The 68,958-nt window shown below is 39.5% G+C and overlaps 1 protein-coding gene and 1 pseudogene across 3 annotated transcripts; one reads left to right on the top strand and one right to left on the bottom strand.

Annotated features, from left to right (window-relative positions):
* The first annotated feature begins 10,323 nt into the window (after nucleotides 1–10,323).
* On the top strand, nucleotides 10,324–11,816 carry LOC101978502 (RING finger protein 11 pseudogene; annotated as a pseudogene).
* Nucleotides 11,817–19,474: 7,658 nt separating this feature from the next.
* Nucleotides 19,475–64,305, bottom strand: Septin14 (septin 14). 3 transcript variants are annotated; one of them, XM_005328559.3, is made up of 11 exons: nucleotides 63,477–64,305; nucleotides 62,814–62,882; nucleotides 58,678–58,795; nucleotides 57,629–57,824; nucleotides 50,336–50,522; nucleotides 46,895–47,053; nucleotides 37,598–37,694; nucleotides 33,094–33,262; nucleotides 31,932–32,064; nucleotides 27,326–27,494; nucleotides 19,475–20,672 (listed from the first exon to the last, which is right to left on the bottom strand). In XM_005328559.3, the coding sequence occupies exons 2-11, from the start codon at nucleotides 62,865–62,867 to the stop codon at nucleotides 20,629–20,631; spliced, it is 1,326 nt and encodes a 441-aa protein (XP_005328616.2). In that variant the 5' UTR covers nucleotides 62,868–62,882; nucleotides 63,477–64,305; the 3' UTR covers nucleotides 19,475–20,628. The 3 variants fall into 3 exon arrangements, with proteins under 3 accessions (XP_005328616.2, XP_077880116.1, XP_040132647.2); XM_078023990.1 differs by lacking the exons at nucleotides 62,814–62,882; nucleotides 63,477–64,305 and having other exon boundaries at nucleotides 58,678–59,150; XM_040276713.2 differs by lacking the exons at nucleotides 19,475–20,672; nucleotides 62,814–62,882; nucleotides 63,477–64,305 and adding an exon at nucleotides 20,681–26,221 and having other exon boundaries at nucleotides 58,678–59,150.
* Nucleotides 64,306–68,958: the final 4,653 nt, after the last annotated feature.

Below are 68,958 nucleotides of genomic sequence, written 5' to 3'. Positions count from 1 at the left end.
TACAAAATAGAGCTGAGGATGTGCCTCAGTGGCTAAGTATCCCTGGTTCAATCCTTGGTACCAAAAAAAAAAAATTGTAATGAATGAAAATTTATATGATTTGGACATTAATTTTCAAAGGAAAGTGTTAAATATCGAATTGGAAACTATTTTAAAGTATCTAACTACATACCAGTAAACACCTGTGAATCAAACATGAATATAATGCTTTTTATCAGCACACTGGTCTGAGCCTTAGAACATTGTGGTCTTAAAACTGGAGGTGGTAGCTGCCTCGTGTTGTGATGGGCAGAGGCTGGGCTTGCTGTTGAGGAGCCTACCATGCACACAATCCTGTGTGTACAATTTATGCGCTGCATATTGATTTGACAAACATTCCATGATGGAACCCAGCATAACTGTGCTGGTTGCTTTTCATCCTAAGTACAGTGGATGGGGCTTGGAGTGTAGCCCAGGGCAGTGCTCATGCTCAGCATGCAGGAGGTCCTGTTTCAGCACCCAGCATAGATAAGCAAGCATACATTTAAAGTTTCATTAAATTTTTCATATTAAATGATATTCTAACTCACTAATTCTGTGCTGGACACACGCATGCACACAGAGAAGCAGGTAATTGCAAATCTGTTCTTTCCTTTTGTGTTTTGAGGTACAGAAAGTGTGGTTTGGTGCACACAGATACACCTAGTGTTCCATGGAGGATTTCCCAGGGTCATCAACTGTCCAGATCATTGGCATATTTGAGGAGAATGATTGTCATGGGCAACAAATGACATTTTATCATTTAAATGTCCTGTCACTGAATTTGTTCAGCTGTGTATTAATTTCCTATTACACATAACAGCATAACAAGTGGCATAAAACAACACTCTTACTTTTTTACAGTTCATACATCAGAAGTCCAGCAGGCTCAGTCTTTTCCCACGAGACCAAAGTCAAGGTGTCACAGGTGTGAGAACTGTTCTTGGGGCTCCAGGAGGAATCTGGTGCCAGGACCATTCAGCTGTTCAGAATTCTTTCTCACAGTTCTCACAATGGCACAAAATCATGCTGCCATGTCCTAACTTCCTCTTCTGTCGTGGCTCTTTTTTCTGATTAAAATGCACATTGAGTCTGTCTAGATAATCCAGGGTGATCCTCCTGTTTTAAGGTCACATGATTCGTAACCTTTGTTATATCAGCAGAGTGGGGTTTTTTGCATGTAATATAACAACCACAGGAGTAGAACCAGGGATGAACATCCAACTGCAACATTTATGAGACCAGTGAATTTTGCCATGAAAACATTTAAAAATTGTCAAGCTTGCAATTTATCACTTACAAAAGTTAATCGATACACTGTATATGGATTATAGTACACTTTATGTTTACATACATTTCATATTTTAACATTCTACATGTGTGTGAACTCTTATTTTTTCCCCAAAATTTTCACATGAACTTTCATTGAGTTGTGTGAATCCCAAGACTTCCAATGCTTCCTGTTGGCTCACATGTTTTCCTTGCATTTATTTTTTTTTAACATTTACTTTTTAGGAGTAGTTGGACACAATACGTTTATTTAATTTATTTATTTTTATGTGGTGCTCAGGATCGAACCCAAGACCTCACACGTGCTATACGAGTGCTACACCACTGAGCCACAGTCTCAGCCCTTCTTTGCCTTTCTTTTGAGACCCTTTTTAAGTTCTATGTGTAAAATCCCATGCTCTGCATCTAACATGCAATGTAAAGCTCAGAATAAGTATGCAAGTAGAGGGAAAGGAACACAGGGATGGAGGAGGGAGGGGAAGGAGAAGTCCTGGGGACTGAATTTGAACAAATTACATTCCAGCTTTTATAATTATGTAAAATGAATCCTATTGTCATGTATAACTAAAACAACCAATAAAAATCATTAAAAATGGGCTGGGGTTGTAACTCAGCGGCAGAGTACTTGCCTAGCATGTGAAAGGCACTTGGATTCAATCCTTAGCACCGCATAAAAATAAACATAAAATAAAGGCATTCTGTCCATATACAACTATAAAAATAAAGTTTTTTTTAATTCTATTGGAAATTGTAAAAAAAAAAAAAAGTAGTCTCAAGATTAGAAAGAAATTTAAGTAGGAAAGACTTTTTTGAGAAACAGAATCTTTTGACAAACATGTTTTGCTGCTGTCACCTCAGAGGTCAGGACTCCATGTTCTCTGTTTCCTCTTGGACACCCTGTCTACCTCCAGAGATCCAGGATTAGTAAGATCATCCCAAATACTCCAGAGTCTCCTTGGACATGTGATCTAGGAGCTAGTGAATATAGGTGATTACCACATTGGAAAAAGGTTTTCAGATATAATATCAACTTCCCACTCATTGCCATGGCAGGGACAACAGCAATTGTGTTGTTCTTTGGGTCGCTTTTTTATTTTTTCATTTGTTCTTTTGAGATATGAATGACAGTAGAATATATTTTGATGTATTGTACATTCCTAGAGTGTAATTTCCCCCTCTGAGGAAGGATGAGGACACCGCAGTGCTGGTATATCTGGTGGTGTGGCTGCCTCCTTCCCACAGTGTGCCTGTGGGACCATTGCCCAGACTACAGATTGGAATCAGGTGAACATTTCATGTTTCATATATCAGGTGCAGACTCTGAAAGACATTTTGCATTTCAGGCAGGAGTCTGGGTGTGTGGTTTTGTAGGAAACGGGATTTTTCTGAATTTGATACTGGTCCAGAGTCAAAGCCATTGAGACAGGAGAAACTTCCCTCAGGCATTAGGTGAGCCCATAAGAGAGATGAGGGTGTAACCCTGCCCTCCTTTCCCTGACAGCACCTAATGTAACTCGGTGCCATCCTTGGGGTAATGATTGTTATGTCTAAAATGGATGATCATGCAGTCTGAGTGAGTTTCAAGGTGTCTGAAGAACTAAATTGTATTCCATTCAATGTTCAGCCCACTTTGCACAAATGACAGAGTTTTAAGGGCAACTAGATAATAAGTAGTGTGGATTGAATCCTGGTGACAACTGCTGGATGAGAATTTATTCTCACGCACATACATGAAGTGCTAAATGGAGGGAGAAGTTCTGTCTGAAAGCATAAGAGCTTGATGAATATGGTGAGACTATTTTCAGTCTTGAACTGGGGAGGCAGCATTTATGGAAAGGTGAGCATACAGTGGTGGATTTCAGGTAGCAGCTGTCAGCCTCAAGTGTGTTGTATTGTTCTTTCCTCTTAGTTAAAAACTACTCTCAACCCAAATCTGCCATTTCAACTTGTAACATGCAAGATTCCAGGCCTGATGCATTTTATTGATAGTTGTACCACTAATGTCATTCAGTAATTTCACTTCACTGACAACTGTTTTACTTAACTAATGTCTTTTTTAATACGTGAACTAAAATGGTGCTGATTAGTGTCCATCCTACACTATTGTATTATGTACTAGTGTTTTGTGTCCCATAGTTCAGTATATGAAATGAAATCATTCAATAATTCCTGTGGCAGGTGACATGAAAAAAAAAACCACTCTGTTGATATAACAAAGGTTACTAATCATGTGACCTTAAAACAGGAGGATCATCCTGGATTATCTAGACAGACTCAATGTGTGCATCCAGACTTGTAGCCAGTTTTGTGTTCACTAAATCCAGCATGGTCCTAGGCAGTTTCTTCTAACTTCATACCACCGTCACTGCTTATGCATTTTGTCAACACTTGCAAGTGTTAGTCACATTTGATGTTGGTCTATGGAATACTTTCACACACGTCAATTGAAACTCTTTAAACTCAAAATTGCAACACTGAATCAATGCACAGGATTATAACAATAGTAAAGTCAAAGCTAAATATCAGCTGGATTATTGGTTCATTGGATTTGATGGTAGAGCATGGTTTAAAGTGCCCACTATTACACCAGCCCACACAGGATCCAGTCTCCACTCAACCTCCCAGTATGTGAATTTAGACAAATCAGTCTCTCTTAGCTTAATTTCCCCTTATCTCTGTGATGGCAACACTGTCTCATAGATTCATGAAGAATGAAGAAATAATCACATGCATGTTCTTTATAGGAGTGTTAAGTACATTGCAAGTCTACTTTAAATGGAGTTCATTCTAATGTATAAAACCTATTAAACAAATCTGTAAGTATATATGTCTAGGAATTAGTAGTAAGGTAGCGCATATCTCATTTTCCCTCATAGGAACCTTTGGTTTGGTAGATAAATACCAGTCCACTAGGAATTTGGCATTGGGAATGGTCTTACCAGGCACTATGATTGGAATCTTGAGGAATTGCTTCTCTTTGTTATCTCTTCCTTTGTTTCTCTGGGTGCAAGTTATGTCCCACAGATTTGATCATTGAGCACCTGATAGTAGTCAACTCCTCATTCTTTCTCTTTAAGGGACTCTGCCAGGCAACTGTATAGCAAAAGCAATTCTGAACCAAAAAAGCAGTGCTGGGGGAATCATAATACCTGATTTCAAGTTATACTACAGAGCTATAGTAACAAAATTGAATGGTACTGGCATAAAAACAGACATGTAGATCAATGGTACAGAATAAAAGAGACAAAACCACAATTAGGAATGTGGAGAGACAATACATGGAATGGGAGGGAAATCTCTGCTAGCTACTCTTCTGATTAAAAAACAGAATATATAAACAACTCCAAAAACTTAACATATAACCCAGTTAAGAAATGGACAATTGAACTAAACACACTTCTCAAAAGAAGAAATACAAATGGCCAAAAAAATACATGAAAAGACTTTGAACATTCTTAGCAGTTAGGAAAATGCAAATCAAAACTGTACTGAGATTTCATCTCATGACAGAATGGCAACGATCAAGAATACAAATAATGAGGGCTGAGATTGTGGCTCAGCAGTAGCGCGCTTGCCTAGCACATGCAAGGCCCTGGGTTCGATCCTCAGCACCACATAAAAATAAATAAAAATATTGAGTCCAACTACAACTAAAAAATAAATGTAAAAAAAAGAATACAAATAATGGTACCAGGGTTGTGGCTCAATGGTAGAGCACTTGCCTAGCATGTGTTAGGTGCTGGATTCAGCATCATATAGAGATAAATAAAGAAAATAAAGCTATAAAAAAAAAGAATTGATAGATTTAAAAAGAATACAAATAATAACAGATGCTGGAGAGGATATGGGGGAAAGGAAAACTTTTACACTGTTGGTGGGGCTGTAAATTAGAACAACAACTATGGAAATAAATATGGATACTCCTCAAAAAACTAGGCATGGAACCCAGGTGTGATAGACCCAGCTGTACCACACCTTAGTATTTACCCTGAAGAAATAAAGTCACCTTACTACAGTGATGTATGCGCACACATGTAGCTGAATCTAGCTGCACTGTATGTCCCTTGAAACTATATCAGTTCACCTATTTTTTTTAATATTTATTTTTCAGTTTTAGGTGGACACAATATCTTTATTTCATTTTTATGGGTGCTGAGAATTGAACTCAGTGCCTCATGCACACCAGGCAAGCATGTTACCACTTGAGCCACATCCCCTGCCCCTCACCTATTGTTTTCAGGATTGTTTGCATTCTGAAATTTTTGTATCTTTAATCATCAAATATACTAAAACATGTTGTCTAATTTTATCTTTTTTTCCTCATGTTCCGTACATCTTGGTTAGATCTTTGTTGAAGAATTTATATTTCCCACAAAAGAGTAAATATCATCTTGACTGCTTCTAGAATAAGGAATTTAAAAGGTGGAAAATATATGGTTCTCTTTCCCAAATTTAAAATTCTACCCCCAACATTCACAGGGGAAGCATGTCTTTCTGCATGTCTTTCTTTCCCCTAATTGCAACCTAGGTTAAGCTCAGTTTTTGCTGTATCTTGTGCAGCACAGACAAAGGGGGTTTGTGGGACTAAACTTAGTTCTGTATTTAGAGGCAGAATCTCACTGAGTTTTGGAGGTTGGCCTCAACCTTGAGGTTCTCCTGCCTTAGTTTTCCTGAGTCATTTGGGTTGTAATGTAGGCAGGCACCACCATTCCCAACTTTTTCTGGATCTTCTATATAAAACACCTAGGTAAAAGTTGGGGTGACTATAGTAAACATGAAATCACTGAATGACAGACACTGAGACATGGAGGAAAAGGTAAGCAAGAAGACAAAACCCGGGAAGTGGAAAACGAACCCAGGAGCTATGAAGAACGTAAGGCCATCGCTCAAGGTCTGCCTGATCCCCTGTAAGGAAACTGGGAGACCTTTGTAGAGCAATGTTGGGCTGGGACAGTGGTTGCACCAGTTAAGGCAAATGGGGGAAGGGCCTATGGTAGCTGCCCATCTTGTTCCCCTGCAAGACCCTTAAGAATTCTGTGGGATTCTTTGCCTCTTTGTGATGTAAAAAAACGGAGCTAGAGGCTTTTGCTCAGATTCTGAGGAATCCGAGTTCCCTGTGGTTGTACTTAAGCTGGACTTGGAGGCGCTGATTCCATCTTCTAATGCTCTGTGTGGTAAACCCATACTTTACAATCCCTAGATTCATCAGAGACAGAGGTAATTAAGGAGCCCTTGCCCCAAAACCCCATCCCAGCCTGACTCACCTGCTGGGATCCCCACATTATCACATCAGGATGTCATACAGAGAGATGCCCTGCAGTGGCTTTGTTTTTGTCTGTTTGCCAACCCCATTGGAAATGCAGCATTCTTAGGAAATGTCACAGCTTCTATATAAACCCTGCAGTCCCTGTGTGGTAGACAGGACCAAGAATGATCCTGGAGCATGAGATTAGTTTTTATTAAAGAGAATGAAAAGTCTACATAGGAGATCAGAGTACCAGGACACAGGTTCTCCAGCTGTTTTCTGAGTTCTCAGGCTCCATCTGAAGTTTGGCCTTCAGAGCCAACACCAACCCTCCAAAAACCGTGGTCAAAGTCTCCTGACAGCATCAGCATTTCTTTTTTTTTTTTCTTTTTTCTTTTTCTTTCTTTTTTTTTTTTTTTTTTTTTTTTTAGTTGTCAATGGACCTTTATTTTAAGCATCAGCATTTCTGTGGGTGAGATTCTGTGATCTTCCTGAGCAAAGCATCACTGGCTAAAACATCAGAGGGACCTATGGGACTGTGTCCATTCCTAGAATCCTCAGAAAGTCCTGGTAAAACCTTTCAAATTCAACCTTATGTAAATGTGCATGATTTTTTCATTTAGATTTATTCATTTTGGAATGTTTATCTTGCTATAGAACATAAAGAATAAGTCAACTCCTTATGACAGCAGAGGCATTTATTATGAAATGCCCCACACTCGGTTCAGTGCTGCCCCCACAGGGTGACTCCTTTTCTTAACGTTTTCATGCACTTTCTACACATCAGAGGTGTCATACCCTTGAAAAACCCTACAATTGTAATGAATGTGGCACAACTTTTATTCAAATCTCACATCTTACTCAGCTCAAGAGAACTCATACTGGAGAGAAGCCCTACAAACATCAAGAATAGCAAGGCTTTGACTCTAAATGCATCCCTTCCTCAGTATAAGAGAGTTTGTACTGGAGAGAAGCCCTTCAAACGTGAAAAACATGGCAAGAGCTTTAGGATTTGCTTATGCCTTTCTACACACCAGAGAGATACCATAGCCATGAGAAACTCTGAAAATGTGAAGAATGTGGAAACACCTTTCATCAAACTGCAGACCTTGCTCAACACCAGAGAACTCATACTGCAGAGAAGCCCTACAAGTGTAAATAATGTGACAAGGCTTTTAATTAAAGCTTCAATCTCATTTGCACATCAGAAAACCCATACTGGAGAGAAGCTTTACAAACATTGTGAAGATACATTGTGAACATTGTGGAAAAAAAACTTTAACAGAAGTTTAATGTTGACCCAGTAATAGAGGATTCATACTGGAGAGAGACTCTGTGAATGTAAAGAAAGTGGCAAAAACTTTAGAAATAGCTCAAAATTGACTAAACACTGGAAAATTCATACTGGGAGTAAACATTAGGATGCAAGTGATATATAAAAGCCTTTATTCAAATTTCAAACTTTCTTCAAAATCAGGAAATCCAGAGTATTGAAACCTTATATATGTCATGAGTGTAGAAAGACCTCTCCAGGATATACACCTTAGGAAAGATAAAAATATTTACATGGAGAAAAGGCTTAAGAAATATGAAATGTAGACCAAGCCTTTTCCTGCACCCCCTGTCTAAATGTGTGTGTGAGGATTAGAGATGGAGAGGTGAGCCTTTCTGGGCACCTCCTATTGGGATGTATGAGAGTACTGGAAATGGAGGGGTGAGCCTTTCTCTGAACCCCCTGTCTGGATGTGTGAGAGAACTGGAGATGGAGAAGTTAGCCTTTCTCTGAGCCTCCTGTCTGGATGTGTGAGTGAGGACTGGAGATGGGGAGGTGATCCTTTCTCTGCACCTCCTGTCTGGGTGTGTGAGAAGACTGGAGATGGAGAGGTGAACCTTTCTCTGCACCTCGTGTGTGTGTGTGTGTGTGTGTGTGTGTGTGTGTGTGTGTGTGTGGACTGGATATAGAGATGTTCTGTAATCACAGAAAGTGTATGTAGCATTACCTTTGACATTTGCTTAACAATTATTGGACATCATTAGTTGATATGGTGGAATTGATCTTCACAGACATCAGATTATGATGCAAATAGCTCATATGAAAGGCTATAATTTTATTTTAAATCCCAAACTACTAAATACTCTGGCTCTTGAAATCACAAGAAAACCAAATTCTCACAAAGATCATTATATCAGGGGGAAAAAAAGACTTATTCCTAAGTAGTTTTATCTGTATTTTCCAGCAATTTTACAGTGGATTAGGAACTACTTCATTTACATTGTTCATGAATTTTGGTACTAAATCAAAGTGAGTGTTTTTTGCTGAATGAAATAAGCTAATTCCAAAACATCTAAAGCCAAATATCTTCTGTGATATGGGGTTGCTCACTCACAATAGGCTGGACGGAGGGAGGTTCACCAGATTGCACAGACAGAGTAGGGAAAAAGGAGGGGAAATGGGAATGGGAAAGATAGTAGCATAAATGGGACATACTTTCCTTTGTTCATCTATGAGTACATGACCAGTGTAACTCCATGTCATACACCACCACAAAAATAGGAAGTTATACTTCATGTGTGTATGATATGTCAAATATATTCTATTGTCATACATAACTAAAAAGTACAAATAAAAAATGAAAAAAAAGTGATTGTTTCTTAATGTGTTCACACTGTCATTTATTGATTCACATATTATTCTGCCATAGATATCAAGCTATTTAAATTTTTAGGAAATAGTAAAAAAAAAAATACTATTAGATAAGTAGTGTGTGGGGAGCCAGTCTGAATGATTTCTCATTCTCCTTCCTGGAGTGGAAAGGCTCTGACCAGCACTACATCTTGTGGTGACCTGGACATTGCCCTGGTCACGGAAGTTTGAGGAAATGCCTGCAGACCTAAGCGAGCCGCCCCACGGATTGAGCTACTCTAACCTGTTCCTTGTGATACTACCCCTTTGCCCTGTTTGGGATAGAATGTTCCATGGAAATGTCCTTTGTGTGTGCCCTTCTCTTACTCTGCCCTTGGGTGTGGCCTTTCTAGATGTCAGTCAACCTGCTGACAGCAGACATCATGAAGCTAGACTCAACCCCTGAAACCTGACCCCTTGCCTCAATTGAATGGCTTCTCCTCAATAAAAGGATTCAGCAAGCGCTTGCTCTCTCTCTTTCTGCTGACCCTTAAGGTCAGAGAAGCCATCACAGGACCCCCAAAGAAACAGGTACCTCTGTCGCTTGTGTAGTTATTTCGTGCAGCCTAGTTCCCCTGAAATGACCCTGAGTATTTTGGTGTAAGGAACCCCACAGTAGTGCAATACCAACTCTATTGGTCCTTTTACACAACGTAATTAAACTTCAAAATATTGGAGAATATTATTCCCAAAAGTATCTTTTTATTCATTTCTGCTTTGTGTAGTTAGTGGGAAATTGGGCAGCTTTAGGAAAGACATAGTAATATAAAAGTAACCCCAAGGCTGGTCCCCAGGCACATTGGTCTGGCTGCTGTGCTGAGGCAAGCAGGATGAGGCCAGGCTCAGGCACTGGTTAGGCCAGCAGCAGCTGAGGCAGCCTGAGGGCCATGCCCCTCCTTACCTGGACTAAGCTCAGCAGCTCCAGGCTGCCACTGCCTGCCTGCCGGGGATAGGGTGGGGAAGTCTCCCTGCCGGGCCCTGTCCAAGGAGGACACCTGCGGTGACCTCAGTGGGCCTGGGCCCAGCCTGGAGTCCCTGGGGGGATTGGCAGGAGCTTCACAGGGCAGCCGGTCCAGGGAGTTGTGCCTGAGCCCCAGCCTGCCCACGACCCCACCTCCGGAACAGAGGCTGACCGAGGAGCCTGCAAACAACCCCATGATAGCTTTTTTCCTCCCCCGCAGATCACACACCCCAGACCCGGAAGATGGGGAACTGCCTCAAATCCTCCATCTCGGATGACATCTCCCTGCTTCACAGTGGACCGCGCCAGCTTTGGCGAGGAGACAGAGCAGGATCAGGAGCCGCTGCATCAGGAACAAGTTCCAGTTCCAATGTATCGTCCAACACCCGACTCCGCTAGCAACTCCGAAGAGGAACAAATTAGGACAGCTCAAAGAATAGGCCTTACACAGCATCTGCCTAAGGGAGCTTATGACCCTGGCAGAGATGGGTCAGGAAAAAAGCTCGGGAGTGTGTGATCTCTGTGATGGACTCTTGTTTATGGGGACTCAATTCGATTTCTGCCATGCATGCACATCTATCACCTGGGCTGCTCAGGTGACTGGTTGATGAGCTCCTCCACGTGCCCATCCTGCATGGAGCCAGTTGATGCAGCACTGCTTTTATCCTATGAGACTTAATTGAGCAGGGTCTCTCCTCTGACTTCAAGTGAACCATCATTTTTGGTGGTTTTGATCTCATCACTGAGCCCAAAGAGCTAGGGATTAGGAATTAAGATCATGCATAAAAATTTTCCTAAAAATTGCTGGATGGCTGCAGATGTTGATGAAAATATGTGATATTTTAGAAACTGGGGGGGGCAATAGGATGGTATTTTTATGTAAAGCCTGGACCCAGTGTTTAAAAATATAATTGTATTTAGACCTTGTTATTGCTCTAGTACATAAGAATTTTGTAAAGTGTTAAAGCTACTGTATATGTTTAAATTGTATGTGTTGAAGATTAGGAAAAATATAGTGGTTATTTTTCCTAAATGAAATAACTTTCTTTTCTCCACCAAATTATTTTCTGAAGTTAATGGCATTTGGGTCAAAGTTTTATTAAAAGCTACATTTTATAACACTGGCACGAAAAAAGAGTAGTTTTAAGCTTATTTGCACAGTTCTTTTTTTCCGTTGGAAATGGAATTCCTTGCCTTAGGTCTTTTTAAATAGTGCATTATCATTTGGGCTGGCTCTATGCTTGAAAAACAGTTTATTTATAATCTGTTGGAAGTGCTATATTCTGTTTGCAGTTAGGAAATGCAGAATTTTAAGTGATCTCCTAGCTTGTAAGCAAACTGAGATGCACTATCCCTTTTCTATATAAAAATGGGTTGATGTGTCAATAAATCAACTCAGCAAAGTGGGTTTAATATTACCCTTTCCTAGGTGTTTTATCTAATTCTTTTGGTTAATATGGTGATAAATGAAAGTCAAGATAAATTTTAAATATTAAGATTTCTGACTTATTGACTTGAATTATGCCACCATGCTTATGTAAAAATGAAGGTGGCACCATGGTAAAACTTAATGAGAAGTAGTTTCTCAGTTTGTAATAATTTTGATTTCTCTTTCTTGTGATTTCCTTCCTTGTTGTCTTGAAACATAGCAAAAGGATACTTCATCTCTCATTACTGTAGTGATGAGGTTATTGAAGTTATATAAACATATCAGTCTCTATTTCTTTGAAAGGGATTTGTTAAGTCCTGCTAGGTGATTGACACGAATAAGTAGGGAGACTAAAAGTAAATGTGATTCATGTTTTGCACACAAATGCAGAATTTTATAACCACATGACTTCATAGTTATGATCTCAAAAAAAGAAATTTCTCCTTTAATTTTTCTTGCTTAAATCTCTAAGCTTCTGAAGTGTTAGAGGTAGAGATGGCCTAGTAAAGATGTAGTAGTAATGATTATCAATTTAGCATGTGTTTATTTTTTTCTTATGTACTCAAGGTGATTTATTTGTTCAGCCCAGTGATGTTACAGCTAAAAAAAACATTTATTAGCAAAAGGAGAATCAGTCTACACCAACAAAGGAATCAAAAATGTTTATTATTTTTGTTGAGTTGAATATTTGACTCTAACACTTTTCTACATATAAAACATAAGTTCCTTAAAAATTCTTCATAATTTTATTACAGAAGAATTTAGTATGTCATAAGTACTTAATTTGACATTCAACTGTAGTAGCCATATGTTGTTTGATTTTCTTATGAGCACCATGATGGAAACACTCAAATGAATTTGAGAAAAACTGGAAGAAATTAGATTATCAGGTTCTGTTAAATTGTTAATATATCTTGCTTAAATTTCTGTTCATTAATTTATATCCATCCAATTATATAAAGCAAATTTGGAGCTGAAGTTGTGCAATATTTTCAGTGATAATTACTTTTTGTTCTTGTGTTTTCTACTTGTTTTTGTGATGTCTATGTTATCCAGAAAAAAAAATTTGTATCTTGAATTACTACTTTAAAATGTTACCCTTTGGGGGCTGAGGTTGTGGCTCAGCAGTAAAGTGCTCACCTCACATGTGTGAGACCCTGGGTTCAATCCTCAGCACCACATAGAAATAAATGAGTGAAGTAAAGGTATTGTGTCCAACTAAAAATAAATAAATATTTTTTAAAAAAATGTTACCCTTTGGCACTGGGGATGTAGCTTAGCAGTGGAATGTTTGCCTAGCATCTGCAGGGCCCTGGGTTCAATCCCCAGTACAGCAGAAAATAGAAAAAAAGATTACACTGTAGTTTTTTGGTTTTTTTTTTTTTAATGTCTTATCCCTTTAGGGGGGAAAAAAACACCCTCAGATGTTGGTTCTAACTGTAAAATGATGGGAATGTACAAATATCACCATCAAATGATACATTTTAGGAGTGGGAGGACATTAGAGGTAGTAATATGTGATTTGTGTGTGTGTGTGTGTGTGTGTGTGTGTGTGTGTGTATGAGAGAGAGAGAGAGAGAGAGAGAGAGAGATGTTTGCCTTTACCTGTCTTTACAAGAAAAGAGAATTATTGAACTGAAAGATAATTTCAAAATTATCCATAATTTCCTACTAACTGAAAACCAACTATGAAAAAAATCTTGTGGGCTGGGGATGTGGCTCAAGCGGTAGCACTATCGCCTGGCATGCGTGGGGCGCTGAGTTCGATCCTTAGCACCACATAAAAATAAAATAAAAATGTTATGTCCATCAAAAACTAAAAAATAAATATTAAAAAAATTCTCTCTCTCTCTCTCTCTCTCTCTCTCTCTCTCTCTCTCTCTCTCTCTCTCTCTCTCTCTCTCAAAAAAAAAATCTGTTTTAGGAGCTGGCCAGGTATTTCAGTGGTACAGCACTTACCTACTGGCATATGTGAGGCTGTGGGTTCAATTCCCAGCACCACATAAAGATTAACAAATAAATAATAAAGGTAGTGTGTCCATCTACAACTAAAAAAAAATCTATTTTAGATACACTGACCTAATTTCTCCAAAAGATCAGGGTTCCTTGTTTAAAATCTGTGCCATGTCTGACCTTTCTACTTGCTTGTTGCTCATGCAACTCCTTACTTAGGACTTGTTCAAAGTTTGCAAGATAGCTCACATGACCTGTTCAGAGGTTTTAGTAGTGCTTTTTATGACATCCAGTGGCACCAAGAAATCAGCTTACAGAAATAGCTCTGCAGTGAGCACATTGACCTGTCTCCTTGGTGTGTTCCATTACTCCCTTCGCAATAGGAAAACATTGTCAATTCAAATCGAGTGTTTCTTTCAGGCTGTCATGTAATACCATCGCATAACTCATTCACAAGCCACTTTACTCTGATGACAGTTGAGTAGGCTTCAATTTATAGGTATATTTTGGTGTTGGAATGAAAGGAACACACAGGACAGTACTTGGTGTTGAACACTGCTAGCCAGGAGGAAGGTGGTCCTGTGGGACGCGCGTGTGCCAGGGTAAGGGTGCAGAACCAGAAGGCAGGAGGACTCGGCTGGCTGCGCTGTGGAGGGTTGTGAGCATGGCTGTCGGGTTCCCACCTTCAAGTCCTCCATTGCTCAGCCCTCACCTGTCTGCTGCCCACCTCCACCTCGTGGCAGGGGGATTTATTTAGTTCTCAAGAGCGGCTTGGAATTTTTCTAATGCAAGTATAAACTGTACTTGGGGGTGACTGGGCGTTCCTACGTTTTAAAATTCTATTTGAAATTTACACATAAAAATCGTGATTATTCAGGAGGTGCAGCAAAGTCTCAGTAGGTGTCTGCATCCTGTGATCAACATGGTAAGAACATGACTTTGACCTCACATCTTTTTATTGTCATGGTGAGGACCTTAAGAACCCTCTGTTCTGGCGACCTGGGGAGATGGGCACTTACTAATGGCTGTCGTCGGCCTGGCGTCAGGGGCCGAAGGTGCATTTTCACGTCCCCTTCCGGGCGGGTCCTGGGTGCCAGGGACGGCTGGCTTGCATGGACTCTAGGGGCTTTGCACCCGCGGGTCTGGTACGGGTTACTTCACCTCTAGGTCCACCGTGTTCCTTCAAGGGATAGGATGTTTCCTTTTCAAGATCAAACTGAGCATATTTTCATTTGCTCATTATTTGTTTATTTTCTTTGGAAAAATGTTGCAGTAATTCACTTGCAGGTCAGCATGGGAAAAGAAAGAAGAAGAAGAAGCAGAGCAAGCGAAGCAGCAGCAGGAAAAAAAAAGTCCTTTATTGTGTACAAGCAATCTTTTTATAGTATTGTGAACAAAGAAGGCAGCCTTCCAACATCAATAAATCAGGTCTTTCAGCTAATTAAACATAGCATACAGAAGTTTTACTTTCTAATCAGAAGTGACTCGCTTCTCATGGCTAATCTACTTTTGACCTAGAGTATGTTGAGCTCTGTTCTTGGTTTAGAATAGATAAAAAATTTTTCTCAGCACTCTCCTAGCCCACTTGGCAGAACATCCCATTTGCAGGCAAGTCCTCCCAAGGACAGCAGACACCTGGTTTTCAAGCATGTCCGCTGTTACCTATCTATACCTTGACAGAATATCCCGTTTGCAGGCAGACTCCATCAAGGACAGTAATAGTAACACAGTTACCTCTGATTCTCTACATAAAAATGCCTGTTTAAGTCATTTGCTCCTTAAAATCAGGGTGCTTTTTTTTTAACTCTTGAGTTGTAGAAGTTTTTTTTAATACATTCTGATACTAGGCCTTTATCCACATATGATTTGTACTTGTTTTCTACCATACACTTTCTCAATTCTGTACTTTAATGCAGAAAACTATTTAAGTTAAATAAATTACAATTTCTGTTGTATGCATAAGAAGTGTCATTTTTAAGAAGCTATGATTGTAGCCAAGGTCATAAGACTTGTACTATGTTTTGCTAATATTTTTATGGTTTCAGCTCTCCCATTTAGGTCCTTCATCTGTGTTAAGTTAATTTTTGCATATGATGTTAGGTTTTGCTCCATTTTATATATGGATAACCAGTTTTTCCAGATCTTTGGAAAACATCTCCTTCATCTCCCTGGCACCCTCTATGAAAAACAATTGACTGTAAATATAAACATTCATTTCAGGATTCTAAATTCTATTCCACTTATTTATTTTTGTGGCACTAAGAGTTGCACCCAGAGGTACTCTGCTGCTAAGATATGTCCCCAGCCATTCTCAGTCTTCTCAGTCTGTGCTTTTTACAAGGTCCTGCTAAGCTTCTGGGATTGGCCTCCCACATTACTGTTGCCCTGGCATCACCACCCTGACCTCCCTGTACCAGGGATGTGTATGTCTGTCATTCTGTCAGTACCACAATGTCTTGATTGTCATAACTTTTTAAAGAGTATTAGTTTTCACCAATGTGTATGAACTGTGCATATTATTGTGGTTCCAATGATATTTTAACACACATCTGCACATGACAGTGGTGTGCATTGAATCCATCCCCTTCATCCCTCTACCCACTCTTCACCCTTCAGTCTTTTCCCTCCCACATGCAAGTTGCTGCCTCAGCATCCACCCATAAGAGAACATGCACTGTCCTGGTTATAAATTATTCCAGTTTAACATACTGTCCCCTCATTTCATCCACCTCACTGGCAGTGACAGGATTTAATTATATATGCATTTTTATCTATCTGTATTTATCCTGTCGCATGTCATTGGCACCCGAGTTGATTCCATGTCTTAGTACTTGTGAGATCATAAGGTAGCTCTATTTTTACTATATCTGAGTTACTGAGGATTAAACCAGAGGCCTTGCACCTCTACCCCTGAGCGATAGCCTCAGCCCCTTCTTTAAAAACATCTGAGACAGAGTCTCACTAAGTATCCCAGGCTGGTCTCAAATTTGCCAACCTGATGCCTCAGCCTCCCAGATCACTGGGTTTACAGGCATGCACCACCATGCCTGGCCTTCCAGTCCAGTTTTTGTTTTTGTGTTGGTGTTTGTTTGTTTGTTTGTGACAAGGCTGGCTAATTTGCCTACACTGCCCTTGAACTCACAATTCTCCTGCCTCAGCAGTGGCTGGGATTACAGCTATGGGCAGCCCTGCCCAGCTAGTTTTGGTTTTATGAGGCCCTTCCACACCAGTTCTATAATAGATGCAAGGATTCAAATGCCCACCAACAGTGTATGAGTTACTTTTTCCTCACATTTACAACATCATTTGTTATTTTTTGTTTTTTAGAAAATTGGCACACTCTAACTAGGCTAATATGATATCTTATTGTAGTTTTGATCTGCATTTCCTTGAAAACTAATTTACTGAGCATTTTTTATATACTCATTGGCCATTTGTGTTTATTCTGAGAAGTGTCTGCTCAGCATGCCCACCTTTTACCTAGTTGCTTTTCTGAGTTATTCATGTGGTTACTCACCATATCAAATCAGTTGCTGGTGAGATTGTCTTCACTCTGGGTTGTTTTCTTGCTGTGTGACAGCCTCAGGGTTTGAGATCAGCCTGTCAGTCCGCTTCTCGTTTCCTGTGCTTATGGAGACATGTTAAGGAGACCCCAAGTTCCACCAAGTCTCAGGGCATTTTCTCTTTTTCTTTGTGGGTTTCCAGTGATTAGGTCTTGTGTCAGGGTGTTTGTCTCTTAAGAGTTGGTTTCACCTAGGGCGGGAGGGGTCCAGCTTCACTGATAAGTGAAACTTTGTGCTGGTTTGGAATTGGGAAATATGAGTCTCCTATTTCTGCTCATTTTAAAGATTGTATTGGCTGCTCAGGGTCCTTAACTTCCATATGAATTTTAGAATCACTGAATATTTTGCAGAGACTAACGGTGGGGATTTTGGTAAGGTTTGCATTGGTGCATAGGTCAGCTTGGGGGTTTTCACTTAACCACATTACATTTTCATTTTGTCCATGAATGTGGACAAGATTTTTTTTTAGTTGGGGGGGGTACGAGTGACTGAACACAGGGGCACTCGATCACTGAGCCACATCCCCAGCCCTATTTTGTATTTTATTTAGAGACAGGGTCTCACTGAGTTGCTTAGCACCTCAATTTTTGCTGAGGCTGGCTTTGAACTCTCCATCCTCCTACCTCAGCCTCTCAAACTGCTGGGATTTCAGGCATGTTTTCTTCTGGTGAGGATTTTCAGTGTGGTAGGCTCATACATGCTTATTACTAAGTATTTAATTTTTTATATTGCCATGCATAGAGTAGTCTCCCTAATTCACTTCCAAATGTTCATGGCTAATGTCCAGGAAATGGACTGATCTTGTATGTTGGTTTTTTGTCCTTCAATCATGCTGTATTGTTTTATCTAATAGTTCTTTCGTAGCTTGCTTAAAATTGTGTGCACACTGCCCAAAAAGCCATATTATGAGCTAACAGAATTTCACTTCTTCTTATCTAAATGTCTTATTGTGTCTTTGATTACCAACTTAGTCTTTTTACCTATTATAAGTGTCTTCAGAATTTTATTTGTTTGTTTATTTACTTTGGTACTTGTAGTTTTTACATCATCTTGGCAGATTGGCCATGGTCTTGACATATGGTGCCCTTTTCATCATGAAATGGTTTTTATCTGATATTTTCTTGGCCATTCCATGTGTCTTTTGGTTGCTATTTTTATGTAGTATTTTCCTTTCTCAACTTATTAGTGTTTATGGATCTAAAACAAATCTCTTATTCACAGCTGGGACACATGTGTGGGGCTAGAGTATACAAATTTCTCCTTTACTTTTGAAGGACAGTTTTGTCAGGTATAAAATTTTGAGTTGATAGAGTTTTTTTTTCCTTTAAGCAATTTAAATGTCATCTCACTGCCTGAAAAGATGGAGCTTTCATGAATTCTGAACAGAAATCACAAATTTTGGAGGCTGTCTGGTGTGTGATGAATTCTTTTCTATTCCTGCTTTTGAGATTCCCTTTTTGTCTTTCAACCACTTGACTTTGGTAGTCCCCCTTACCCATGGTTTCAATATCTGAGGTTTCAGTTAACTATAGCCAATTCCAGAAATGATTTGCCAGTTTTAATTTGCACACTGTTTTGAATAGGTCAATGAAGTAAGTCTTCCACCATCTCCCACTGTCCCACCTGGGACATGATCTCCCCTTGGTCCAGGATTCCAGTGTGTGCACTACCTGCCTGCTGGCTTGTTTCTAAGGTACTTGTTTCCTTAAACACTGACACTGCTGAGTTGTCTGAAGTAAACCATTAAGCCCACTTTATGCTATTGATGTAATGGAGCTTCTAGATAGAAGAGCACATCTATTTAAACACACACACACACACACACACACACACACACACATTATGTCTTTCCTACTTTGACCACCTGCAGTAAAGACATGGATGTTCTGAATGAACTGCCTCCTTCTACTCAGTGTGGGCTGTGGTTAATTAAGCCCACTTCTTACTATGCAGAGTCTTTCTGTATATTCCAGTTACCTAAATGTTCCCTAAAATTTTTGATGCAGTTTGAAAGAGGCAAAAATCTGCATGTGAAGTCAAAAGCAATAGGGCTGTTCTTCACATTGAAGTAGCATGTGGTTACTTTTACAATGACTTTGATCCCACATGATTTCTTTTCCCAGTCTTATTTTGACATCATAAACTCGGGGGAGGGGGGCAGGCATTTCCAAAATGTAGTTTCTAGAACCTGAATTGTAAGAGCAATTTTGAATTTTTAAAGTCAGTAGTTATTGAAATTGAACACTAAGTGGCACCCAACTATCTCAACATTGGAAATATTAATAGATTTTTTCAATAGAAAAAAATAGAAATTTCCCAAACAGAAAAAAGATTGCAGAATAAAAGTGCATTTTATTTTTAGAAGTCATATACAATCTACAATTTGAATGCTTTATTAACACTTAAAATAGATAAATTAAGATTTAAATTCATAACAACTTATACAAATTAAGACGTTTTCAACCTACTCCTAAGCTGGGGAAAGCAGAGGGGGAAAACAAACATTTTTATTGGTTCTTTTTAGTTATACATAACATAGAATTCATTCTGATATAATTATATAAGCATGGAATATATCTTATTCTAATTCAAACCCCATTCTTGCAGATATACATGATGGTGAGATTCATATATTCTTATAGGTACATAGAAAAATTATTTCAGATTCATTCCACTGTCTTTCCTTTACCCATCCCCCATCCCTTCCCTTCATTCCCCTTTGTCTAAGCTACTGAATATCTATTCTCCATTCCTCTTTACTCTAGGTTAGCTTCCATATATCAGTATATCCATATATCAGCAAAACCATTGGACCTTTGGTTTTTTTGAACTGGCTTATTTCACTTAGCATGATAGTTTTTGTCCAGTTCCTGGAAAATGTCTTAAGTCATTCTTCTTTATGGATGAGTAATATTCCATTCCATTGTGTGTGTGTGTATGCGTGTGTGTATGTGTGTGTGTGTGTGTATATATATACATATATGTATATACATACACATATATACTGATTTTCTTTATCAATTCATCTGTTGAAGGGCACCTAGGTTGGCTCCATAGCTTAGCTATTGTAAACTAAACTACAATAAACATTGATGTGGCCACATCACTAGAATATGCTGATTTTAAAACTTTTGGATATATGCTGAGGAGTGAGATAGCTGGGTCAAATGGTGGTTCCAATCCTAGTTTTCTGAGGAATCTCCATACTACTTTCCAAAGTGGTTGCACCAATTTGCAGTCCCACCAGCAATGTACGAATGAACCTTTTACCAAAATCCTCGCCAACACTTATTGTTCCTTGATAATTGCCATTCTGACTGGAGTGAGATGGAATCTCAGTGTAGTTTTAATTTGCATTTCTCTAATTGCTAGAGATGGTGAACATTTTTTCATAGATTTGTTGATCATTCATATTTCTTCCTTTGAGAAGAGGGTCTGCTCAGTTCCTTTGCCCATTTATCGACTGGGTTATTTGGAAAAACAGACTTAATGAAAACATGGTCTCCCGTTTCTGAATGGAAGAGCTACAGCTGAAAAACATAATAAAGAAAAATCATGCTGCAGAGTAAAGAATAATAGTAATAAATAAAGAAGATCTAAAGCTAAAGCTACTCAGCTTGTTCCATGAAATAGGAAAGGATGGAGCACTTCCAAATTCACCCTAGAAAGCCAGTATCATCTTCATACCAAAATCATATGTGCACACATCAAAGAAAGAAAACTACAGACCAATATCTCTGATGAACATAGATGCAAAAATCCTTAATAAAACATTATAAATCATATTCAACAACATATTAGAAGATTGTACATCAGGACAAACTTGGATAGTTTAACATAATCAAATCAATAAATATAAACAACCATATAGATAGAATCAAGGACAAAAATTGAACAGACATTTCAATAGAGGCAGAGAAAGTCTGGAAAAATTTAACACCTTTACGTAATAAAAAAAATGGAAGAACAAGGAACAGAAGTAACTTACTACAACATCATAATGGCTATATATGAAAAACCAAAAGCTAACCTCATAGTAAGTGGGGGGGAAACCAAAAGCATTTCCTTTAAAATCTGGGACAAGACAAGGATGTCCTCTCTCACCACTTCTATTTAATGTGGTACTGAAAATTCTAGCCAGAGCAATTAGGTAGGAGAAAGAAACAAAAGTGATAAAAATAGGAAAATAAGAAGTCAAATTATCACTCTTCAGATGATACCATCCTATACTTAGAAGATCCAAAAATTCCACCAGAAGACTACTAGAGATAATAAATTCAGCAAAGTAGCAGGTTACAAAAATCAACATACAAAAACCCAAAGCTGGGCTGGGGTTGTGGCTCAGTGGTAGAGCATGGCCTAGCACATGTGAGGCACTGGGTTTGATCCTCATAAAAATAAATAAATAAAGTTATTTTTTTAAAAAAAAAGCTTTTCTATATACCAGTAATAAATATACAGAGAAATAAATCAGGAAAACAATCACATTCACAGTAGCCTCAAAAATAAAGTAAAATACCTAGGAATAAATCTATCCCAGGAGGTGAATGACCTCTACATGAAATCTATAGATAGAACATTGAAGAAGACACAAGATGTAAAGACCTCCCATCTTCATGGATAGGCAGAATTCATATCGTTAAGATGGCCATCCTACCTAAAGGAATATACAGACTGAACACAATCCCCATCAAAATACCAATGACATTCTTCACAGGGCTGTGAGGCAGAGAAAGTCCTAAAATTCATTTGGAAGAATAAAAGACCCAGAATAGCCAAAGCAATTCTAAGCTGAAAAAGCAATGGTGAAAGTATCACAATAACTGACTTCCAATTACACTACAGAGCTATAGTAACAAAAACTGCATGGTACTGGCATAAAAACAGACAGTTAAGCAAATAGTGCAGAACAGAAGGCACAGACCAATATAGTCATCTGATTCCTGACAAAGATGCCAAAAACAAACACTGGAGAAAAGGCATCCTTTTAAACAAATGGCACTGGGAAAATTCATTATCCATATGTAGAAGAATGAAACTAGAGCCCTACCTCTTACCCTGCACAAAAGTCAACTCAAAGTGGATCAAAGAGCTAGGAATTAGACTAGAAACCTTGCAACAGCTAGAAGAAAATGTAGGCTCAACACTTCAACTTGTCAGCACAAGCACCAACTTCCTTAAGCCCCTAAAGCTCAAGACATAAAATCAAGAATCAATAAGTGGAACAGCATCAAATTTAATAGATTCTACACAGCAAAGAATATAAGACATGAAGAGACACCTGCAAAATGGGAGATCTTACCACCAGCTCCACTGCCAGGGAATCAATATACAGAACATATAAAGAACTCAAAAAGTTCAACACCAAAAGTAAAACAGCTCAATCATAAATGGATAAAAATAACACTCCAATATACAGGCACAAGCAATAACTTTCTCAATGACACCTAAAACTCAGGGAAATAATGCCATAGTTAATAATGGGATGGCATCAAAGTAAGAAGCTTTTATACAGGAAAGGAATCCAGAAGGTGAAGAGAGAACCTATAAAATGGGACAAAAAATCTTTGCTAGCTACTCTTATAATAGAGGATTAATATCTATAATATACAAAGAACCAAAAAAAACTTAACAATAAAAAAACAAATAACCCAATTAATAAATTGGCAAATGAACTAAGCAGACACTTCTCAAAAGAAGAAATACAAAGGACTGGGATTGTAGCTCAATGGTAGAGCATTTGCCTAGCATATGTGAGGCACTGGGTTTGATTCTCAGCACCACATAAATAAATAAATAATAACAAATATAATTTTTTTAAAAAAGAAGAAATACAAATTGCCAATAAATACATGAAAACATGTTCAGCATCTCTAGCAATCAGGGAAATGCAAATCAAAACTGTTTTGAGACTTCATGTCACTCCAGTCAAAATGGCAATTATCAAGAATACAAATAATAGTAAATTCTGGTGAGGATGCAGGGGAAAAGACTGCAAATTAGAACCACCATTCTGGAAAGCAGTATGGAAATTCCTCAAAAGATTAAGGATGGAACCATCCTATGACCCAACTATCCCACTCCTTGGCAATTATTCCAAAGAACTAAAATCAGCATGCTTTATCGTAAAATGCGTAATGTCCGGCTGCAGCAAAATAACCGGGAAGGGGGGGGGGTTGACGAGCAACTTGTGTAGATTGATACAGCAGGAGTGGGAGCCATTGTAGGACAGGAGGAGTATATATACATTCCACACAGCTTATCTTAATTAACATAAACTAGATACAGCAGTCAACCAATAAGAAATCTCCACACTTAATGGCTCACTGGCACCACCTCACAAACCACTCCCCCTGGCAAAATGCCAGGCACCATCCCAACTTGTTTACAGACTCTAACAGTAAAACAGCTACCACAATGTTTATAACAGCACAATTCATGGTATCCAAGTTATGGAACTGGTCTAGAGGCCCAGCAACAGATGAATGGATTAAAAAAAATGTGGCATATATACACAATGGAGTTCTACTCAGCCATTAAGAAGAATTTGCTACTAAAAGGATGGAACTGGAGAACATTATGCTGAGGTTAAGTGAGCCAGACTCAGAAAGCCAAGGATCAAGTATTTTCTCTCATATGCAGAAGCTAGAACGAAGTCAGAGGGGGGAGGTGGTGGGCATTCTATGGCAATAAAAGAGAGATCAGTTGAGCAGAGGAAAGGGACAAAGCAGGAGGAACAAGGGAGGAGGAAGGGGAGGAACAGTGGAGAGAAATCAATAGAACTTGCTGTGTACATGGGTGTATATACCACAGTAAATTTCACCTCTGTGTTTACATATAAGGCACCAATTTTTTAAAAAAATATATGTAAATAGAAAGAAGCCCAATACAGTACAGGACGAGGAACAGGGGGAAGGAAGAGAGGAGAGAGAGAGGATAAGGACTCAGGACTGAATTGGAGATTATATTTCATGCTTGTATGATTATGCCAAAATGAACCCCAATGTTATGTTTGACCATAATGCACTAATAAATACAAAAGAAAAAACAAAAATTTAGAAATTGGCAATGATCTGATTGACATTTCTCAAAATAGAAAATGCAAATAGCCACAGGTACATGAAAAACAAAATGTTCAAAATCACTAATCAATGGGGAAATTCAAAACCACAGTTAAAAAATTATCACAGTTAAAAAAAAAAGGCTCTTACCCAAAAAGACTAAAAATTAGAAATGCTACTGGAGATGAGGAGATAATGGAACCTTTGTACACTGTTGGTAGGAATGTAAACTAGTATAGCCACTATAAGTAAAAATGGAGCTGCCACATTATCCAGCCATCTCACTACTGGCCACATCCCCCAAAGACACCTGCTCTCCTGCTTACTGCAGCCCCAGCCCAGCAGCTAGGAAGTGCCCACTGGCCAGGGAGTGAACACAGAAAACGAGACTGGTGGACATAATGGAGTGCTCTGGAGCCATGAAAATCGTGACATGGCTGGACCTGGAGATGACTGCATTACATGGGATAAGCAGGCACAGAAGGGCAGGAGCCACATGCCACTGACACATGGGACCTGAAACAGCTGGTCTCACAGAAGTTGAGAGAAAGGTGGTTTCCAGAAGTGGGGAATGGGGAAAGGCTGCTCAGCGAGCACTAGAGTGCAGTTAGACAAAAGCAGGGAGTCTGATGCACTTTGCACAGCAAGGACCTAGCCAACAACGATGGCCTGCACGTCTCAGAGAGTTGGAGGAAAGGGCTGGGAAGGTCTTCAGCACAAGGAAGTGCTAAGTATATGAGGAGATCTACATTTTTACCCTGTAAACACCACACAAGGTCAATGTGTTGAACCATCACTTTACTGCAGCAGTGTGTACAACTTGTGTTTTCATGTACCAGCTAAAACTTGTTTATTAAAAAGTTAAATAGATCCAGGTGCAGTGGTACATGCCTGTAATCCCAGTGGTTCAGGAGGCTGAGGCAGGAGGATCTCAAGTTCAAGGCCATCCTCAGCAATTTAGTGAGGCCCTCTCTCAAAATAAAGAATAAAAGGGGTTGGAGATGTGGTTCAGATGTTAAGCACCTCTGGGTTCAATCCTCAGTACAAAAAAAAAGAAAAAGTTAAATAGCTGGAGTCACTCTCAAGGACACCTAAATACACAAAGCTCTCTGGGCAAGTGAGACACATTTTATTATAATTTTGGTCTGCACATCACTTTGCATTTTCTACCCAATTCATAAAACCAATACATGAGAAGCATTGGTGTGTGTCTTACCAGGTACCAATGAACAGAGAGATAATGTGTTGCATCAATGACTTTAAAGAGGTAGTCTGTGTACATTGACATCAATTCACATTTGACTGTTATAATTTCATGATGTCACCTGAAATACCAACAGCAGCCAAAAAGAAAATAAAGAGTAGACATGCAAGGAAATACTAATGGAAACAAAACATCACTACAAAAAAAAACTCAGCCCACAATAAGGCAATATGTGAGGATGTTAATGAATCCTCACATTAAATCTTTCTGGGCTACATAAATTTGGAAACTGTTTTAAATAAAGCCAAGCAAAGTCGTAGTTTTGTTCATATAGTAAAAAGTTATATAGGAAACTAACTCTATTTTGTTAATTGTGGAAAGAGCAAAAATAAACTATGATTTGGTGGTTTATACTTTGAGAATACCAATGGAAAAAAATTATAGTTTATTTTAGGGTGAATAATTTTTGCTATAATAAAATGATTCTTCCATTATTACCTTAAAAGTCCATTCTTAACTATAGAGGAGCAATAATTTTTACAAGGTTAATTTTATTGTTTTTGGCTATGGCATAACATTGGTGAGTCTGATTTTAATAACATTTGATTAAGATGAAAGAAAGAGAATACAAGTCTTTCAGCAATACAACACACAAGCATGTTGAAAAGCATTAACAAGTTACATTGTCTTCTAAAATTCACGTACCAAATTAGTTTGTGCGTATAATGTAGCTGATGTATTCTTGCAGCATTCATTTATTCAACTACTAATATCCACTGTGGGTCAGGAATCGTCTAAGCCCAGGAATGAAAACCTAAGTGAGCAAAACAAAGATCCTGTCCTTGCAGAGATTGCGCTAGAAAACCATATAGCAGACCCTTCCTCCCCCATTGTAAAACGATTAACAACATGCATATGTGAAGCTGACAGGCACCTGCCTTCCCATCCTGTTTTTCACAGAACAACACTATGCAGTGACGGTTTAATCAAAGATCATGTTTTTGGAAATATTTTGAGACTATACTACAATATTCTGATATCCTAAAAATGCTATAATTAAAATGAATGCAGCAATAAAAGTTCAACAAAAGCAAACATTACTCTGGAAAGGCTCTGTGTGCTAAACCAGATGTAGCTGGAGGGAACAGAGGGAAAGACCCTCGAAAGTTGTATTTTAATAGACTGAGCCATGGTGGAAGTCGGCCACACTCACATAAACTGATGGAAACATTTTAAATTCAGAAAATACAGCACATAAGGCCAGAAGAAAGTTTTCACCAAAGGAAAAAAAAATCTTACTTTCCATAATTTTGAACACTTTTAGACTCAACTTACTGAAAATCTTCCCGGCATATATAACATCGTCACCTAAATGGCACTCCCGGCTGCCCATTGTACTGTCTCTAGACTTTGAACCTTTTATCCTAATATCAGTTTTACAGAGCTCTGACATGAAAGCACAAGGATTCCAACCAAAAGTCAATATCCTATCGTAATGAAAATTAACAAGGACTTGTTATCAGTAGAATTGATAAGGAAATTGATAATGACCTCTTTATAACATTTTATGCCTACCATTTCAAACGAAGCCCACAGTTTCTACTGAGATGTGAATCTTAAGTCACTACTGGAGCCACAGCCATGGCTATGGTAAAAGAACCTCCTCCCCAAACCCACTCTATTTGTACTGTGCTGCCTACTTCTTTTTTCCCTTGTGAACTGGTTCTGAGCGACACTGCTCATCTATGACACAGCACCTAACAAGGACTCCACGTTCGAGTGGAAGAAGCACACAGAGAGACAACCAGTGAGAACTCAAGGCCAGAGCCGGAACCAGAGCTCACTGCCATGATTCAGCAGAGGGGACAGAGAGTGACAGAAGCCTGCACAGCTGGAAGGTAAAAAGACTACTTCTTACGCTCTTTGTCCTTCCTCATGTTGGCGCACAGCTGAGCCTGCACATTTTCAGAGGCAGCCTTTGTTTTACAGAAATCGATGATTTCTTCTTCCAGTTTTCTTCTCTCTCCTTCAAGCTTTATTATCTCCTCTTGTTGAAATCTTTTAAGGTGCTCAAACTTGTCCTGCAGCTGTAAGACAAATGTGCAGTCATGACCCAAATCCAAGTGTTACAGAACAGCTGAAGAACAGATTGTCTTTTCCTGAACATCAAACAATATTTAAAGATTCATTATATTTTCACGGGTTTTTCATATGTGTAATTCTTTTTGTTGATTTTAAAACTGAATATGCTATGGGGCTGGGGGTGTAGCTCAGTCAGTAGAGTACTTGCCCCTTCCAGCCCATGCACAGGCCCTGGGTTCCATCCCCAGCACCATTAAAAAAAAAATTCTGTGAACAAAAATTTTTAAACATTTTCCTTTTTCCTAAGAAAGTACATGTTCTAACTCTTTTATTCCACAGGGTCTCTTTGAATGAAATTGCTAAATCTAGGCTCACAGTCTGCACAAAATCCTTGTAGTCTGCCAGGTGCAGTGGCACACACCTGAAATCCCAAAGGCTTGGGAGACTAAGACAGGAGGATCACAAGTTCAAAACCAGCTTCAGCAACAGTGAGGTGCTAAGCAACTCAGTAGACCCTGCTCTAAATAAAATACAAAATAGGGCTGAGGATGTGGCTCAGTGGTCGAGGGCTCTGAGTTCAATCCCCAGTACACAACAACAAAAAATCCTGTAATCCTATAGCTAGCAAAACTCATTGCAGGCAGAGGAAGGAAAAGTGGGGCTCCATCCACTGCTCAGGTTCACCTGTGTGTGCACCAAAACCTCCACATTGCACGTGAAGTGCCCCCCACAAGCAGGAGAGGGTGTGGGCTGCTGCGCAGAGCCAGAGCTAGTACCCCAGGAAAGCCAGGGCCACATGGACCCAGGCCAACCAGAAAATGTCCATAACCACCTCCCAAGGCAGCAGAGGAGGATGGTCAGAGCATTGCAGCCAACCCTGTCCTTCCATGTTTCCACACATACCAGAAAGCTTCAGGGCACAGAGACTTCTGCCTGAACCGGAAGGGAAGGCAGCAACAGAACTGAGGACAGCACAGCCCCCCAGTGGCCACCGTCCCTGAGGCTCACAGAGCAAGGCCCAGAACCCCCTGTGCATAAGCTGGGTAAAGGAGGAGGACAGGATAGTACCTGGATGGACACACCACAGTGGCTAAGCTGATCCCAATGTGGGAGAACAAACAGACCCCCTCAGTGTGGTGCTGAGTGGCTGAGATGCTGCCTCTGGCCCAAGGCGGTAGGGGCCTGGACCAACCATGGCCTCATAGCTGAAGTGCCTGAGGAAGCGCCCTATGGGCCTCAGCAGAAAGTATGTGCAGCCTCCCCACAGGTTTCTGTATCACCTGTCTTCTTCTGAGTCCCCCTGCTTGGCTTCCTATGTCCCCTTTGATTTCCTAATTCTGTGTAATTTTAAGCATTTTTAAATTCAGTCATTAGATTTTTCTTTTTCCTTCTTTCATTTGCATACCTTCCCCTTCTCTTCTTTCATTCTTGATTTTTTTATATCCCACTTCCTCCTCTATTTTTTATAGATTTTAACCCTAATTTTACTTTCTCTATTATCTAATTTTTAGCACATTCTATATAATCATTCCACTTTTCTTCTCTTTAATTAACAGAGTGGTAGAGATAATTTTAAATGCACTTTAAAAATTTTTTAAATGAGCTTTTACTGTACATTGACATATACTCTGCTTTGAAGCTACAGCTATTGCTGATGGTTATTCTCCCAAAGCAGAGCTGAGAATTGCACACAGCACTTTGAACAAGCTGAGTGGATGTGCTGAGGTTAAGATAAACCTCCAGTGGCAGGGCACATTTATGAGGAGAATGGAGTTCACAAAAAAACCATCATCTAACAATACTAAAGATATCCATCCCAACATAAAAGCAAATGTCAACATCAAAACACAGACAACATGAGAAAACAAAGTGATAAGATGACTCCAAAGTTCAAACTCCAAAACAATTAAATCCAGATATATCCAAGTTGAGAAAATTTTAGACAAAAAAGAAATTTTGATTGTTTAGCTTCCACATATCAGAGAAAACATTCAACCTTTGGTTTGGAGGGACTGGTTTATTTCACTTAGCTTGATAGTCTCCAGTTCCATCCATTTACCAGCAAATGCCATAAAGTCATTCTTCTTTAAGACTGAGTAACATTCCACTATGTATATATACCACATTTTGTTTATCCATTCACCTGTTGAAGGGCCTCTGAGTTGGCTCAATAGCCTAGCTATTGTGAATTGTGCTGCTATAAACATTGATGTGGCTAATGGCAGAAAGATCAATAGAGGAAAGGAGCAAGGGGTTGGGGAGGGGAAGGAGAGGTACTAGGGACTGATTTAGATCAAGATATATTTCTTTTTTATTGATTTTATTTTTTTAAATACATGACAACAGTCGGAATGCATTACAATCCTTATTACACATATAGAGCACAATTTTCATATCTCTGTATATAAAGTATGTTTCAAGATATATTTCATGCTTTTGTAATTATGTCCAAATGGATTCTATTGTCATGTACAACTAAAAGGACAGATAAAATGTAAATAACGAAGAAATTTTTAAAGTTGATTGTTTAAATCATCTATGAATTGTTTTTTAAAGTCTAAGGATCAAACTAAAGGAAAAAAATACAGTATATAAAAAAAATCTGAATAATGAGGGAGATATTCTGGGCTGGGGCTGGGGCTCAGTGGTACAGCAAGTGTTTAGCATGTGTGAGGCACTGGGTTCAATCCACAGCACCACAATAAAAAAAAAACTAAATAAACATAATAAAGGTATTGTGTCCATCTACAACAAAAAATATTTTTAAAAAGAGATAGCTATTCTGAAAAAGTTTTAAAAAGCTAAATAGATGGACTCACTGTCAAGGGCATCTAAATACACAAGGCTCTCTGGGCAAGTGTGAAGCATTTCATCATGACTTTAGTCTGTACATCACTTGGCATTTTCTTGTTTGTTTTTCTTTGAAGTGTTGGGGATCAAACCCAAGGCCTTGTGCATGCAAAGCAAGCCCTTTACCAACTGAGCCATATCCCCAACACTCATTTTCTACCAAATTTATAAAACTGGGAGAAGGGATGGGAGGAAAAGGACAGGGAGAGGGAGAGAAGGACCACCACAATTAGCAGCAGGAGGATAACAGCAGAAGAGCCCTGTGAGTTTCTGAAATCCAAAGACACATCCCACAACTGCCTTTTCCTGGAATTGGCATTAGTTATCTTCAAAACTGCAACCCACGGGCACAGTGGTGCATGCCTGTAATCCCAGAAGCTAAGGAGGGAGAGGCAGAAGGATTGTGAGCTCAAAGCCAGCCTCAGCAACTTGGTGAGGCCCTGAGCAACTTAGCAAGACCCTGTCTCAAAATAAAATATAAAAAAGGGCTGAGGGTTGGGGTTCCGTGGTTAAATGCCCCTGGGTTCAATCTCTGGTACAAAAAAAAACTGCAGCCCTTGACAGTAACTCACTGGTCTCCAAAAACCTCAAAGTACCATTTGCTGTCTCACAACACATAGGCTCAAAGTGGCATGGTGTCATTGGTACAAATATGTCAAAATAGATTCTGCTGTCAGATATAACTAAAAAGAATAAAAACTGGGGCTGGGGATGTGGCTCAAGCGGTAGCACATTCGCCTGGCATGCATGCGGCCCGGGTTCGATTCTCAGCACCACATACAAACAAAGATGTTGTGTCTGCTGAAAACTAAAAAATAAACATTAAAAAATTTCTCTCTCTCTCTCTCTCTCTCTCTCTCTCTCTCTCTCTCTCTCTCTCTCTCACACACACACACACACACACACACACACACACACACTTTCTTTAAAAAAAAAGAGAGAGAGAGAATCCTTACCCCTTCTGTTGGATCCTTCAGTTTTAAAAAAATTTAAAAAATAAAAAAAAGAATAAAAACTGTAAAAAAGAAAAAAGACATGGGCTCAATGCAAAAACTACAGTATGACCCAAGGGAAAAAAAATGTATTTTAAATCCTTGTAGCTCAATTAGGAAGACAGGGACCTCAAAAGGCAACTGCAGAGAGCCCCACAAGGACAATGCCTAGCAGTCTCACAGGGGAAGCCACCAAGACAGCTCCCAGGAGCAGTGCTCAGGGGATCCATGCAGTGGAGTGACCCCCAGCACACAGAATGCAGGCTCCAACACTCAGCTCCACCACGGGAAAGCCTGAGGCATAAGGACCCAACTCATGAGAGTCCTGGGTAAACTTAGCCCAGCACTGCTAGGAGGGTGGTGCCGCCTGGGACCTGGAACACAGGAAATATAAATGGGAAATTCTCAAGCTACTTCAGAAAACAGAGAGTTACAGGCTGTAATTCTGCAAAGGCTATATTCAGACTCTACATAGTGGATAGACAATTGTTGAAGAATAGCAAGTTTCCCCCGAACACCAGCTAATCTCCTGAGATTTTCCTCAACTTAATAGTATACCTGAAAAGGAATACAATTGCTATGGAACCTGGCAGTACTTGCCTCTTTTTCAGCATCTTTAAGTGTTGATTCTTTCTCCTTTACTCGCTGCATGAACCTGTGTTTCAACTGCTTTTCCTCCCTCTGGCATTGATCATAAAACTCTTGTCTCTTGGCTTCATATATCTCTTGAAAACTAAAAAGGAATGCTTATGACTCATGTTAAAATTCTCTTATAAATGAGCATGTTAACAATATATCTGCATTTCAGGTCCCATGAAATATCATCCTCTCATATGTAGTAACACAAAATGAACTTTCCATACACTGGGATGACAGGAGTGAGACATAATTGTTGACACAGTGTGCATGTGCTGGGCAGAGCAAGCCAGCGACCACAGCTGTCTGGAGTCAGAAGGACTGCAGGCTGGAGGCCACGCTGGGTACTTAGCAAGACCCTGTCTCAAAACAAAATTTACAAGAAGTGGTTGGGGATGCGGCTCAGCGGCAGGGGGTGCAAAACCGTCTCAGGGTGTACACAAAGAACAGCAGGGTGTTGAAACACACAGAACTGATTTCTTATTTCCATTATATCAAGTTCTTTACATCTCTTGACAAGAAAATTTAAGAAAACCTCTAAAATATGAGGCTATGTTGAAAATAGTTCAATTAAAGCAAGAAATCATTTAAAATATCATCTGCTGAAGATGGTTCAGTTTGGGTTCTCTTCAAGGAACCATGACTGACTCCAATGCAAAACGACTCAAGGACTCTGATAATCCAGCAGTGAGAGGGTCACTCCTCTCCAACACAGCTGAACACTGCCCACGGGCTCTTCACTCTGGACTGACAGGTCAGCACATTGCTGCCTTCAACTCTCTTCTCCCTCAATTCATCTCAATATCCTTTGCCAATTTTCATCAATATTGTCAAATCGCTGAATCTGTTTTACATAAATACAAACATTCAAATACAAATTCCAAGTGCAAAATAAAGGTTTTCCTTGAATACACACCTTAATATTGGCACATTGGACGTGTTTCAACATGCAAATGATCCCTTTCAGGAAGCTGCCCCTTCCTCTCCTCCTGCATCTCCCATTCTCACCTCAGGACAGCCCACGATGAGAGGAGCTCAGCACTGCTCATTCCTAATAACCATGCTCTGTATGTTCAGGGGTTTCCTAAGTCACGCGTCCAACTGCCATTGCTGGGTCTGTGCTCACCTAACCGGCTGGTTGTCAGGTCCCACGTCTGTGAAGCCCATTTTCTGCAGCTTGCGGCATCTGTAGCATTCATAGTGGTAGAAGTGGGTCTGCTCCTTCAGGTCCTCCATGTTGGTGCAGAGGAGCATGTCTCGGAGCTTCACGAAGTCACAGTGGTTCTCGTTTTCCACTAGCCAGGAGAACAACAAATCCACACCTCACCCACTCAATCCACACTCACTCATTGGCATTGGTAAAGCATTGTTAGATTAATTCATGCATGAAAACCACTGTAGCAACAGAGAAATGACTAATATTATTAACAGTTATAATTATTTGAACCATGGGCTGGGGAATGTGGCTCAAGCGGTAGCATGCTCGCCTGGCATGCATGTGGCCCGGGTTCGATCCTCAACATCACATACAAAGATGTTGTGTCCGCCGAAAACTAAAAAATAAATATTAAAAAAAATAAAATAATTATTTGAACCATGTAACTGGTTAAATTAAATGACTAATTTGGGCATGGTGGATAGAAAGATCAATGAATTTGCTTTAAATTTTGCTGAGAGCCATTGCCAAGTAGGAATGACGCATGGCATGACCCAGGTCATTTGCAGTGACATTGCATGTAAGGTGACCTTGCTCAAGGACCAGGGCGGATCCGGGTTTAGGGCAGATCAGGGTTTAGGGCACTCCTTGGGTTTAGGGTGGTTCCAGGTTTAAGGTGTATCCTGCTGGGAATAGGGCCTATCCTGCTGCCTCCAGGCACCCGCTCCTTGAGTTCCCCGTTGAGTTCTCGCGGGATTGAGAGTATATTTGGGATTCAGAGCCCTGTGGAGAGTGTGGATTTCCCCAGAACGTGTGGGTAGAGTGCCGGTGACAGTTCCGGAATAAAGAATTGCTGTTTGAATCTACAAGGCTGTGAGTGGCTCGTGATTTTGTGTCCAGCCAGAAAGCAGCAAAATTTATTATAAGAATAAATAGGGGCTGGGATTGTAGCTCATGGGTACAGCACTTGCCTACCACATGTGAGGCACTGGGTTCAATCCTCAGCACCACATAAAAATAAATAAATAAATAAAGGTATTGTGTCCATCTACAACTAAAAAAATAAATAGGAGATAGTAAAATAACAAGTGATATTGGTATATTATACAGTTTTTCATTAACTATGGTATTATTATTCTACAAACTACCCTCAATGTTTTTCACAGCTAATTGTCCAGTAATAAAATTCACTAATGTATGTAGTTTTTAAGATGAATTCTTTAATTTAAAAAAAAAACCCTTAAAATTGTACAGGGGGGCTGGGGATGTGGCTCAAGCGGTAGCGCGCTCGTTGTACAGGCTTTTGGTATTAAACTCCATTTATACAACACATTTATAAGACTGCATGAATCAATGTCCAAAATCAATGAATAACTTCAAATGACTCCTTTATAGTTTTTTTTTAAGAAGAAACTTTTTTTTTTAGAGAGAGAGAGAGAGAGAATTTTTTAAATATTTATTTCTTTTTTAGTTCTCAGCAGACACAACATCTTTGTTTGTATGTGGTGCTGAGGATCGAACCCGGGCCGCACGCATGCCAGGTGAGTGCACTACCGCTTGAGCCACATCCCCAGCCCCCTTTATAGTTTTTTTAACTAATACATAAAACTATAAAAGTTGTACATATTAATGGCATGCCATGTACTAGCCAGCACATGTACACATTATGTGATGATGTTTAAAGCAGGTTGAACATATTTATATCCTCAAATATTTATCATTGCTTGAAATAAAAACTTTAAAAATAGTTTCTTCTAGAACTTGAACTGTGTAGTACACTGAAGATGTCTGAAAGCACCACATTTTGCAACTTCACACATCAGTTTCTTGACACCAAAGGACAGTCAGTGCCCACTGATAAGCTTCCCCACCCCCCACTGCACCCAGCTGCTATGGATCAGCAATCTGAATTCCACATGAGTGAGGTCATGTGGCAACTTTCCTGCACCAGACCTTTGTTCTTGGCCTGAAGATCTCCACATCCATCCACGCTGTTGCAAGAGGCCAGATTCCTTTTGTGTGGCCAAACTGTTCCATTGTATATCTGTTACATTCTCTCTATCCATTCATCTATTCGTGGGCAATTAGACGATTTCCATTTCTAGGCTATCATCACCAGTGGGACAACAGGCAGAGAGTGCAGGTGCCTCTACCAGATGCTGATTCTCTTCTATTGAGTGTATATCCAGCAATGGAATTGCTGGGTCCTCTGGTCATAGTAGTGTTAATTTTTTCAAGAAAGCTCCATACTGCTTTATGCAATGGCTTGCAATATCACCTTGTGATTCTGAATTGCATTTACCTGATAGAGATACTAGCATTTTTAATTAACCTACTGGTCATCTGTATGTCTTCTTTATAGAATATCTGTTCAGATCTATTGCCCATTTTTACTCAGGGTGCTTACTTTTCTGCCAGTGAGTTTTGTAGAGCCATAAATATTGTGACTATCATCCCCTTGTCTGATGTGAATACATTGTGGACACTTTCTCCTACTCAGCTTGTCTGTGAACTCTGATGGACGACTTCTTTCTCTGTGAAGATTTTAATTTTCTGCTTGTGTTTTCTATGCTTTTACCCAGGACATTGCCCATTCCAATATCCTGAAGCATTTTTACTAATTTTCATCTAACAGTTTCACATTTTCAGGGTTTAATCCATTTTTAGTTGATCTTTGTAACTGTTGAGAGATAGTGGTCCAACTTCATTCTTCTGCATATGGATATTCAACTTTCCCAGCACTATCTAGTGAAGACTGTCCTTTCTCCAACAGACAAAAATCAGCTGGAGGCAGACACACAGATTTAGCTCCAGACTCTCCATTCTGCCTCTGTGGCCATGTGTCTGTTTTCATGCCAGCAATGTGCTGCTTTGATTGCTACAGCCATGTGGGGCATCTTGAAGTCACATAGCATAACACCTCATGCTTTGTTCTTTTGTTCAAGATTGCTTTGGCTATTGGGGCTTTTTCTTTTTGTGGTTTCATATAAGTTTTAGAGGGTTTTTTTCCTAGTTTCATGAAGAAGGCCATTAGTATTTTGATAGGGATTGAATTAAATCTGCAAATCACTTTGGGTATTGCATACATTTCAATAGCACTGATTCTTCCAATCCATGAACATGGTATATCTTTCCACTTTCTGTGGCTTCTTTGATTTATTTTATTAACCTTTTATAATTTTTGCTGTAAACACCATTCACTTCTTTGGTTAAATTTATTCCTAGGTATTTTTATCTGTTTTAAATGGGATTGCTTCCTTGATTTATTTTTCAGACAATTCACTCTCTTTTAAATGTTTTTAATATATATTTTTAGTTGTAGGTGCACACAATACCTTTATTTTGTTTTTATGTGGTGCTGAGTATCAAGCCCAGTGCCTCATGCATGCTAGGTGAGCATTCCACCCCTTAAGCCACAACCCCAGCCCAATTCACTCTTGATGTACAGCAATGATACTGGTTTTTATATTGATTCTGTATCCTGAAACTGTGCTAAATTTACTTATTTTCTGTTTTGATGGAGTTTTTTAGCTTTTCTATACATAGGAAAACGTCCTCTGCAAACAGCAACAACTAACTTCTTTTCCAATTTTCATGCCCTCTCTTTCTTTCTCTAGAATAAGTGCTCTGCCTGGGATTTCTACCACTGTGTTGAATAAAAGTGATGAAAGGGACATTTGTGTCTTGTTCCAGATATTATGAAGAAAGCCTTCTACTTCCTTCCATTCAATAAGTGTTAGCTGTTGACTTATAAATGCCTCTATTATGCTGAGGTGTGTTTCTTGTATGGCTACTTGGCTCAGTGTTTTTACCATTAGGAAGTGTTGGATTTTATCCACAGGCTTTTCTGCACCTATTGACATAATCCTGTAGGTCTTGTCCTCCATCCTGTTGCCATGGTGTATCATGTTTAGTGATTTGTATGCATAGAAATATCCTTGCATCCCTAGCATGAATCCAAGCTAATAATATTTTTAATGTGCTATTGGATTTTATTTGCTAGTATTTTGTTGAGGATTTTTACATATATGTTCATCAAAGATATTGACTGCTAGGATTCTTTGTTTAAGGGCAATGTTCTCTTTAAAATGCTTTATAAATTAAGTGGTAGTTTAGGTAACATATTTAAATAGTAGTACTTTGGCTTCTGAATGATTCCCAGCATTCTGAATGGTGTGATTTATGCAGAGCAAGGGAAAGCTAATATGTGTGGGGTAAACATTAGGGTAAACAAGGAGATGGTGCCCATTTTCTATAGTTTGGCCTAAAGCACAACCTTGCAAATTTCTATAAGAATGGATCATAATCACAGTAAGAATTGGCTTAAATGAAGGAGAACCTGTTTTCTCACTAGTAAGCATTCATTACAGCCAGCAAGAGTTGCCAAGGCTAGTTCAAGTACAAGCAGTTGAGACCACGTTGCACACAGGGTATGTGACCTCACTCCAGATCTCCCCTCCTTCATGGCACTTACCTTGCAAAACTCCCCAGGGGTAATGACGGCCTCTCACCATCCTTTTTCCAACTTTCACCTCATCTATACTCCCCACCACAGCAAATGGGAGCACTCCCTGGAAAAGAAGAATGATACAAATTGAATTCTCTCTTAACAGCACTGCTTACTATTTTGCTCTTTTTGTTATGGGAATAGCAAAGATGAAAATATCACAAGAAATCAATCAAACAAGGGATATACCGTGCATTCTATTTTAACACTTAGCAGAAAATATTTGCTAATTGATTTCTGAAAGACTTAATTTCAGGATGTTCAAACAATTGAAACCCATCTTTTGTTTCCTAAAGCAAGACAACCTGCTATAAGCAACACAACACTATATACAACTCAGTGAATTCTAAACATGATTTGGAGCACAAAGGGCTACTCGAGATCATGAGAATCAGAGGGGGCCTGAAAAATAAAGTGCAATTCATGGAATATCTGAGAGGATGATAAGCAGAGTAAGAAGGACAAATACAGGCAAAACGATTCTGGACAGTACGCAAGATAGACTTGTGGTCATTTAGATGTTATATAGACAGATATGTCTACGTAAGAATTTTGATTTGGGGCTGGGGTTGTGGCACACCTAGCATGTGTGAGGCCCTGGGTTCGATCCTCAGCACCACACAAAAATAAATAAATAAAATAAAGGTATAAAATTTTTTTAAAAAAGAATTTTGAATAAGGGAAATTCCTATGCTTAAAATTATTAAACATTGTGTTAAAGATGTAATACTTAGCATTAGTCTTTTAATTGGTCATGATAAAAATCATTTCCTATAATTGAGTTCTCAGAGGTATATATAACACAGGAGAGATTGAAATTTTCAAGATAAGTCATAAAGAAAAATTAACATAATATAAGGGAAAATTTTTACATTATTCAGCTGTTCAATCAAGAAATATGTTTACCTTAAGTATTTTTAAATTAATAGGGTATGAAACATACGAAAAAAATGGAAGAAAAAGAACTAACATCTATCAGTTGTCACCTCATAGTCTAGACCCTGTCAGCAAGGTTCTTCACAATGATTCTGACTCGGTAAAGGACAAGTTAATAGTCTCTGGAAAGACAGATGAATTGTGTAGAAAAGCTAAGACTGTCTCCAAAGTTTACCTTTCAAATATTAAATAATATTTTAGATATTTACTCACATTAATAAATTGACACAAAGAATTAAATCTTCTACAGTATTGTCCTGATACTAGGGACAATTCGGCATTCTCTCCCAGACCTGCTGCATTCCCAGTCCTCTCCTGAGGCAAAGTCCCTGGCATTTGAAGAGAGGACGCTCCTTAGAACTGCTCAATCCCCATTCAAGGAATAGGTGGTATTCTCTGTATGCAGCAAACAGAAAAGCCTGGGGCTGACCACCCTGGCCCAGCTCAGGGGCAGTGGCTTATTGCCTGGTGAGGCAGAACAAAGGCACTCTGACTGCTGTCCCTTCCCTCTGAGCTCCTGGTTAACACAGTGTGGCAACACTTGATAAAAGCCTAATATCCACACCCAAAACTCCAGAGCCTGCCTCAGCTACATTGCCAGAGTGGAGAATCAGGCCATAAAGCAGACAGCATCTAACATTTTCCCAAAAACTGACTTCATTTGCAGGAGGAGGTATAGAAAAAGAATCCAAAGGCACTCTTAAGAACAGATAAGAGGGGCTGGGGTTGTGGCTCAGAGGGAGACCACTAGCCTAGTGTGAGTGAGGGACTGGGTTCAATCCTCAGCACCACATAAAAATAAGACAAAGATATTGTGTCCACTTATAACTAAAAAATAAATATTAAAAAAATAATAGAGAAGATAAAATTTAATTTTCTCTTCCAGAATCTCAAAAATATGAAAGTAATTAGACCTATCCACACACCCAGGAAAGAGCTGAACAGACTAAAATCAACCAGAAGTCAATAATAGGAAGAAAGTGGAAAATACACAAATATGTGGTAATTGAACACGCTCATGAACAATTAATGGGTCAAAGAAGAAATCTCAAAAGAAACTATAAAGCAACTTGAGACAAGTGGACATTTAAAAACAGCACACCAGGGGCTGGGGATGTGGCTCAAGTGGTAGTGCGCTCGCCTGGCATGCGTGCGGCCCGGGCCCGGGTTCGATCCTCAGCACCACGTACAAACAAAGATGTTGTGTCCGCCCATAACTAAAATAAATAAATAAATAAATAATTAAAAAAAATAAAAACAGCACACCAACACTTTTGGGATAAAGCAACAGCAGTGCTAAGTGGTAAGGTTGTGGGCGGTGAGACCATTGGTGAAAGTAAGTGTGTGTCCCGGCTGCTCCATGACCTGAGATTCAACAGCAGGAGCCCTGCTTCTCAGCAAGATGGTAATGGAGGGCATCAGCTAGAGTTCAGCAATGGAAGAAGAATCATGGAGACACAGAAGCTCTGGAGCTCTGAATGGTTCACTGCAGAGGGGAAGGAGAGGGACACAGAGAGGGGAAAGTACTCTACCTACATTTGGCACAGGAGAACCTGTGGCCAAGAGGCAGTCTAACCTCACCCTGCAGGGGCTGCCATCAGCTATGATTAAAGTGCCTGACTCATGGCCACAGGGGAGAAGCTGAGATGGGGGGCCATTCTGAAGTGGTGAGCTGCAGCCCCCTGAGCTAGATCCTGGGCATCCACAAAAAGCATTGAAGAGTCCCAGTGAGCACCTGCCATGGGATCTAGAATGTGCCCAACCAAGCCCTATTCAAACAGGCACAGCAAGCCCAGAACCCAAGGCAGCCCAAGCCGGGTTCCCCTTGAGGGCAGAGCCTTTCTTTCCCTGTGTTTGTGCCATTGCATGCCAACAGCTTGGGCAAGGCCAGAAACTCCAAGTCTGCTCCTGGAAAATCCAAGCCCAATGTTGTGGAACATAGGAGATGGCAGAGTTAACTCCCCCATTCCGTGAATGGAATGTTCTGGAGGTCACTGAGACCCAGACATCCAGACCAGTGTCTGCCCTGCAGCAGGGATGGAGATCTGATCTCTGGATTTGACACCATCTGGCGAAGTTCCCAGGATGCTTAGAGCCCACACCAGCCACTGCCCACTCCTGGTTAGTGCTCCACACCAGCGTTGCCCTGGGGGCATTGACTGGTGTGTCCAGACCGGGCTCCAGCTGTGGTGCCCCCATTTGTCCTGTCCTGTTCTGGGGATAAGGGAGGCCAGGAGCTGCTGCCTTCAGCTTCCATTCCAGTTCACTCTGCTGGCATCTTGGTGACCAACACAAACATCAGTTTTGAGGAGCCCAGCCCTTATTCTGTTCAAAGGTATCCAGCCAAGGAGAAATGGAAAGAGGGGCAATGTGTGGGCAGTGAACCTCCCCATGTCACGGGTTCTGATCATGTCAGTGGAAACAGTCTTTCCTTTTCCTCAAGACTCTCTCCCTTTTTTCTCTTTCCATTTTCTGTGTGTATGTGTGTGTGTGTGTGTGTGTGTTCTCACAGAGCTGACTGCTTTGAGGATGTCTGTATGTGTGTGTGTGTGTGTGTTCTCACAGAACTGATTTCTTTGAGGGTGTGTGTGTGTGTGTGTGTGTGTGTGTGTGTATGTGTTCTCACAGAGCTGATTGCTTTGAGGATGTGTGTGTGTGTATGTGTATGTGTTCTCACAGAACTGATTGCTTTGAGGATGTGTGTTTGTATATGTGTGTGTGTGTGTGTGTGTTCTCACAGAGCTGATTGCTTTGAGGATGTGTGTGTGTATAGATATTCATATTTTTTTCCTTCATTTTTATCATTTTCACCCGTTTGTAATTTGCCTTGTTTTGACTTTGGAGAGTCAGGATTTTTCATGTGTTTTTTTGTTTTTGTTTTTGTTTTTTTTCTTTGTTATTTTACCCTGTTTTTGTTCCTCTCATTACTTTCTCTCCTTTCTTCCCTCTCTTGTTATCTCTTTCTCTCTCTGTTTGCTATATTATATTCAGGGGCTTTCTGCTACTCATTCCTTATGGCCATCATTTGCAAACTCCTTCTTTTCCTCATACCACTTTTTGAATATTTAAAACTTTGTATTTCCCAAAAGAAGAACAAACTAATACCAAAATCAGAAAACAGAACATAATTAAAATGAGAGCCAAAATTAATGAAACAGAATAAAAAACAGAAAGGATCAATGAAATAAAGAGTTAGTTCTTTGAAAGAATAAACAAGATTGATAAGCCCTCAGCCAAATATCCAAAAGAAAGAGAGATAAGACTCAAAGGGACAAAATTAGAGATGAGAAAGGAGAAACCACCACAGATAATACTGAAATCTGGAGGATCATCAGAAACTACTCTGAAAAATGTTACTCCAATAAGCTAGAAATAGGATTGTACCTCATGATCTTGATTGTTCATCCCAGGGATTTTAGATTGTTTCAACATATGAAAATCAATAAATGTAATTCACCTCATAAAGACAATTAAGAACAAAGATTACATGATCATCTCAATAGATGAGAAAAAGCTTTCAACAAAATTCAGCATTGATTCATGCCAAAAAAAAAAGAAAAAACCAGGAATAAGGCTATATGTGACAAGACCAACATCATATTAAATGGAGAAAACATTTCCTCTAAAATCAGGAATAAGAAAAAGATGTCCACTCTCAACTCTCCCAATCAATATAGTTCTTAAAACTCTAGCCACATTTAGGAACAAAACTCCTCAACAAGACTCCTAAAGCACAAGAAGTAAAATCAAGAATCAATAAGTGGGATGGTATCAAAGAACTAACTCTTCACAGCAAAGGAAACAATAACATGAAAAGAAAGCCTTCAGAATGGGAGAAAATCTTTTCCACTGCACCTCAGATAGAGCATTAATCTCCAGGATATATAAAGAACTCAAAAAGCTAAATAACAAAAAAAAAACCCAATTAATAAATTTGCAAAGGAACTGAACAGACACTCACATAAGAATAAATATGATCAGTCAACAAATATATGAAAAAGTATTCAACATCACTAGCAATTAGAAAAAATGCAAATTAAAAATACACTGAGGGGCTGGGGATGTGGCTCAAGCGGTAGCGCGCTCGCCTGGCATGCGTGCAGCCCAGGTTGGATCCTCAGCACCACATACAAACAAAGATGCTGTGTCCACCAAAAACTAAAAAATAAATAAATAAATAAATATTAAAATTCTCTTTCTCTCTCTCTCTCTCTCTCTCTCTCTCTCTCTCTCTCTCTCTCTCTTTAAAAAAAAATACACTGAGATTCCATCTTACCCCAGATAATTGTCAGAATGGCAATTATCAAGAATACAAGTAATGATAAATGTTGGCAAGGATGTGAGGAAAAAGTTTCACTTATACATTGCTGCTGGGACTGCACATTGGCATAACAACTATGGAAAGCAGCATGGAGATTACTCAGAAAACCTGGACTGGAAACACCATTTGACCCAGTTATCCCATTTCTAGGTTTATACCTGAAGGACTTAAAATCAGCAGACTATTGTGACATGGCCATATCAATGTTTATAGTAGCCTAATTCATAATAGCTAAGCTATGGAACAAACTTAGGTGCCCTTCAACAGATGAAAGTATAAAGAAAATGTGGTACATACACGATGGAATGTTACTCAGCATTAAAAGGAGAAAAAAATCATGGCATTTGCAAGTAAATGGATGGAGTTGGAGAATATTATGATAAGTGAAATAAGCCAATCCCAAAAAAAACAAAGGCTGAATGTTCTGACATGTAGATGCTGACTTTCTCAATAGATGGTGGGAAGGAGTGGAGGTTCAGCAGATTGTATGGGGTGGAGAGAGGAAGGATGGGAATGAGAAATAAATACAATGAATCTGACATAATTTTCCTATGTTCATGTATGAATACAACTCCACAATATGTACAACCACAAAAATGGAAAGTTATACTCCATGTATATATATCAAAATATATTCTACTGTCATGTATAACTAAAAAGAACAAATTAAATTTTTTTAAAAAATTCTAGCTAGAGCAATCAAATAAGAGAAGAAAATGAGGCTGAGGCTGGGACTCAGTAGCAGAGCACTTGCCTAGCATACATGAGGCACTGGGCTTGATCCTCAGCACCCCACATAAAAAAATAAATAAATAAAATAAAGGCATTCTGTCCATCTACAATTACAAAAAAAAAGTTTTAAAAAAAGAGAAGGAAATTTAACAGAAAAAGAAGAAGTCAAACTATCTCTGTTTGTTGATGACATAATCATGTACTTAGAAGACTCAAAACACTCCACCAGAAATGCAATAAAATGGCAGGACACAAGATCAACTTACAAAAATCAATCACTTTGTTTTGCTCCAATAATTAATCTGCTGAAAATAAAATTGGAAGAACAATTTCATCTTCAATGGCCTCAAAAATATAAAATATTTAGCTGATTGCAGTGGCTCACACCTAATCCCAGCAGCTGGGAGTGGGGAGGCTGAGACAGGAGAATCATTAGTTCAAAGCCAGCCTCAGCAAAAGCAAGGCACTAAGCAACTCTGTGAGACTCTGTCTCTAAATAAATTATAAAATAAGGCTGGGGATATGGCTTAGTGGCTGAGTGCCCCTGAGTTCAATCCCTGGTACCCATATCTATATAATATTTGTATGCAATATTATATATAATTGTCATCACTTAATAAATATATATTATATATTACACATGTATAATATTTAGGAATAAATCTAATCAAGGAAGTAAGATCTCTACAATAAAAATTATACAATACTGAAGAAAAAAATTAAAGAAGGCCTTAAAGAGGGAAAGTCATCCCCTGTTCTTGGATAGGCAGAATCAATATTGCTTAAATGGCCATATTACCAAAAGCAACATACAGATTTAATGTGATCTTCATCAAAATATCAAGAGTGTTCTTTACAGGGGTGGAGAAAGCAGTCCTAAAATTCATGCGGAAGAATAAAAGACCCAGAATAGTTACAGCAATATTGAGAAATAAGAGCAATTCTAAACACATCACAATACCTAATCTCTAATTATGGTACAGAGCTCTAGTAACAAACACAGCCTGGTGTTGGCATAAACACAGACATAAAGACCAACAGAACAGAATAGAAAACACGGTGACATAGATACAGTCATGTCATCCTTGGCAAAGTTGCCAAGAACATATGTTGAAGACAAGAAAGCCTTTGTAACAAGTGGTGCTGGTGCAACAGGATAGTCAAATGTAGAAGAAGGAAATTAGACCCCTATTTCTCACCTGCATAAGTCACATCAAAGTGGAGCAAAGGCCTGGAAGTTAAACCAGAAACCTGCAACTGCTGGAAGAGAACAGGCTTAACACTCCAACATGCTAGCACAAGCACCAACTTCCTTAACAAGACCCATAAAACTCAAGAAATAAAACCAAGAATCATTAATTGGAATGCCATCAAATTAAAAAGCTTCTGCACAGCAAAGAAAACAATAATGTGAAGAGAGAGCATCCAGAATGGGAGAAAATCCTTGCCAGCGATTCCTCTGATGGTATTAATAACCAAAAGAGAAAGAATTCAACTATTTAAAACCTAAAAGAAAAAGAAAACCCACTCAAAAAAAGTAAACTATTCAGCCATTGTTAAAAATAAAATTCTGCCATTTGCAACAAAATGGATGGGACTACAAGATACTATATAAAGTTAAATTATTATTAAAATATAGAAAGACAAGTATTACATGTTTTCTCTCAAACTGAAGGTAAAGTGGCAACTACTAGAACTTCAGGGGGAATTAGGGATTTCAAGATGTTTAATAAGGCTACCAAAATTCAGTTATATGGGAGGAATAACTTATGATATAACACATCAACATGGAAAAAAAGAATGAAATTAAAAGATAAAGTATTATTATAATTTATCATAAAAAAAACTCAATCTAAAAATGAGCAAAGGCTATGAATAGACTTTTCTCCCAGGAATATACATAAATATGCATAAGCCTATGAAAAGAGGTCTACATCTTTAGTTTTTAGGAAATGAAAATTAAAGCCACAGATGGTATCCACTTCATTCCTACTGGCGTAGCTATACTAAAATCAGACAGTGGCAATCAGGGCAAGGGAATGAAGGAATTGTAACTCCTAGTGGGATTATAAGTGGGTGAAGGTATATTTTAAATCAACCTAGCAGTTCTTCAAGTGATTGAACAGTTTCCAACAACTCTGTTACTAGGCAAAATACATACCCAAGAGAAATAAAAACATTCCCACATTACCCTAAGTACATGTACGACTGCACACATGGTGTGACACCACATCGTGTAACATCAGAGAAATGAAAAGTTGTGCAGCAATTGTGTACAATGAATCAAAATACAATTTGCTGTCATATATACCTCATTAAAATAAATAATTTTTAAAAATTCCCACACAAATACCTCTGCACCAATGTCCATAGCAACATTCTTTTTAATAGCCAAAATGTGGAATAAACTCAAATATCCATTCAACTGATGAATGGGTAAAAATGTGATATATCCATATAATGATGATTGGCCACAGGAAAGAATAAATACATACTGCAACATTGATAGACCTTTAAAACATTATCCTACGAGAAAGAAGACTAATATAAAAAGTGACATATGTGATTCCATTCATATAAAATGTTCAAAACAGAGGAATCTGCCTACGGAAATACAATGTAAGTTAGTGGTTGCTCAGAAATGGGCAGGAAAGGTAGAGCTGGGGGGTAAGTAGAAGAAGAGCTAATAGATATGGGATTTCTTTTTAAAGTGATAAAAAATGTTCTAAATCTGTCAAAATGGCTGCATAGATCTGCAAGTAAACTAAATATCTCTGAATTATAGAAATTAAGTGGGTGAGCTGTGTGATATTATACTAAATCTAAATAAAGATGCTAAAAATTAATTGATTCTTGGCAAAATTTTTCAAAATCAGGAAAATAAAACATTCCCCCACTCTGGATTTTAGAAATATATATGTGATTTTTCATATATATAGTATATATGATTTATTGTCTCTGTAATTTACAGGTAATGGTCTTTTTATAATAGTGTAACAGAAATTGTACTTCATTTCCACCTTTAAAACAGATTTATTAGGGCTGGGGCTGGAGCTCAGCAGTAGAGTGCTTGCCTGGCATGTGTGAGGCACTGGGTTCAATCCTCTGCACCACATGAAACAAATAAAAAATAAAGGTATGTGGCCACTTACAGCTTATATATATATATATATATATATATATATATATATATATATATATATATATATATATATATATATATATACACACACACACACACACACAGAATTATTATTCAACAACTAGGAGCTTACAGTTGAGGAGTTTGCTTGAACGGTAGTTTCATCGTCTGATGGGAACTGATATATCTGGATGTTATTGCTGATCAATTCACTCATTATCTTACTCTTAAACTTCTGTAAGTCGTTTTTAGAAATTGTGTCTGCTTTAGCAATCAATGGTATAATGTTCACCTACAAAGAAGGAAGACAAAATTTGGCCTTGAATATTTGTTGTTCATTTTGTAGTTTTCACAGTCTAAATCTCACAGGCTCTGGAAATAAATCTGTGTAACTGCATAATCACTGGCTGTCAATTCTTCCTTACAAAATTGTTTCCCAAAGTCTCAATTTTATTTCTCTTTTAAACTCTTTTACACTTCCAACACATTTGAAGTTAGTAAAGTTTAAGCAATAGAATCAGAAGGACTGTTTACTTTGTTATCAGTTTTATTTCTTATTAAACAGAGTTAAAAAAGAGCAAGACACTTTTCATTAAAATTGAGGAAAGGATGGAATTTTCTTTTCATCTGTCAATCATGCAATCACCTACCCAATGGATACAAATTAATCAGTCTCCCATTTTTACACACTCTTGTCCTACCTATATGCCCCTGAAGATAGATTTGCTTATATTTTTTCAAACACCACATGAAAATAATGTAGATATTTTTTGGTTACCAAACTTTACTGGCCAACTTGCATGTGTGTTGGCGCGGGGGGGGAGGTGGGTGGTTGTATGTGTGTGTAACAGAGAGAGAATAGGAAGACCTCACTAACAAACATGTACATTAATAATTTGCATAAAGAAATTATTTCCACATTTGAGTCAAATTTCTGCATATTTGAGTTTGAATTTTTACTTAAAAGCATTTTCCTAGTTATATAAAATGATCACAATTTTCTTCATGTATTTACATTCAAATAAATTTTGTAGGAAATAACAATATGAAAAATTCAAAAGTATATGATATTACTGTTAAAATATCTTGTTAAATCATATCTGCACATGTTAAAATCTATATAGTATAAATAAATGAATATCAGTTTTAGGTAGATTGCTTGGATTTCTCAAAGCACACCATTTTTAATTCCTGGAGAAAATCCAAGGTTTTAATATTATAACATAGATGTTCAAATTTTGGAATGGTTTCAATATGTATAAATAATATTTTCCAGAGTAAAGAGCAGATAATTGGTGGTAGATTCAAGTCTAAAGTGAAAGTTTTGGAATTGTGTTGGTAAGGAAACTTGGAAAAGACATTTTGTTGTGACAGTAAATGATCCATTTATGAAAATGGAAACTTTCTATGTCAGCAATTCCCAGGTGTTCATGTTCAGTGAAGAAAACACACTATGACACAGAGAACTTAAAGCCTGGAAGGGAACACCAGGAATGAACAGTCATCTTTACCCATCTGTTTAGCAACTGTACCTGTCAAAGCTAGAGATTTCCCGCACCTGTTTTACAGAAATAACAGATCACCACAGAGTTAAATAAAAAATGGTGTCCTAGACTATGAATGTACTTTTAATCAATAAATTGAGGAAGATCTTAATTTCAGCAGAAATTTAATTTCTTTAACTTGATGTTATTTGAGATTATATACAAAGTTTTATCCAGACTGAACAATACTTAACAAAAGTTAAGACTTTTTTAGATAAAAAGAACCCAAATTTAGGGATTTTTTCTCTGATCAGTTGGATAAAATTAAAGACACTATGTTTCACCAGAGCTGAGTGAAAAAAAAAAAACTAATGAGATAGCTTCATTCATTTATATATATATATATATATATACACATATATATATATAAAATCTCTATTTAAAAAATACCTTTAAATTTAATACTCTCACATAAGAATTGTACAAATAGTCAGAGAAAGAAATCAAAGTGTGGTAATTTTCCCAAAGCCACACTCATTAGCAGGGTGGGGTCAGATGTTGAAATGAAAAAGCTTTAAACCCCCACCCGTGATTTAAACCCCAGCCACTGGAGACAAGGTCACAGAAAGCTAACGAAGTAAAGCAAGTGTTTAAACCTGCACTGACCGAAAACCTGGGAGATTTATCATTTATTAATCTACTTGTGATACTGGGGGTTGAGCCTAGGGGTGCTCTGCCACAAAGCTTTGTCAACAGCCCATTTTTATTTTTTCTAATTTTGAGACAGGGTCTTGCTAGGTTGTCCAGGCTGGCCTCAAACGTGTCCTCTCACCTCCGCCTCCAGAGTCACTGCAATTCCAGGTGCACACCACCAAACCCTGCTGTGAACTTGGTGTATACATTACATGTCTCCCATAAGACTACAGAGTTGTATGCTGTGGTTTTTATATTCATCTAATAAAACATTTTCCACAATTTTAAACTAAACTTATGAAAAACTAATAAATTGTTAGAGAATTTAATCAAATAAAAAGGGCTTATAAATGTCCTCAGTACTTTTCTAAAGCCTTGTGGATAAGCAGACTATTAGCATGAAGCCACATGTGTCCCAAGCTCTTGCTAGAAAAAGAATGTCTTTTTGGCTCTTTACTTCCTTTCTGATGCACACATGGACTTGCATTCTTTTTTTTTTTAAAGAGAGAATTTTTTAATATTTATTTTTTAGTTTTTCGGCGGACACAACATCTTTGTTTGTATGTGGTGCTGAGGGTCGAACCCGGACCGCATGCATGCCAGGCGTGAGCGCGCTACCGCTTGAGCCACATCCCCAGCCCTGGACTTGCATTCTGAATCCCCTCTGGAAATGCTTGTGTGCAGAATCATGCATGACCAGCTGCACCACTCAAAGATTACAGGATTGTTTTATACCACCACACAGTAAACTCAATTTCAAAAATGTAGGCAAGCAGACAGGATCCAAACTAGAATTTAATCACAAAAAAGGTTAACTAAAGCTTCATTTTGAGTTTTTACATACATCTCCCCTTCTATTTATGATTTTTTAATTAAATGTATATGGAACATAAACTAAAGTGGCAATTAATTAAATATTGAATTTTCTCTCCCCACTAAATGCATGTTCTGAAGCCCCAATACTCTGTACCTCAGAATGGGACTGTAATTATAGATAGAGCTTTAAGAGGTGATTAAATAAAGAGGCTGTTATGGTAGCATATAACCTGATTTGACAGATGTCCTCACAAGAAACTTGGACATACAGACGCCAGCCGAAGGATCGTGATGATCAAGAGGTGGGCTTGCCAGCCAAGAAGATAGGTTTCAGAGGAAGCAGGGCTGCTGATGTCCAGACCGCAGGGAGGGGATGGCCTCCAGGAAGGTGGAGATATGACCTTCCACTGCTTAAACCAGCCTGCAGCGTTGGGGCCTGAATCCCCCGCCAACCAGTACGAATACCTTAGAACAAAAGGCTATTAACCTGCTCTCGCATGCATTCAATATGCTTCCAAATGTCATCATCTCACAATAAACCTTAAACCTGGAAACCCGAGGGAGATGCCCACGCACCACACCTTGCTGTCGATGCTCTTCATGGTCAGCAGGTCCAGCGACTTGAGCGAGTGCCCTGTTGGAGAGATGAAGTACAGGCACACGTGCACGCGGGTGTCGTGGTACTCAAAGAAGGAGCGCTTGATCCGCAGCTCCTCCTGAAGGAAGGCCTCGAACTGAGCATCTATGTAGTCGACCACGGGTTGGTAGCTAAAAGACAGTCATTTAGATGCAGGATCACAGAGGGAACCAACCCGATCTGCTTTCACCAGTTCATAAACAGTTAGATTTGTACTCTAAATCCTATGCTACCTTATGATCCGTGAAGAGGAGTCGGCTGGTGCAGCCCCAGGGGTGTGGCTAGGTGGTACAGGGCAGGGCGGGGGAGTCCCTAAGCTCCATCCCCAGCTTCAGAAGATGAAAGAAAAAAAAAAACAATTCCATGCCAGAAACAGGACCCGTGACTTCCATAGCTTAAATTGAAAAACCATGTAGTCAATGCAATCCCAATCAGAAACGAAATTCTTATATGTTTATGTACACAGAAATGCAAAACAGCCAGAATGTCAAGACACATTGAAGAAAACCGATACAGACATCTACTGAAGCCAAAATGTTACCCCAGTGTGGTTGGTACCAAAGAGAATGAGATAGAGGCCCAAGGAAAAACAGCTTGGATGTGACAGAAAGGGATATGTCCTGACTGAAATAGCTTTTTACACCTGCAGAAATACATTGAAAGAGCCACACTTGCTGTATGGGGAATTTAAGAGGGCAAACTAAGTAAATAAACCAGGGTGACCCAAATAAGAAGGGAGTGAGGGAAGGATTTGGGGGCCCCATAGATCAGGTATGTTTGGATAGGTTTAGGAAATGACACAGATATCAGAAATATTTGGGTTTTTGTTTGGAAAAAAAAAAAAAAACAGTACTTCCCTATGGGAAGATGAGAAAACCTGAATGAGAAGAAGGCAGAGGAATCGCCTTCCATCCTCCAGCCAAAATGAGTGTAAATGCCAGGCTACTTTTTACAGCTTTGAATTTGGGCATCCAGGTTTAATGAAATATCTATTATTAAATAAATAAAATACCAGGAATTTCCATAGTCAGGAGAGGGGATAGGGAAGAATGAAAGAATTTTGGATTATGCAGAAGGGAGTGAGAGAAGGGGGAGGAACTGTGTGAGGATGGCCTTGGGTCTGAGCCTAACAACTCCATTTTAAAAACTCCAGTTTGAAACCGGCAGTCTCACCAGGCACACCCACAGAGCCCTCCAGTACGGCCCTCAGACACAAACAAGTCATTTCCCCTATACCTGATAAACTCAAGAGTGAAGCCTCCAGCAGGCTGTCCTCACCTGATAAGAGGGAAAAGAGAAAAGAACAGGGTGGGGACCACCAGACCAGATGTTTTAACCCCAGGGTAAATGATGTCACAGAGAAATCAGGTGGTTACCGATAAGGATTGAAAGGGGAGTCAAAAGCCCCAAAATTTAGTATAAATAATAGAGAAAATGAACAGATATTCAGCCAGCCAATACTGATACACACAAGCTGGAGAGCCTGATGAGGACCTGGACTGACATCCCATCACTTGTCATCGTTTGCTGATCCTCTGCATGGTCCTCACCGCCCTCAAACTCTACAGCCACATCTTGACCCTGGTGAGAGCCACTACTTCTCCCTACGACCACCTCCTCAGGCAGCCACCAGCTCCACCCCAAGAGAAGCCTGCCTTGGTTCCAGACCTGATCACCACGGTCTGAGTGAGTGTGCATCTGCTGGACTTAAAGCCTAAGGCTTGAGACTTTTGATCTGACACATGAATTTAGCATGGAGAAGGAAAGTCCGTCACAAGTCTGTCATGATTAAGTGTGTTTGCAATGCTTAGAATTCCTTAATCTAGAATTGTTTGCTGTGAATTAATTAATCTAGAAATGTTTGCTGGGAATTAATTAATCTAGAATTGTCTGCTGTGAAACGATTATGTCTATTGCAGTGCTTAGCATTAAGGATTGTCGTTTTCTAGATTAAGAACCTACAGATGAAATTGTATTGAGGGATTTGATGAATAAAGCATTGAAAAGGGCAAAAGCATGTGGACATTCTTTATTTCTCCCCCTCCACTGCTTAAGTTGCACCTTTTTCCCATTGCGACAGGCTGTGGGGATGGGAAAGATGGTGAAATGAGACATACATTACTACCGTGTATACATGTATGATTACACTACTGGAGTGACTCTGAACAATGTTCAGCCAGAGGAAGAAGCTGTGCCCCATTTGTGTACAATGTGTCAAAATGCATCCTACTGTCATGTATAACTAATGAAAACAAAATTTTTTTTTAAATTTTTTAAAGAAAAATAAATAGGGGCTGGGGGTGTGGCTCAAGTGGTAGCACGCTCGCCTGGCATGCGTGCGACCTGGGTTCGATCCTCAGCACCACATACCAACAAAGATGTTGTGTCCGCCGAGAACTAAAAAATAAATATTAAAAATTCTCTCTCTCTCTCTCTCTCTCTCTCTCTCTCTCTCTCTCTCTCTCTCCTCTCTCACTCTCTCTTTAAATAAATAAATAAATAAATAAATAAATACTAGGAATTTTATAACTGGCATGAAAATAAAAATAAAATAAAAGTTATATCCTCTTTTAAAATATCAACCAAATTGTAGGAGAAATATAAAATAGAGTACAAAATAAAAAAATAAAGCTATTTTATCAAATAAATAATTAAAGTGCAGAGAAAGGTACTGGGAAGGAAAACACAGCAAAGTAATTATGTAAGACAGCTTTATCTGAACACAGGGTAAAAACAAAAAGAACTATAAATGAATACCATATTTAGTATCTTTACATTTCATATGAAATGGACTAATAATTTTAACACTAATTTATATACACGATAATGAAGTCAAATTTAAAGATGTGTAGTTAGTGTAGCTAGATAAATCAGGTCTGATACCAAGTCTAATAAAGAAAATGAAGTCGGATCTGAGCCCGGAGAAATCAGAACTACACCTGGGAGATTGAAATATTAATGTCCCCAAGCTAAAGAACTATTAATGAAGTAGCTCCCAGCAAATAGGAAGGTGCTGATCAAATCCCCCTAGGCCCTTTCTGCCCAGGTCTCTCCCCATTGGCCCACTTATTTTCCACCTTTTGGCCTTCCCACCCGAACTCCCAACCCAGGCAGGATAGAGGGAAATAAGCAAAATACAGGACAGAAATGTAGGAAGACAAGAAGACCTTAGATATAAAGGGATAAGAGCTCAGATCCCTTTGGGGGGGTGTGTCTTCTCTGCTATCCTTTTTTTTTTCCCCAGAGAGAGAGAGAGAGAGAGAGAATTTTTTTAATATTTATTTTTTAGTTTTCAGTGGACACAATATCTTTATTTTTTTATTTTTATGTGGTGCTGAGGATCGACCCCAGGGCCCCGCACATGCCAGGTGAGCGCGTTACCGCTTGAGCCATATCCCCAGCCCCTCTCCTATTCTTTAATAAAGCCTTTTACTTTCCACTCTACACTTTCCTCAGGTGCTTCTCTGGTGTTATACAGCATTCTGGGAAGCAAGGACTCTCCTGGTAACCAGCAGTATCAACAGAGTGAAATGGATAAGTAAATACCTCAGTCTTAACTTTGCCATATACACAAGTCTGGATATCTGCCACATAGCATGATGACCATGGGCAACATGTTCTGGGATGTACCTGCAGTTGGCTGGGACAGCAGACCCTAAGGTCTCCTCACGCACATGTTAACTATGTGAGATGATGACTATGGTGATTATCTTGACTGCACTGATCATTTCAAATGTGCACACATATCAATCACCAATGTGTGTGATACAGCTATAAATTAGCTAAATCCCATTGAAGGATTGGCTGGAGCCTACAAAGCCCAGCAGTGTTCGCCCTACAACAGGAGCCAAGACTGTATCCTAGCCCAACAGTGGGAACTACTGTACACCACATCCCTGCATAAAGAGAGTCAATGCTGGGGCCCACTGCCACACCTATCCCTTTCCCTTGCTTCCACTTGAAGACTCCTCTTAACAAGTGACACCTCATACCCAAGGCAAGTCACCACCACACTGTCCACCCTGGGTCCAAGCTGTGAAGAGCTTCTCTGTGCCCCAGGATGGCAATCAATGCTAATCCCTGTCCCTCACCCCAACTCCCCAGAATACAGGTCTTGAGATGTGCACTATCATTTTGGAGACCAAGCAGATGTGGGGCTCCCCGAGCTCAAAAATTAGAATTTGGACTATGCTGTGCAAAAGCAGCCTAAGGACCACAAAAACCATTGCTTTGCAGGAGCAGAGCTGAACCTTAGATTCTCAGTGGCTGATGAGAAACTGATGTGACTCCATTATAAAAAAAATTAAAAAAAAAATTAAACCAGCGTCTACCTTAAGGCCTGTCCAAAGTGACCCTTGTCCTTGGAAAAACCCACAGAGCGTTCTTAGGCACTAGCCACCCTGCTGAGTTGTTTGTCTGTTAACAGGAGAGATCTGCAGCGCCAAGTGTCCCTGACTCAGTTACACTAGCGCCTGGAAAGACCAAAGAATGTTTGAGGCCTAAATGCCTGACCTTGAAGACTCATAACAACCCCCTAGCAACTACCATCAGCGGAAGAAAGGGAAAATACTTGGAATGCCAGGTGACACCCCCCCCAACCCCCCCCAAAGTAGCCTCAGCGATTGATAACATGTTAGGAAACCATGTAGTTTAGCATGTACACCTCTCACGGATTAAACCAATCAGTTCAAACGAATCCACCTCTTGTTCTAATCAATCACCCCTACCCAACTTGTTCCCACCAATGAATGTAGTAATCAATGCTAAGAGTTGTTTTTGATTTTCCCACGGTATGGACTGATTTGCTGTGTGATGCTTAGAGTATCCCAAAAAAACTATAAAATCTCACTGAACAAAGGACCAGGACTCACTCCTCGAAACCGCTGCATCAGAAACGGTTGTGAGTCCAGGCTCAAGCTTGCATTAAAGACCCTGTGTGCTTGGCATCAGATTGGGCTTCTGATGATCTTTTAGGGTCCTCCAAATCCGGCATTACACTGATACATTTTTCGACCTCCAAAAAGAGATCCCTTGGGTCCCACCAAGCATTCCAAGACCGAAATGAGGTGCCATATGTTCCACAGAAGCAATGTCACCACCACCACAATGTTCCTTATCATTAGGATGTGAAGTCCAGATATTTCCACAAGAGCAGGATCCCAGCTATCCCTGCGCTCTGCCTGGAGACCAGGGAACTGAGCCCACTGAAGCTAGATCTCATCGATGCCATGTGCAGGTAGAGCAGGAATGGGAGGAATACAGGAAAAGATGGCAGGCATACACCATAGCCAGAAAAGGCAGAGAAAGAATGGTCTTGAGCCCAGGTGGAGTTGGGCTGATTCTGGCTTCTGGATTGTAGAAATGTGGGAAATGGAGTGTGTGTCTTGAGCCTCTTGTGGATAGAATTTGGATGCAGCACTGAAGCGACTTCCTCAGGATGGCGTGAGTCTTCCTCCATAATGCAGCAAACCCTGTCCTCTACCTTCAGCATACCAACACTAGTGTTTTTAAATGCTTTCAGATCAATTATTTTGGTGATACTAGTTTTCCAAATATAAACTGCTACTTAAGGCAACATGCAATCTGCTTCTGCCCCTCCTCTAAATTTCACCCAAGTCTTTTTCACATTTATATTATAACTTGAGTGTCAGTTCATAGCCTTCAACAGTGGAATGCTGGTGAACATGCATCTCTGGAGGGAAAGATGCAGACTAGCAGAACTAGTGATGCCTCATGATTTCAAGCCACTCACTGTGCCACTGAGAGGGTGGGGTCTAATGTGTACTCACCATCAGCAAGTGGTAGCCTCCACACATCCCTGGCTATGGCACACTAAACTAGCCACCAGGAAGCCCACCTTTCTCTAAAACTAACTTTAAACAAGTAGGAGTGTCACATATAATCATTAATGAACAGACATTTCAGAAAGGAGTATGAAATAAAATTCTATGCTATGACACAATTTATTTCCTCCTATAATGGATATAAAAATCTAGTAGAACACTAATACATTACTGGTGGAACTGTAAATTCATGCAACCACTCTGGAAAGCAGTATAAAGATTCCTCAAAAAAAATAGGCATGGAACCACCATTTGACCAAGTTATCCTACTTCTCAGAATAAACCCAAAGGGCTCAAAATCATCATACTACAGTGACATAGCCATATCAATGTTTATAGCAGGTCAATTCACAATAGCCAAGCTATGGAGCCAACCTAGGTGCCCTTCAACAGATGAATGGATAAAGAAAATGTGGTATTTATACACAGTGAAATACTACTCGGTTAAAGAAAATGAAATATTACTCAGCCTTAAAAAAGAATGACTTTATGACATTTGCAGTAAATGGATGGAGACTATCATGCTAAGTGAAATAAGCCAGTTCCAAAAAGCCAAAAGTCCAATGCTTTCTCTGATATGTGGATGCTAACCTACAGTAAGGTTGGGGGTAGGGGAAATAGAAGTCCAGTAGATTAGACAGAGGGGAATGAAGAAAAGGGAGGGAGGATAGGAAAAGGAAACTCAGTGGAATGAATCTGACATAACTTTCCAATGTACAGAGATGAATACACCACAGTGAATCCCACCATCATGCACATCCTCAAGAATGGGGTCCTAATTAGAATAAATATATTCCATGCTTGTATAATTATATCAAAATGGATTCTACTGTCATGTATTAAAAAATCAATAAAAAAGAAAAAGGACTATAAAAAGTCTTTATTTTTTGAAAGGAGGTAAAACTTATAGAAACTACATAAACAAATGTTTGCTATAATTCATTCAAAAATTTTATAAAAATTAAACAAATGGATATATAAAAGTATCAGTTCCATAAAAACATTAATTAGAAAAGAATTAAGAAAGGTGTCAGTTACCTTAGAAGAATGTCACAACTTAGTCAAGGACAAAGAAAGCAGGTTCCTTCAAGTACAAAAGTCATTATAATTTTTTGAAATTTTTTAATTTGTTTTAATTAGTTATACATGACAGTAGACTGCATTTATGCACTTTGATATATCATAATAGATGGGATATAATTTCCCACTTTTCTGAGTGTACCTGTTGTAGAATCACTTTGGTCATGCTGTCAGATATATACATAAAGTAATAATGTTTGTTTCATTCTTCTGTCCTTCCTGTCCACACCCCTCCTCTCCCTTCCCTCTACCTAATCTAAGGTAACTCTGTGGGAGTACCAAAGCCATTATAATTAACACAAGAAGACACCCACCTGGCCTCCTTGTTTATCTGATCTCCGTACCCCACTGTCTTCACAACTGTCAGTTTCAGTTGAACCTTGCTTTCCTGAAGTTCATATGTCTGAATTTTGAGTCCAACATTCGAATAAAAATGTGAGGATTTTTTATCTTTCAAATTAGTATTAAACAACGTATTAATCAGTGTTGATTTTCCAATTCCAGTTTCTCCTGTAACCGACATAGAAAGGTCATCGCAGTGGCATAAGACGGGTTAGCAGGGACACTGAACACCATAGTGGCTGGAAGGGCCCTCAAGCCTATAAAAGTCAAACTCAGAGCAAAGGGTGGATGATGGCCAGGGGCTGGGAAAGGGCCGGGAGGGGGGCTGGGAGAGGGCTGGGATGGGGGGACTGGGAAGGGGGACTGGGAGAGGGGCTGGGAAAAGGGCTGGGAGAGGGGTTGAGAGGGGGCTGGGAGAGGAGAGGGGGTGTGGGGGTCCTAGGGAGAGAACCCTGGCAGAAGGCTGGGAGAGGCTGAAGCACCGCTGACCACTGAAGCACACATTTCAGAGAAGAGAAGCATCTGTGAGAGTAACCTTCCAGCAGGAAGGCCATAGTTAACAGGAAAGTATTGTGTCTCAAAATAACTCAAAGAAAAACTTCAATGTCTCACAATGGAAACTAATAAGTAAGTGAGATGATGACTTTGTTACTTAGCTTAATTTAATCATTCTGATATTCATATACCAAAACTCCACATTGTACTCTATAAATGTATATAATTTGTTAATTGAAAATTATATTAATCTTAATAAGTGGTCCCAAATACTTGAAAGACAAATGTCTCTGGAAGTGGATGTGCTAGTCATGATTCCTTTCTTCATGGACACAGCAGAGAAAGAAAATGCACACTAACCTACTACACTTAAAATTCTGAAACCTTTAAAATTTGACATAGGCTAAGGAGTGAGAAACTGATACAAAATAATAAAATATTCCTAACAGAATCAGTATGATGAAGTTTAAGTCGAAATGAAGATGAGAAAAGAGGAAACAGGTCAGTTATAGTGTCTGGCACTTACCCACACAGAGAATATTGAAAGAGAACCCTTGATGGATGGATCTGTTCACCAGCTGGTAGGGCAGACACTCAAAACCAAAATGCCCAATGGTGGTCAAGCAACGGATATTTTCTTTTTGCTTTAAGAAAAGAAAAATTTTTAAGTTTTCAATTAGAAGAGGAAACAAAACCATTTGAAAGAACAATAATGATAACATGAAGGAAAATAGAATTATCACTTGATTATCACACCTCAGACTCTCAAGATGCAAATGTATTCAGTAAGCTTGTGCAAAAGGAAGTCTGTGCAGAAACACAGATATTGCCACAATTGTCACAAACTAACTAAATCTAGCTCCAATCACAAATTAGACACGTTTCTAAATTTAAAAAGAAATAGGGAAAGAAGCAAATGCCTGACAAAACCCCAACCTGTTATTCTAAAACAATAATTTTTTCTACTAACAAGGAAAACTTTAAAATTCTTTTTCTTATATATATTAGGATTTAACATATATATGTAATATATATGTTAACATATATATGTTTTATATATATATATATATATATATATATACTTAACACATGTTTACATATGTAAAGTAACCAAAATCAATTTGAAATTTAAATAAAACAAATCAAATTACTTTTGCCTCAAATGGCCAGCTAGGCCTCTCCATGCCTTAGCCATGCAGAGGGTGCTGCCCAGGACAGGGAGTGCTCACTGTCCCTTGACAGTCAGGAAGGGACAGCTGGGTCCCACGGCAGCTCTATTTTCAGCTTTGGGAGCATCCACAGGGGCTGTTCCAGTTCCCATTCCCACCCGAAGTGCACCTTTTCTCCACCTTGTGTCCAGCCATGGCTGTTCTGTGAGCTTTTGAAAGCGGCCACTCTAACCAGGTCAGATGGTGTCTCCTGGAGGTATTGCTTTGCATTTCCCTGACACCCAATGATACTGAGCAGTTTTCAGATATTTATTGGCCATTTGTATTTCTCCTTTGATAAAGTGTCTATTAAGATCATTTGCCTTTTTAAAATTAAATTACTTGGGTTTTGTGAAGTTTTTGAGCTATTTTTGTATTATTGACATTAACTCTCTTTTGGATGATTATCTGGAACTTTTTTTTTTTTTTTTTGATACTGGGAATGGAACCCAGGGGCACTTAACCACTGAGCCACATTCCCAGCCTGAATGAACATCTTGAAGTGTTTCCCCCATGTTTTCCTCCAGTAGTTTCAGAGTTTCTGTTCTTAATTTAAGGCTTTTGATTCTTTTTAAATCATTTTTCTACAGGGTGACAGATAGGGACCAAGCTTAAAATGCACCTTTCCCAGCAACATGTGTCTTTCCCAGTGTCTAGCATTTCTAAGAGTCAGTTATCCTGGGTGCACGGGTTAATTTTTAGGTTCCTTTATCTGTTTCATCAGGTGCTGGGCCTGTTTTTATGCCAATGTCACACTGTTCTCATCCTTTGCTGCATGGGCTAGATACTACCACTGTGATGGAAAGTGGCCGCCACAGAGGGGGCATCAGGTTTGGACAACCACAACCAGTCGTGTGAAGACTCACGCCACCTCCATGACTGAGGGCAGGTGCATCAAGCTGCACCACATCTTCAGTCTCACAACCACTTGGAAGCACAAAAGACCCTGAATAACTGAAGCTGGAAGCATCCCAATACATACAATAGAAGCCCAATAACCAAAAGAACAGGATAGTGGCATAAAAGCAGACCACAGACCAATGGAACAGAGCAAAGAACACAGAAATAAACCAATGCATCTATGCTGACTTCACAAAAGTGCCAAAGGCATGCATTGAAGAAAACAGACTATTCAACAAATGGTGCTGAGAAAGCTGGATATCCACATAAGGATGATTGAAACGTGACCCTCACTTCTCACCCTGTGTAGAACTCACAATGAACCAGACATACAATGAGATGCAAAAGGCTGAAAGTCCTGTAAGAAGACAGAATGAAAATTTTCAAAACATTGGTACAGGCACTGCTTTTCTGAACAGGACCCCCCAAAGCACAGGAAACAAAAGCAAAAACTGACAGAGTTGTGTTAAACAAAAAGCTTCTTCACAGCAAAGAAAACGAGGAGGGAAGAGACAATCTACAAAATGGGAGAAAATATTTGCCAACTATTTACCTAACAGAGAGTTAATATCTAAAGTATACAAAGAATAAAAAAATAACAAAAAAATCAAACAATATAATCTAAAAATGGGCAAATGATATTGGACAAATTAAATTGTTATACTGTATATTGTGTGCATGTGCAAATATGCAATAACAAATCCCATCAGTATGTATGACCATAATGCACCAATAAAATGTAAAGAAAATAGAAATGGTAAAAGTGATTAGAAAAAATTAAAAATAAAAATGGGCATATTTTCTGAACAGACACTTCTCAAAAGAAGAAATACAAATGTCCAGTAAATATATGGACACTTACTCAATAGCATTAGCCATTAGGACAATGCAAATCAACCCTAAATGAGATATCATCTTGCCTTAGCAAAAATGGCTATTATCAAAAATATAACAAATGCTGGTGAGGATGCAGAGAAAAAAGGAAACTTCATACACTGTTGGTGGAAATGTAAATTGGTCTAAACACCATGGAGAACAGCAAAAATGCTCCTCCTCAAAAAGCTAAAAATAGAACTACCATATAAAGGAATTGAAGTCAGCATACCAAAGAGATGTTGTGGCATCACTATTCACAAGAGCTAAAATCTGGAATCAGTCAAGTGCTCATCCACAAATATGTGTGGATACAGAAATACAGCATACATACACAATGGAAGATTATGTGGTCCTAGAGCATGAAATCCTATCATATGTGGCAAAATGGATGGAACAGGTAGACCTCGTGTTAAACGAAATAAGCCAGACACAGAAAGATAAGTAGCACATATTCTCTCACATGTGATAGCTACAAAAAGAAAAAAGAAAAAAAATATCAACCTGAACATGGAATAGTGATTCCTAAAGGTGGAAAATGGCAAGGGAGGGGCTAGGGTTGTGGCTCAGTGGTAGAGTGCTTGCCTAGCATGTGTGAGGCACTGGGTTCAATTCTCGGCACCGCATATAAAAAGATAAAATGAAGTCTATTGACAACTAAAAGTAAAAAATTTTTAAAAAATGGCAAGGGAGAGAGGGTCAACAAAGAAAGGTTCAATCTGATGAAATATCATGATGAGCAGAGTCCTCACCACAAGCCATAAATAGTGGAGCCACCAAGGACTGAACTTCTGAAACTGTGAGCCAAAGTAACCCTTTCCTCTTGTAAGCTGCTCACCTCGGGTGTTTTGTCACAGTGATGCAAAGCTGACTAGCACACCTGTTGGTAGGTTCTAGAATTTTAATTTTTCTTTGATTTTAATTAGGAATGGTCTTTTTCACTAACAAGAACAACATATATGAATGTACCACAGTGAATCTCACCACTGTGTACCTCCACAAGAAATTAATTTTAAAAAGATAACTATGGATAAATGACAGAAAGATGAGTAGAGGGAAGGGAGCAGGGGAGAGAAGGAGAAAGAGAAGTATTGGGAACTGAATCAGAATAAGACATAGTCCATGCTTTTATAATTATATCAAAATGGGTTCTACTGTTGTGTATAACTAAAAAGAACCAGTAAAAAATGAAAAAAAAGAAATATGTAATAAATATTTAAACTATCACTGATGTTTATGTCTAGTCAATATAAAAGACAATTCAGATTGTGATTCAGTGGTATAGAGCACTTGCCTAGCATGCATGAGGCACTGGGTTCAATCCTCAACACCACATAAATGTAAAATAAAGATATTGTGTCCACCTAAAACTAAAAAATAATTTAAAAAAAAAAAAGCCAATTCGGAAGTGAATAGCCTCTTCCACGAAGTGCTTCCGCCATGATGACCTGCCTCACCACAGACCCAAGAGTAATGGGGTCAAGCAGTTAAACTGCAACCTACAAAACTCTGAGCCAAAATAAACCTTTTCTTTTCATTAAAAAAAAAAAAGCCAATTCATCACCAAACGTAACAAGCCTTTCTCATCTAAAAGCAAATCTGATTACTCAGTCAATACTTAGAAACTGTACAATTTTATTGAAGTACAAGGGAAGAATTGCATTGGAAAGATATACTTAACTATATCTTCATCATTTGGTATATGTGAGGGTATGCGCTTTGTTTTTTCTGCCATGCCAGGTTGAAAGAACTGAAATGAAAAGACAAGACATTTTCAGATTTACTCACCAAGGTTAAGTTCCTAGCATGACCAGGCACAGGGAGTCCAAGACAGACACTACCACAAGTGTCAGCTTTCCATGTACACTGATGACTTGGTTCAAGTTGCAGCTGTCTTGTTAGACAGGCTTGCACATAATAAATAACACAGCATTCAAGGTAGGACTTAGAAGAAAACATTCAGTCACAAACAGAAACATGCCAGGAAGGCTCATCTCCTTTTAAAATCAAGAGGACAAGGCTGTTCTTTCTCAGAGGACTCTCTGGCCATGAGAAAGGAAAGTGGAGAACCTTGCTGAACACTGTGCTGGAGCAATGAGAAGCACACTCAGCATTGCTTAGCTTTCTGGCTCCTTGTGTTAGACGGGCCCCTGGCTGAGACTCAGGAGTGTGGAGCTTGCAAAGCTTGTGGAAGCAAGGGCCTGGGGAGCTGAACCGAAGCCCCTATGTTACCAGTGCTGTGCTGGGGGCTGTCGCCTCACCTCCCCTAGTACTGACACATTCTCCTTAGTCCTGGTCCTGGGGCAGGCGAAAACTCCACATTCAGAAACACTATATGACTTACCTGCCCAGAGCTTCAGATGTGAGCAGACACAGGCTCCACTGACTCCCCAACTGCTCTTCTTTCTTCTGCCCTCAAAAGTGGCCAGATTGATATGCCTGAGTTTGCAACAGTTGGGAACAAGGAGGGGAGGGACAAAGGACAGGCTGTGCCAGGCTTCCTGAGAACACTGTGCTACCCTATTTTTGAGTACATCACAAAGATACTCAATATGAGATACATTTTAAGGCTAATGGATAAAACAAGAAGAAAAGCAAACTTAAGAACACTGCTCCAACCCACACCTCTTCCTTTGCTCTGCCCAAGGAGCACCCACCTCAATTTAGAAATCAGTCCTACCTTTTTCCTTGCTGTTAAGTAGGGTTCTCTAGTTAGACTGTTATGTTCTGCTGTACAGTTTATTCTCATCTAGTGTCTAGAAACTTACTGCTGGTCAGTGCAATGATCTCCAGTCCTTAACTGGAATTGATAATAAACTAAACCACTGAGAGAGAGGTCAGAGGTTGCTTCTTAATTTCTTTTGTTTATCCTCTTGCAGAGTTTGAAGTAACTACAAATTGGAAAGTCTCTATCTCTGTCTAACTGCTGATCGGGCAGTATGTCTGCTAAAGGTGGCTTGAAAACTAGATATGCAAATTATCTTGTGCTTAAAAGTGTAATTACCAATGCATTAGTAAATAGAATATTCTAAGTTAGAATATTCCAATAAAATTTTCTTCTCACCTAAGTCTAGGGAAGAAGTTCTCTGAATTTGGTCCCTGGCACCTAGGAATCCCTACAATTCTTTCAGGGTGCCCGTGAAAGCAGTGTCACCTGCTGTCCCCACCCCTTGTCATTCACACAAGAAAAGTAGAAGAAGCCGATCACCCATGAAGTACATACGTTGTACTAAGTGTCTTGAGGAAAACAGGTGATGTGATTGACCTTAAGAAATGGTGACACCCTTCTCACGGGCCATTCTAACCACACAAACAACAGACAAACTTTGGTTATTCAGGCCTCTGTATTCCTAAAACAGTTTCTTGAAGATTCACTGTGATTTGTAACATCAAGGAAAATAGCTGGACCCAGGATGGTGGAATTCCTGACCCAGGGTCCGCCTCCCCCTCCACAGAAAATAACCACAGTAACAAATGCACAGACACATTTTGAGGTTAGTGGCCGTGGGAGGACATGGAAATCAGCAGGGAGGATATTGGAACCTTGAAAGATCTGGAGACCTAGAACAACAGCATGAAAAGAGAAACAAAATATCCTCGCCTCTGCCAGCCAGCTCACATCAGAAAGAGGAGTTCCCCCTTGGCAGGATTGAGGGTGAAGGAGAGGGTCCTGGGAACTTCCCAGCACAGATGCTGATGATCTCACTTCATCTCTGGGAATGACATGATTTCCACAGTGGCAGCTCACTGAAGCAAGTCACCTGAATCTGTTGTACGGTAGCCTTGCTTTGGAAAAATATCCAATATCCTATCCTACGAAAAGCCTGGGTGCCATAGCCAAAAGTCGTGTTGAGCAGAAAGTGCCTGACCTGGGCTGCATGTGTGGTCAGAAGCCACCACAAAACCCCGTCTGGAAACACACAGTCCATTGTGCTGGCCGGGCAGGTGACCACCGCACACACCCAGCTGGACTGAAGGGACTGTGACCAAAGCACTGGGTGTCCTGTGCTATAGAGAACCAGTTCATGACACAGACAATACAATACAGAGCACTGCCCTAACAGACCAGAGCTGGAGGAACTGCCTTCTGAGGCCCAGGAAGTGTCTGTTCTGGAGAGATTAGATCAACACACCCCACAGCATGGCCATTGCTGATCTCTGCTGAGAGTCTGGAGCCTCCCAGGAGTTCTCCTCCAGGAGCAGGGGAGCCAATCCCTCACCCCTCTGCTGCCCACCAACACAGCCTTCCCAGGCTGAGTCGCTGAGAGTATTCCCACCCACCTCAGATGGTCACGTGAGCTGCCAGACCCAAAGGGAAAGCCAGTTGGGCTCCCCTTGGCTTTTCTGACAGAATCCCCCTAATACAACTTTCTCTGTACATCTTTTGCTCCCGTTTCTTTAGCTACACAGTAGGCACTTGCCAGGACAGTGTGACCATGTTTTCTATGACCTCCCAGCTCCACAACAGCAGCTGCAGCATGGCCTCCTCCAGATGCTCCTGCCTCAGCTCTCTGCAGCCAGTGGAGAAACAGACAGCATTTGCAAACACCTCTTCTCAGTGCAGCCTCTGGATCAGCTAAGTCCAGGCTGCCTTCCTGATTCCAGGTGTTTCTGTCCACATCTGTCCATTGTGTCTCCCTCTGTGGTGAACTAGTGCTGCAGCCGAAGACGCTGCTACACCTGGGTCAGCTCCAAAGTAGTCTTTCTTCTTTTTCAATGTGCCCAAATTTCTGAGTCCCTAAGACACTCTAACTGTTCAGTACTGAGTTTTAGTGCTGAAATTCCTCTTTCATCCACCTGGCTGAGAAATATACCCTGTTGCATCCCACGACTAAACCAGTAAGGATCACTCCAAGTGAACTGTGCTGGCACACTGGGCTGGCACGAAATAATCAAACAGAGAGAAATATCTTTTTTGGGGGGTAGGGGGGGTTCTGTGATGGCTCCTCTGACCTAGCTCCCATAAAGGAGGCAAGGCAGGCAAGGCAGATAAGAAAAAGAGGGAGAGCGTGCCTCAAAACTGGGTTTTATTGGGGGATGCTGTTCCATGGAATATTCTATCCCAAAAAGGGCAAAGGGGTAGGATTATAAAGGAATAGGTGAGTGTAACTCAACCCCAGCCCCAGCGGGGTGACACTTACACCTTGTTATCTGAGCGGGGATAACACTCAAATTACTGACACTGAAGGCAATAATTGGTCAGAATCCAGTGCATCAGTACTTAAAGATGTCTGCATCCAGGGCAGCACCCACTGCACCTGAATCCCAAGCAACTGGAAATGCCAGCTTCCTCCAGCCCACCATCTTGAATCCTGTGTGTGGAATTAGAATGCAATATTAAAACAACAAGAAAATAGAAGGGGACCTGTAGAGAACAGGAGGATTATTATGGAGCTGGAAGAGGGACAGGAAAGAGGAAGTAGTTGGTACTTAAATGGAACAAAGAAGGTACATAAAGAGTTGGGACTGTAGCTCAGTGGTAGAGAGCTTGCCCAGCATGTATGAGACACCACATATAAATAAATAAAATAAAGGTCCATTGACAACTAAAAAATACATATTTAAAAAAAAGAAGGTACATACACAATATGCCACAATGAACCCCACTGTTATGTTTAACAAAATACACTAATAAAAACATTACAAAGAAAATCTCTCTGAAGGTCTGACCTTTCATCAGAAACTCCTGTAACACACAAGAATAAATCTGGCAGGTTCTGTAGGGCAGCTGGCTGAAGCTCCATATCCAGCCCTCCTCCCCAGTGCTACGTTCAGTGGGATTAGTCATACTTGCAGTTCTCCAGGAAAAAAGAGGAAATAGAAATATTTTGGAATTTCTAGGAAATTTCCTACCTGTAATATTGGACATAATTTTTTAAATTAAAATAATTAAGAACATATTTTGTGAATAATAAAATTTAAGTGTCAAATCTAAAATTAGTTTTGTGATAATTTGTATCCACCATAATCACCTCAACAATTTCCCAACATTTAAAAACATTCCAAAAATGGTGATTATATTTACAAATACAAATTTTTATAATGTGTAATGAAATGTGTCAACATTAAATAGATTAGTATTTCCCAACTACTGACACTTTGATCTGTGCTGCTGTTTTGTGGCTGAGGCTTGCAGGAGGTTTAGCTGCACCTCTGGACTTTATCCACAAGGTGTCAGGAGCAACCACCAAGAGGACAAGCAAATCCACCTCCAGACGTTTTCTAGAATACAAATTAGCCCCAGCTAAGAACAGCTGAAATAGATAATTCAGTAAACAAATGTTTTCCCAATGACTCATGCATGACATCACAAGTTAGTTTGAGTTAAGCAAGCAGATTTTAATGTACAGGGATATAATCTTAGATTTCACTTTGCAACTAATCTTGTCAAGTTTTGGTGGAGTATCAAAGAATATTCACCATTATGTGGGAAGACTACTTAAAAATTTCTTTTCCCAATTACAGATTGTTCCTCAATTTAGATGATTCAATTTATGATTTTTTTCAATTTTGTCAGGAAAGCCTCCAAGGAGCTATCGTGTTATTGTTACACCTCATGTTGACTGGGTCAGGTGCTTTAAAGGCTTTTTTTTTTTTTCTTTTTTCAGTGCAGGATTGATCCCAGGGGCTTGTGCATGCTGGGTCTTTTTTTAAAGGCTTTATGTTGTTTTCTGACTGTGTTATTTCAAATTATCTGTCCTAAAGTTTATGCATTCTTACTTCTGCTGTTGAAACTATCCATGGGTAAAGTGGACTTAATTTTAACAATGTTAATTCTTATAATGCATTAATATGTGAGAACTTTTCATTTATTTGCCCTCTACAATGTCTTTCTTCAATAGTTTATTGTTTTCATTACAGAATCATTTCCCACATTGAACAAGTTTCTAAGCATTTCATGTTGTGTAAATGCAACTTTGCTGAATTCATTTATTGTTCTATGTGGGGAGCCAGTCCGAATGATTCACATTCTCCTTCCCAGATCGGAGAAACTTTGACCATAACTACATCTCGTAGTTACCTGGACATTGCCCTGGTCACGGAAGTTTGAGGACATGCCTTCAGATATAGGCGTGTCGCCCCATGGATTGAGCTATGCTCATCTGTTCCTTTGTGATACTACCCCTTTGCCCTGTTTGGGATAGAATGTTCCATGGAAACTCTTTGCGTGTCCCTTCTCTTGCTGTGCCTTTGGGTGTGGCCTTCCTAGATGTCAGTCAATCTGCTGACAGCAGACATCACAAAGCTAGACTCAACCCCCTAAACCTGACCCCTTGCCTCATTTGAATGGCTTCTCCCCAATAATAGGGTTCAGCATACACTCGCTCTCTTTCTGTGGACCCTTAAGGTCAGAGGAGCTGTCACAGGACCCCAAAGAAAAAGGTACCTCTGTATCTTGTGTGGTTATTTGGTGCAGCCCAGTTCCCCTGGGATGACCCTGAGTGTTTTAAGTAGTGAAGAACGTGACAGTTCTAATCACTTTTTGGTGCAGCTGTTAAGGGCTTCTTTCCTTTTTCATTAACATGTGCTAATTGTATAGGTTCGTGTGGTTCAATGCAGTCACTGGTCAAACCCAATCACCCCCTTCCCTCCCTCCCCCTTGTACCCTTTCCAGTCCCTGGTATTCACAATTCTATTTTCAACTGGACTTCTATAACTGGACCATGGATCAGAGAGAATGGGGCATTTGTCTTCCTGTCCCTGGCTAATCTGACCTGATGTGATGTCATCCAGGTCCATCAAATCACTGCCAATGGCAGATTCTGGGGTTGCTGAGTCTTACAGCCGTAACAAGACCTTCTCTTCCTTCTGAGCACCTGATGGAC

This window comes from Ictidomys tridecemlineatus, chromosome 10 (genome assembly GCF_052094955.1).
Source record: "Ictidomys tridecemlineatus isolate mIctTri1 chromosome 10, mIctTri1.hap1, whole genome shotgun sequence".
Classification (NCBI taxonomy): Eukaryota; Metazoa; Chordata; class Mammalia; order Rodentia; family Sciuridae; genus Ictidomys; species Ictidomys tridecemlineatus.
This window is presented reverse-complemented; position numbering and strand designations above follow the sequence as displayed.

Excerpts from the sequence above, each read along its gene's own strand:
- Septin14 (XM_078023990.1), bottom strand. The coding sequence starts at position 58,873 with ATGTTATCATTATTGTTCTTTCAAATGGTTTTGTTTCCTCTTCTAATT. Across the intron at positions 50,523-57,628 it reads CAGATAAACAAGGAGGCCAG|CTACCAACCCGTGGTCGACT; the intron begins GTGGGTGTCTTC and ends ACTGTCTTTTAG. Across the intron at positions 20,673-27,325 it reads CATGAGGAAGGACAAAGAGC|CTGTAGCTCTTCCATTCAGA; the intron begins GTAAGAAGTAGT and ends TATGTTTTTCAG.